At 39.0% G+C, this 61,293-nt stretch overlaps 2 protein-coding genes across 2 annotated transcripts; both read left to right on the forward strand.

Moving 5' to 3' along the window:
* Positions 1-11,159: 11,159 nt before the first annotated feature.
* On the forward strand, positions 11,160-47,673 carry LOC139713003 (uncharacterized). Its single transcript, XM_071624782.1, has 3 exons — positions 11,160-13,070; positions 46,190-46,338; positions 47,428-47,673. The coding sequence occupies exons 1-3, from the start codon at positions 11,908-11,910 to the stop codon at positions 47,574-47,576; spliced, it is 1,461 nt and encodes a 486-aa protein (XP_071480883.1). The 5' UTR covers positions 11,160-11,907; the 3' UTR covers positions 47,577-47,673.
* A 7,130-nt stretch (positions 47,674-54,803) lies between these two features.
* Positions 54,804-60,330, forward strand: LOC139713004 (ATP synthase subunit d, mitochondrial-like). The gene is made up of 5 exons (XM_071624783.1): positions 54,804-54,995; positions 57,010-57,106; positions 57,726-57,797; positions 58,995-59,057; positions 59,981-60,330. Exons 1-5 carry the CDS (start codon positions 54,874-54,876, stop codon positions 60,110-60,112), a joined length of 486 nt encoding a protein of 161 aa, XP_071480884.1. The 5' UTR covers positions 54,804-54,873; the 3' UTR covers positions 60,113-60,330.
* Positions 60,331-61,293: the final 963 nt, after the last annotated feature.

Raw genomic sequence — 61,293 nt, forward strand, 5'->3', positions numbered from 1 at the left:
TCCTTTAAGGAATAGCAATGGTGAGCAATATCGTGAAATGCACCATGAGTTGTCACAAGACAAAATTGCGCAGTGTAAGGCGGGCTAAGCAGGTTTGGATGAGTTTCAGGGAGATTCACGTCCAACTGATTATGAGAAAAGAAGACGGGTTTCATCTACCTCTTTTGTTTTCACCCTGCAATACAGCATTGCTTGGTGAGACATGGCATTATGCAATCACTAACACAACTGGTGCTTCAGAAAAACAAGACAAGTTGATGACTACTATGCAGCAAAGTGTCTTCCAGTGTGCTTTTGTATATAATATCGTACAGTCAACCTCGCCTTTGTCGAATCTTAAGGAACTGGAGAAAATCCTTCAATTTATGTGAATTTGAACTTTCTCTAGAATTCATACTTGTCTGCATCCATGATTTTTCTTTTATTGAGCCAATTTTTGACTTGTACGTGGTCGACTTAGTGAGATTGACTGTATGTCGACACAAAGGCTAAAGTGTATATGTGTCAATATCAGTGAGCTGTACATGATCTGTTTTTATCATCCCAAACAACATTTTGATTGATGAGGAAGTATAGAATTTAACAAATTTCTTGCTTCCCTAAGGTCTAGAAGCTGTGAATGTTTGTACAATAAATTCCAGGTTTTGGTTTGTTTGTTTGTTTGTTTGTTTGTTTTAAAAGGACATGGAATAAGTCAAAGGAATTATTTTGTTGGCAGAAAATGCCAGAGTCAAAAAAAAAAATAAAATAAAAATAACTCGGGTGAAAAAATTCAATAATCATTATTGATGAGCAAAGCTTGAACACCCACAAAATTGATCAAGATGATGGAAACTGTGGAGTAGTTCATAAGATATACAAGTTTGTGTGAAAGTTGGTATTTAGGGATGGGAATATTACTGTGTTTCCATGATACATTGTTTTATAATCTAATGATGAATGCAATGACTGTCATTTGTGAAAATATCCTATCCCTTTAGTATCTGTGAGAAAATCAAAGAAATGTGAAGTTTTTGATAACTTTATGTTGCTTTTTCTCAGGGCATTTGTTATTCACTTTTAGAATATCAGTTTACAGGTGGGTTATAAAGTTTATGAACATACCATCAAGGAAACATGAAGAAAGAGTCGAGCTTTAGTAGGCCAAGTCATGATTGTGATATTAGGAAGAAACTTGGACCTACAAATTTTCGCACTTGTTTAAATTGAATACTGACTCAGATCGTGGTCATATTTACCAGAGGGCCTTTAGGCTGACAGTAAGTGTATGCTGTGCCGGATATACTTCGACAATCAGTACAGAAAATAATCCTTATGGACAAAGCTCATGTTTACTCAGTGACCTTTGGTGCAGCCCACTGCATGTATTGTATAATAGTAAAAATGGTTATCAAATCTGTATAAGAGACACATAAAAACCCCTGTGTGTTTTTTATTGATTACCTCCACCAAGGAAGGACGAGGTTAAGTGATCATTGGCCTTGGCTTGTCTGTTTGCAAAATAACTCAAAAAGCTGTGAACGCATTTGAATGAAACTGACAGAAAAAGTTAATAATGACACAAGGAACAGATGATTGAATATTGGTAGTGATCAGGGAAATTTTATGGATTTTATGAAGGATTTTCAGTATTTTGGTAGGTAGGATCATTGAACTTGAGAGTTCAACCTGCACACTTTTTGAGATTTGCATATGCGCACTAAAGTGCATGCTCTAGTTTGGGCAAGGGCGAGATGCTGTACAGCTGGAAGCTGATGACATAACAAAATGCCTCTATATTGGGAAATTGGAAGATTTTCAGCATGTATACATATGGATGGAAATCACTGATCTCTATGGGAAGAACAAGATCAGTGGTGGAAATGATCTGCTTGGTGGAGGTCTGAACTCTCAGAGTGCTTCTCTAGATTTTTATGCCTCCGCCACGAAGTGGTGCCGGAGGCATTATGTTTTGGGGTTGTCCGTCCGTACATCCTTCCGTCCGCTTTCGTTTACGCGATAACTTGAGTAATATGTACTGGAATTTTACCAAACTTGGTCTAAGTATGAAGTATGATGGGGCAATTATTTGGTTAGGTTTTGGTTGAATTCGGCTAAAAGTCAAAGGTCAAGGTCAAATCATGAAATTGTATCCATTTACGCGATAACTCGAGACTGGGTGGAGCAAATTTCACCAAACTTTGTTGGAGGATGATGTATGATTGGACAATTACTTGATTAGTTTTTCAGTGAAATTGGACAAAGGTCAAAGGTCAAAGATCAAGGTCAAATCCTAAAACTTATCTGTTACGTGATAACTCAAAACTGGATGAAGCAGCTTTCACCAAACTTGGTCCAAGGATGATGTATGATGGGACAATTAGTTGAGTAGATTTTAGTGACATTGGCAAGAGGTCAAAGGTCAAAAGGTCAAGGTCAAATGCTACAAATGTTGCAATTTCCCCCATATCTATGCAATGCCGGAAGGTATTTTCTTGAAACTTGGTGTGGACATGTACTACTGCGTAAAGATTCTCCAGAGAGAGTTTCATGTCATAAGGTCAAAGGTCAAAAGGTCAAATGTTAGGTGAAAATGTTGCAATATCACTTCGTAAATGGTTCAATGTATCTTCGTGGAACTTGGTACATATGCATGTACTGTCTGGCAGGGATTATCTAGGGAATTTAGGGGTCATGGGTCAATAGTCAGGGGGTCAAAGGTCAAGGTCAACTCCTCAAAATTTTACTATTTCCCTCATAGTGTATGCAATGCTTGCATTATCAGTTTCAAAACTTAATACATGCATTACCTAATGGAGATTCTCCGGGAAATTTCGAGCCAGAAGGTCAAAGGTCAAAGGTTAAGGGTCAAAGACCAGGTTTCAATATCCCCCCCCCCCCCCCAAAAAAAAAAAAAAAAAAAAAAAATCTATTTTGTACCGTCATCACACTCTTTCTTCATACCTTGGAAATTACTCAATGCATAAACTTTCCCAAAATTCCCCAAATATGTGTACCTGCACTCTTAGAAAATTATAGCAAACCCAGTTCAAGACATTTCTGACAAACCTGTCATTTCAATATTTTTGCCAGTTATGTGAAACTGTCATGGATCACACATTGTGAAGACATTGTACTATACGCCTATTGGGAGAATCATGCATTATGGCGGAGGCATCAGTCGCCATAGAGACATTTCTAGTTTTTCATGAATTTGCCAAGAATTATATAGATCTTGTCTGCCACATGTCCTTATCATACGAACATAATACTTGTGAAATGGCATGTTTTTTTCAAAGGTATGTTTTGGATCACAATGCCAATTTATTAGAATGAACCAGTGATTTCCAGTACTATGATAGAAAACATGTGACATTCTTATTCCTTGTTAGTTTGGGGTGTGTGTGTGTGTGTGTATGTGTTTGCGCAATTGTGTATGCTTCATTGCTTGGATGTAACACTCTAAAAGTGGAAATTTTAGCTGTGTTGAAATTTTCATGCATTTTGCACAACCAGAAACTAGCATGAGCACAAAAGCACGCAAATTTTTTTGCTTGCCATATGTTACAGTAGTTGATGTTTTGATTCCGTTGAATTAAAAGCCATGAAACTCTTCTTATCCGGCCAAGCATGAAAAATCAGTCGTGCAAAAATACCGGTATCCACTTTTACAGTAACTATGCAAATCAAGCCTTCTTCTTTGAAAACCAACCTATGCAAATAGTGTCACTTGAAGAGAATTATAAATACAACATGGAAGTGCTTCTGCAGTGAATGTTGATAGTAGGTATGATGGCTAAATGTGGACATGTTACCACTGTAATCATTTGTATAGACAACAACTGAATATAAAAAAGTGAAGATGGGGTTTTGTGTTAGCTTGTTGGCTGTCAGTCACAATGCCCAAATGAAAAGCAGTGAGAGTAATACTAATGCAGATTGTTCCACAAACTAATAGCCCCTCATCCATACCCATACCTCCCAACCATTCTGAATTTGGAGGAAATATTTTGAATTTTGACCATTTCCAGGTCCTTTTTCAAAAGGAGTTTCCTATTTCTTTAACATTTATATTACACACTTCTTTATTATAGGAACTACCATGTCTTCCCTACTTTTGAGCCAAAGCATCCCTATGTTTCAGCCAGAAAGGTTGGGCAGTCTGCTTACCTTTCATTTCATGCTTAACACGATGAGGACGAACTGATTTTGCAATGAGATGCATTTTCCATAGACACCTGCCTGAGTATACTCAGAACTAGTTTTCAGCGGGTTATACCCCTTGTACATGCTTTAACCCTAAAAAGACTGGGCTATTTTGGTAGCTCGAAAGACTGGGGGGGGGGGCCCTCAAGGGCCCCCCCGTAAGATCTCGGCCATGGATCGCACGATCGCCGCGGAACTTTGCACAATGGTAGTGTGCGATGTAATCTACAAGATCGTGTTTTTAAATTTTCCAAAATAGTCTTCTTTTATTTTATTTTGATTAATTATGATAATTTATGCGAGAAATCAGAATCTTTCATCTAAATCAGTAAATAAAGCTCCAAAAGTGCTCATTTTTGGTATAATTATTCTTTGTGGCATTCTTAGCAATTGTACTTGAAAAAAAATTCGGTATCAAAATTAATTTTTTATTTACTAGTATTTTATTGTTTCATGAATTTCTTATGTATTTGTTTGTTTTTTCGACCTTTTGTTTTTATTGTTTTTTGTAACAAAATTTGTCACAGACACTTTTTGAAGCATGATACTCCTAAAACAAACTAATTTTAGCCATTGAGAGTAAAAATAAGCATATTTATATGAACCATGTGAAAAAACTCAATTTGCATTGACTTTGTACACAAAATCACATTTTTTAGCCATTTTTGGCCTCAAGTGCATGGACAAAAAGTCATGTAACTTCAGAACCGTACCCCCAGGCATCACAAATTTGGTGTCAAAATGTGCAGGAAACTCAAAAGAAAAAAGTCATGGAGCATCGCGGCGAGAGCATTGCGTGTTGCAGAGTAATCGTGCGAAATGTCGAGTAATAGTGCAGTTAGGGTTAAAGGACAAGTTCACCTTCATAAACATAAGGATTGAGAGAATGCAACAATAATAGTAGAACACATCAGTGAAAGTTTGAGGAAAATTGGACAATCGATGCAAAAGTTATGAATTTTTAAAATTTTTGTGTTGGAACCGCTGGATGAGGAGACTACTACAGCTTGTGAGTCATATGCGTACAACAGTATAAAGAAAATGTAAAAGAAAATTCCACATATTTTCACTTTTTTCGCATAATAAAAAAAGCACTTGACTTGCCTCTTTCTAAAGGCGGGGGGAATAATATTTCCCATAACATTTGTCGGTAACGAGACAGGGGAATGTGTACTTCTTTCAAAAGATGGGATTTTGTGAAATTCTCTTTATATTTTCCTTATATTGTTGTACGCATGTGACATCTAAGTTATACATACACTGCAGTAGTCTTACTCATCCAGCGGTTACTGCACAAAAACTTCAAAAATTCATAACGTTTGAACGGATTGTCTGATTTTCCTCAAACTTTCACTGATGTGTTCTACTAATATTGCTACATTCTCTCAATCCTTATGTTTATGAAGGTGAACTTGTCCTTTAATAGTAAGTTGTGAAGTACTGGAAAATATACAAGTATATATGGTATATATATGAAGAGTTTGTTTGCAAAAACCGATAAGTCCATATTTGCCAAATGGAGATACTTGTGATTAAAGGTCAAGAAAAATAAAGAGAATTATAAGAAAATTTTTGCTTCTTTTGAACATAACTTCAAAAATGTACCTTTATATGTAGTGACCAATATATCATTTAAAAGGTATTATTTTGTACTTTATGACAGAGACCGTACTTCAAAATCTTCAAAAATGGACTTATCGGTTTTTGCGAACAAACTCTTCATATGTATATGTATATACATGTATATATACACACACACTGGTCATTATTTGTTGTGTAATTTCGTACATTATGATTGATTGTAGGTCTTGCCTCAATGTTTTTACGCCAATTTTAAGTTGTGTGATTTCTCAGTTGAAATGTCCTTTTTGATACATGTATCAGTCTTTATAGAAAGATTTATGATCAGTGTGATCAGAAAGAATAAACCAATATGAAATTAAATTCAGCATGTCATTCAGTACATTACAAGAGTGATTTGTTGATGTATGTACTGAAAGCATGTCTCTTGCTGGGATAATGTTGTTTGACCAATGAAGTGATGAAAAATGTTATACAAAGTCAATGGTATACAAATGATTGTTGCCCCTTTCCCATCTAACAAATACTTGAAACACTCTACAGTACATTTACTTTGTAATTTGAACTCTTAGGAAAAGAAGACGTGGTAATGATGATAGTAACTATCATTAGCACTATTACTATTACCATCAGTTTTGCCCCAGGGTTATACCATTATTGTATTTGTATTATCCATGCAACTATAAATATCAAATTATTTTGTACAAATATAAAAGCAGTCATATTCAGAGTTACTGCTAATGTTACTACATGTACTACCATTGCTACTACTAGTAGTAATTTTAGTTACATAGTAATAGCAGTAGTAGTAGTAGTTGCAGTAGCAGTAGTAGTAGTAGTAGTAGTTGCAGTAGTAGTAGAAGGAGGAGGAGGAGGAGGATTAGTAGTAGTTGTAGTAGAAAGATTAGTAGAAGTAGAAGTAGTGGCAGTAGTAGAAGTAGCAGTAGTAGTAGTAGCAGTAGTAATAGTACATAGTAGTAGGAATAGCAATTCTTGCTGCTACTACTACTACTACTGCAACTACTACTCCTACTACTACCAGGGGCGGATCCAGGAATTCCGTAAAGAGGGGGTGCGTTTACAAAATTAAAGGGGGGGGCGCATGCACCCCTCCCCCCCCCCCCCATTTTTTTCTTTTTATTTCTTTTGTTTCAACAAAAAATAAAGGGGGAGCGTGCGCCGGTTGCGGTCCTCCCTGGATCCGCCCCTGACTACTAGTAGTTGTAGTAAAAGTAGTAATAGAAGTAGTAGTAGGAGTAGTAGTAGTAAATAATAGTAGGAGTAGCAATTCTTGCTACTACTACAATTACTATACTAGTAGTAGTAGCAGTAGTAGTAGTTGTAGAAGTAGAAGTAGTAATAGAAGTAGTGGCAGTAGTAGCAGTAGTAGTACGTGTAGTACATAGTAGTAAGAGTAGCAATTCTTGCTACTACTACTACTACAACTACTTCTACTACTACTAGTAGTAGTACAATGTAGTTGTAGTTGTAGTAGTAGAAGTAGTAGTAGTACATAGCATTAGTATACAATATTACATAGTAGTAAGAGTAGCAATTCTTCAACAAGATTTCAATGTTGAAATGATTACTCTAACAAGGAATAAATAAAAAAAGTAAATCCTATTACGCGATCCTGATAGTTTTGGAGGAAAATATTGATTTATAAAATCCACAAGGACAGTTATGAAAGCAGCGCAATTGCCAGATGGGAACATACCAACCATAGGACAACAGTATGACAGAGATTTAAAACTTAGAAAACCAGATTAGAACCAAGCTTACCACTACAAGCCCTGGTCAAGGCCATTGATAATGAAATTGTCGCATAGAGTGAAAAACAGAAACAATGTTTTCCCAGATTAACCCCATCACACCCAAAAGTACAACCATCATGGGCATTTGCACTAAAACGTTGTCACTCATCCGGGAGTATCTATATAAAAAAAGACAATAACCCTGTACATTAACTAATGGTAAACAGACATAACCCCAGGAACAAACCACATATCGCTGCGGTTGACGTCAAACTGCATAATAAGTAATATCCTCAATAAAGTAGACATAATCCACAATATGTAGATATCTAAGCTTTTCATCCAAATTACACTGCGCCTAATGATTCTATAGTCAATATCTGACAAGCCATGTATCTGTTTACGTCAGAGGTGCTTTGCAAGTTAGAACATTGAGGGGGAAAGTTATATCGATATGATTTCGAGTCAGCTGACACAGGAAATCTCGTAGTGCGACAATATAATCAATGCCGTGTGTTTTCATGGTGAATTTGACAGACTGTAGCTGTGCCAAGCAGCCAAAATTACTTTTCTATTAGATTTAAGTGTCAACTGCGACTTTTCTGACGTCATACGAACAGCTAACATTGTAATCCTTGTTTTGTCTGCCAGGGCTGAATCCATGAACGTGTGGCGTGATGAAGTCGGGAAACAGGCGTTTGATCTCGTGTTAATGGTTTTTCCTGAAAGGCATACCTATTTTTGACAGTACATGTTCTGACAAAAGCGATTCCTGCAAATTAGGGTAACATGACATTTATAAACATTATGCCTTGATATCTTCCCTCCCATGCCCCCCCCCCCCCCCCCACCCCTCCGCCACCCTACCTTCCCCATGCGGGCCTGCGAACTCTGCGACTTTGTTTTTAAACCGACATTTTAGAGGGCATTGCACTACGCACTATTGCAAGGTTCCCGCGAAGAGAACATTCATATACAATAATCGTGTGATAATGTGTCCCTTCCGACGCAGGGTGTTTGAGTGCCTACGCACAATTTCACGCATGCAAACCACAGAACTCTACACGTTCTGTGATGCAAACACACAAAATTCCACGCTGCTGTGCATTTCGGGAATAAGGAACGTAAGGATGCATACAAGTACTACCGTCTATAGTCGTCAATGTTTGTATAGACTCCAAGCTGTATCACTGGAAATTTTAACTGTAGACGCGTAGATTATTGTAACCATTTCCTACATCAGAATATTTTGGTCTAACGTATATGACATAACGTGATTTGTAAGTACATGTATAGCCATTAAACTATTATTATCGTCATCATCATCCATTTATTACATGCATTATCATAGTTATTATTTATACTTTTATTATTATCCAAATACATGTAGGCCTACTTTGTACTATAATTTCCTTTCCATGTGACAATATTGGCAGAATTTATGCAAAGTTACAAAGTACGTTGAGAACTTTATGACTTCATAAGTGTTAATCTTGTTTTTTCAATCTTGAATACATAGAATTATAAGCTGGCCTTATCAGCAGGGCTTCATGTCCTTAAAAACAAAATTGAAATGAATGATATATGGACCAATGCATTCTGTGTTTTTCACGTATATCTTTTAGACCTTTATGTTTGTCTGTATATAGGCCCTACTAGTAGTTCTGATAAGCGTGTGTTTACATATACCGCCATCTGTAGTTAAATTCTATTCAGATACATTCCAAAGTGGAGGACCTGGCATGCGTTATGATATCGACATACTATAAAGCGTGAAAGTGCAGCGATATATACTTTTCCACAATAGTGTGTCTTCTGCAATGCGTATAGCTGGACATTTTCAAAAGTCATATTGTAGTTCTGAAAATAGAAAACAAACGAACAAACGTTCTACAGACATCGTCAAGGACAGTGTGCTTAACCGACATTGACTTGATACAAAACAGTATTGATTTGAGTTATATCAGTCATTAAAAGATAAACTATAGTAGTCATTAGACCGTCCTTATATACACTAATTATTAATCCTTATAGCACATTGCGTCAATACGCACTGGTTTTCCTGTGGGAGGTCTATCATAGATAACATTGCATTGTTATTTCGTACGTGTTGATGATTTTGCGTGTTTTGATGATTGTGCGTGATTTAGCATTCGAGCGTACTGTCGTCTCCATAGCACCGTGAGTCTGTTTAAAAGGGGAGGGGGCAGTAAGGGGAAGTGAAAGAAAGGGGAGGGGATCAAGCTAGAAAGAGGGGCACCAAAAAGAAAATAATCATAAGAGAAGGAACCTTCGATGAAATGTACCGTACTGCTGCGGAGACCAAAAATAGCCGCTTTCCCGACTCCGGACGTAGCAGCATATCGTCGGAGGGGAACAATTTCCGTTTGAGATTATAATTCAGCGGAGCTCCCATTCGATCACCAACTGGGTTGCCTGTATATTCGTGGGAATGTCGAGGGTGCACGTTAGGGAATGAATATGGCAAAGGAGGGGGTTAGTCAGATCAGCCAGGAGTTCAGGCTTACTCATCGGGTTATTCTTGGCGGAGAAGAGAGCTAGAGACAGAGTTGAGCGAGGAGTCGTGAAAAGGAGCCTACAGGGATTTAGGAAATCATCATGGAGGTTCTACTCCAGATAGACTAATATAAATTCCCTTGACAACCAGTTTATTGATTAAACAAGCAGACGAAACTCGTCGATTTAACCGCATTCCTTCATATTTCTTTAAACAAAATAAAAATCCTGAGTCTCAGCAAGTTCATTCAAGTGTATGTGTACATATGTTTACAAACACACACACACACACACACACACGCACATACATAGATAAATAAATGAATAGATACATATGTACCTAATATATATATATATATATAATAATGTATATGTAATATATATATATATATACAATATATATTATATATACGTATATTGTATATGTGTATACATGTGTAATATGTGTCTTCAGTCATCGAAGCGAAGAGATACAGATGTTGAAAAAACAATATTTATTATGTGTCATCCTAAGATCCGCGCTCTTTCTACTGTCACCCATGATGTGATTTGTTTCCATTAGTTTTCCCATCATCAACAGTGTGCTCCTCAAATTGTGCCTTCGAACATCTCGACATATTCATATATAAAAATGAGTGATAGTCAATGCTTTTTCTCGACGTTTTGGATGCGCGAAGATGATTTATCCGGATGCCTGTAGGACAAGCCAAAGAGGTTCTGTCTTTTCCATTTCCACTTTTTTCATTTTTTTTTCTTTCCATCTCCGAGAGCTGAGCGATGTTTTCCTACAGCGGCGTTGACGTTGACAATGTATCTGTGGTGCTATTTTTAGCACGAAGCCAGGCACAAATTCGCGCTTCTCAACAGAGGAAGGTACGAAGCGATAGTGTCTTCAGCCAACGTAATGGAAGGACTCCTACTGAAGCTCTGGTGTGATTGCTTTGAATATACGAACATCTATCAAAACACCGCCTGTGTACGAATGAATAGGCTGCGCGAACACTGGGCATTAGACTGAAATATATATCACATCAGCGGATATACAATTTCAGTGCGGATATTCTCCATACACTCCGTCGCGTGAAGATACTATTATCATCTCTGTCCTGTGTGAGAGGCACATACGACTAACAAGGAGACACACACACACACGACTCACACACTGCTCTTCGCAGTGAGCTGGAGTGTAACCCCTGCACAGCTGCGCTGTGAATATTACACCCTTCGAAAGGCCGGGGGAGAGAGGAGGAGAGACAAGCTGGATGGAGCTAAACGGAGTCCCTGTATTCGTGCGTACATGGGCATCTCATATTATTTAGTCCAACGCTCCTGCACTCTCCTCACAACCCAGTCTCCTTCAATATCACTGCCTACGCAGAGACGAAAAAGGAGCCATTTTGTTTGCTCGTCATCTCGCTCCTACTGGTGGCCATCGTCGATAGCAAGCCAAAGGGGCTGTCTCTTCCTTCCCACGATGTCGGTTTGCCCGTGGTGAGGCGGTCGATTGCGATCACGACCAACCTGGGTGCATCATCATTTGAGGGGGATTGGGCAAGGAGTTCACATCTGGAAAAGATAAGGCTTGTCAATTGGTCAAGTGTTAAACGGCATTCTACGCAGTCGGAGAACCATACCTTATCTCATGTGAATACCACGTTAAGCAATGACGATATCTTCTTGACGACACACAAGCAGTGATGTATATATGGCGTTTCAACCCCGGGTTATAGCCACCGGTTTTATTGTAGTTGTCACTTAAGGAAGCGTAGTTTTTTTCGTGTAGCGACTGTACAGCTATTACATCTGTCATCACTTGTATTACGTGTCAAGCCGTTAAGGCGGTAGGTATATATGTCTTGAGTGTTTGTGGATGGCAAGTGCAATAGTTTCACGACCAAGCACAAACATGAACGGAATGTCAGAAACAGATGGGGGAAGTCCCTCCCACATGCAGCAGGGAGGGGGGTCTCCTTGCAAACCAGCCAGGCATTCTGACTGTGGTGACACGTACGTGAAACTTAGTCCTCACGAGCTAGGTGCTTCTTGCGATGGACTCACCAACCAGATACCCCTCAATGGACAGTCCGCCCAGAAGCAGGGAGGAATTCAGAATGGCTGCGAGGGGATGTCCCCAAAGGGCCACGCCCTTATCGAAGCCCGAAACTTCGAGGAGCTCCTCCTGGACAAGAGTTTCTTGCAAAGGCTTTTCATGTACCTCACCCCAGTAGAACGATGCGGACTCGCCCATGTGTGTAAATGTTGGAAGGACGTGCTCTATCAACCCATGTTTTGGAAGTCGGTCACACCCATTCTCCACAAGAGAGACTTGTATGAAGAACAGGAGGATGGGACCAAGAACTTTACGTCTCTATCGAGTTTCGAGCTGCGAGGTTTCGAATCAGTGTGTCTGGTCAGCGTCTCGGATTTGGACATCTGTGAGTTCATTGACCACTGTCCTCGCACCAAGAAGACCTTGCGCGCCATCTCCCTCAAGCGATCCACAGTGACCGATGCGGGCTTAGAGGTCATGCTAGAGCAACTTGGATCTGTAACGTCACTGGAGCTAAGCGGATGTAACGATTTCACGGAAGCAGGACTTTGGGCTAGTCTTCAGCCAAGGCTAAATTCTCTGAGTATCAGTGACTGCATCAATGTCGCCGACGAGAGCGTGGCGGCGATCGCTCAGAGACTTCCCCACCTACGAGAATTGAACCTGCAAGCCTACCATGTGACGGATGCTGTCTTGGGATGCCTGGTGGCCCAGCGGTGTGGCACACTGACCACTCTGAGGCTGAAGTCCTGCTGGGAACTGACCAACCAGGCCGTGGTCAATCTAATCCACTGCCTCCCGCAGCTGACCACGCTGTCCTTGTCGGGGTGCAGTAAGATCACGGACGAGGCCATCGAGCTGGTGGCTGAGAACCTCGGCCAGCTGAGATGCCTTGATCTCTCCTGGTGTCCACGCATCACTGATGCAGCTCTGGAATACATCGCGTGCGACCTGCCCAAGCTGGAGGAACTAACACTTGATCGGTAAGCATGGTTCCTTGCTGATTTCCGGTTACGTCACTTCATCATCCCTTCTCATTATGCAACACAATGTTCTCTCTTTAAGTGTATGGAAGCGTCTTAGGATCAGTGAAGGGACGTTAATTCTGTAATTACTACTGACATCTATTCTGCCCATAACATGACAAGGCTTTTGTGAGTGTGTTCAGATGAACAGTCTATGCCAAAAGCGTCATCTAAGATTGTCACATTTCACCAGTATAAGAATACAATGTCCACCCAAACAGAATCAACGCGTAGCTGATCGCTTGCTGCTTATACCCGTAAACCTGCATTATGAATACACACACACACACACACACACACACACACACACACACACACACACACACATATGTATATATATATATATATATATATATATATATATATATTTATATAATATATATTTGGTATGGTTTTACTAGATGATGTTCAGTGAAAGTTCGTCATAATTCACATGCCTGTCACTGTTTATTTAGAAGATACTGTAAGTCACAACGTGACAATTGATTGTATAAGACTAATGGAACGTCTTCATGCGTTGCCTTTATAACCCTCCAAGTCTTTGCAGACAAAGTTTCTATATAGGCCCTGCACGTCTTTTTCTTTTTTTTTAAAGAATGATAAACAAACAATAAGCGAAAACAGATTTGTGTATTTCCACATTTCCAATCTAAGAATTGATAAGCGTTTCATTTGCAGTCTGTAGGATGAGCGGTTTTCCCCTTTCTACACTAGTTCTGAAACGAGCGGCAGCTATAGGCCTGCATGACGTGTTTGAGAGGAAATAATCAATGAAATTCAATGATGACTGAATCCATGCACTCTCATTGCCTACTCCGACGGTGTCTCTGGCTTGGAGTTATAAATAGGCGGTAGGCCCGTCGTATGGCTGAGACCCAGTCGCCATACCATCCTGTGTCTATACAATCGGCGACTGATGTGTAACCAATGTAAGACGCACTCTCACGATTATCTCCCTACAGAGAAGATGAGACGTAGACTCATCCACCTCTTCCGCGATAACAGGAAATATTAATGCAATTCGTTTGATGAAGTAATACCGCCCGATCAGGTAGTGGATTTTTGATATCCAGTTACCTAAGTGTGTGATTAGCGCCAATGAGCAGCTGATGAGTGTGCCAATTGCGAAATAATGATTTGCAACACTCCCTGAACAGCACATTTGTTAGACCGCAGTAGTCAAAGCCCCATTTGGTAGAAGTGTTTCTGCGAAAACGTATTAAAAGAGAGAGAAAAAATATATATATATGATCCAACAACAGCTCAAGAGCCCTCCATCAAACGAACGTGTTTGGCTTTGGTGCAGGGATTGTGTTTTGATTGTGGTTTCGGGACAACCATTATCAAAGCACGACGAACATTGTACAGGGACGATTTTAGTGAATGGTTCGAAAAACTCGTGGCTAGTTTCAATGTCCAGTCACAATAAGAAATTGAAATTTTAGTGTAACATCAAGTTTATTATCCTTTGCACTGAATAGGCCTATATCAACAACCTTACGCATTAACTCAACTTTAGCTTGAAACGTATATATTTTGTTTCCTATATATTATTACAATGTACAAATGCAAATCAAAATTACTAGTATTCTCTGGCTGATTGAACATTAGATATTGATGGTGATGACATATTCATTTGACACAACGCGTTTGTGTTTCCCGCGTGTTCTAATCCAAGCAGTCTGCAGACCTTTGCACACCAACCCGTGAGCTTCGCTGCCCGCCATTAAGCACATTTAATGAGTGGAGTGCTGGGAAGCAACACGAAATCATGAGTCATTACTCCCTTTGTGACGTCAGAGACAGACGAACAATTGCAAGTGTAAAACATCTATAATTTCCAGAACATTGCACGCAGTGAAATTCGTCACACACAATGACCTTAATCACCACAGAAAACTGTGTGAATCTTTGACACACAATATCTTGATATCTAGCATAACTTGATTGGACAGCAAATTGTACAATCATGTTATCATTGTTGCAGTCGTAAGTAACACTTCAATGTCACAGTCATAAGTGTATCGTCTGCATTGCTGTAGGGGCAGGGATACCCAATGAGAAATGATCAACAATGTAATCATAAATTATATTTATGTTTCACGTTTCATGTTCAGACATCACTTCCATGCCCAAGTTTTGCCGGCATCAGTAACAGAGGAACTGCTTGGGGCGCTTATTTGCTTGTGAGCATAATGTGGGTGATCGCGAAGAAGCGAAGATTTGGGATTATGAATAACCCTCAGATTTACACCCTCGTGAAAGTATGCGAGTATGCCAACGCCGTCTGGGTAATTAGAGTTATGATCAATAGCTTTCGTATTATGGCAACATAAGGACAACGCCCCTTTGTATTTAAGTCCGTATACACAACGATCAAAGAGAGTGATTTACAATAAGTAATGCTCACTCGTTCCTCATAGTTGATCGTAACCCGATGTCATCCAGTCTTGAATACTTAATCAGCAGCTCTCCATGTATACGTTTTTTTGAATGTATTGATCATGTAATATTGCATAATAATGAACATCACTTTTTTTTTAAACACCGACTTTCCTCATTACAATGTGTTCTTCACGTCTAGATGTTTACCTTGAAACGGAGTTAAACTTATTTTCCAGTTTTCATAAAATTATATATGATGCAAGCAAAAATAAAGTTGGTGATCTCGAGCAATCTTTGGAAGCTTCTTCGCAACATATAAGGCGCGAACATAACCTATAAGTTTTGAGTTTTCCCGTAACTTTTAAAGAGCGCGGTTCCTGTATTTTCTCTTCTTTTTTTCAGTCTTTATAGGTTCAAATCTTCCAAAATCAAGAAATCTGTCTCTACTTGAGGTTGGTGTAGATCTCCGTTAATTCATGTCACCATGATGGTCTTGTTTTCTAAGAATATTTCACCACACCAAAAGTTGGCAACGGTCATACTCTTCTTCCCTGCCAAAACTCTGGAGAAGGCGCGGAGCCAATAAACATCTGAAGGGACATCGTTGGAATGGGATTTCCCAGTTTATTCATACACACATACACACATACACACACACACACACACACACACACACACACACACAAACACACACACACACACACACACACAAACAAACACACACACACACATATCATAATCTGTCATTACACTTCGCTGATTCTTGCCCACAATCTCCTCGAAGATCAGTGACATAGAAAGGGATATATAGGTCAGAGTTGGTTCTCCGTAAATCCCATGCTTTTTGTTGCAGTTTAAACTTTCCCTTTAGTTTTCTCTATTCATCTTCTTCTTCTTTCCTTTTCCTAGTGTATAGCCTTCTCATCTTCATTACTCCACTTGCATCTTATATTACTTTCATTACTGCTTTCGTAATTATTTGTAACTGTAGGTTTTCCCCGGCCAGTTTCGTGACATTGTCATTAATTTTTATTTTATGTTATGTTTATTCAAATTCGTATGTATGAAGTAGTGAAGTGACTTTGGTAAAACGATTTCACGTTTAATACTTTCAAATTCGTTTTAGGCACCCAAATCAGCGGTCATAAATTCAAATTCGGATGTAACCATTCAATTCCAAAAAAAAATAGTACGATGGTCTCGATAAGAACTTAAATGCACTTTCAGTTTCGCTTTTGAGCAACCGATTTTCACAATCGAGTATTCAATTTCGTAATGGATGTATATAGTATACAATAAGCGGGAGTGATTATGTCCAGGTAATCATTGAATGTGACCTTTATATTTTATCTCAGATTTCATCATCCCGATCAGCATTTGTCTATTTAAACATGCGGATTTTGTTCTTTTGCTTAACATGTTATGTAAACTTCAATATAAAATCCTCCTTTTGTCATGTCATCACATGGCTATCTTTATCTCTAATTCAAATGTTTATTTATTACGGTCATCATGTTGTGTTTATAACATTAATTTGACATATCTATTTTAATTAGAATCATCACACTGACTTTGGATCTTCACTAAAATTTACATACTTTTTTGCATCATCATGTGTGATCAATAAGCACACGTTTCTAACATTCAATTCAAAACGTATCGCAAGTTATATGGTAAACTTTGTAATGGACATCGTACAGTTTTAATTTGAATGCTCCTTTTATGACCTTGTTTGCCCATATGCGAATTTGAATACTCGGAAAGAGCTGGCGACAGGTGGAGACGAAGTTGAATAAACATTGCCAAAAATGTTTGCGCATTCAATGATTTAAAATGCGCTAATGCGAAATCGGTTGCCGAATTTGTCAATTTGAACGAAGAAAAACAGTTTTGAATGACGATATTTCGATGCCTGAGCAAATTTGACGAAAAGGAATGATTCTAATATAAAAGTGAGTGAAAAAAAGAATGAAATTGGCCTATTTTATATTATCGGGAGAACCCATCATGCCTATATTGATAGTTATTGATGTCACTGGTATTATCATACCTCTCACCTTATACGTTGATCGTCACTTTAACATAAAAAGTACGATTGTTATTGGTATCTATAATTGGACCAATATCAACTTATTATACCGTTCTAACATGTCTAATATCTGTACCTATATCATAATACTTTTGACACTCGTCATTTTTGACGATATGAGAGATTAATTCCTGTTATTTTTTATCCATATGAAACTGGCTTAGAAACAGAAATTATAGAAACTCAACAACACAGTAAATATATCACAAAAGTTTGCAGTTTCTTCATATGAAGCGAAGTACTATTGGCCAGTGATCAATCGCCAACCTTCATTTTGACATTTGTTATTCGACAGCCTGCCTCGGATATCATTACACTTTATGGTTACTGGTTCATTGAAATTTAACCGAGCAAAATGTGTCACTATGTTGGCGTAGTATACTTTGATGAGAATAGAACAGTGAACAATTAACTGAGCGAAGTGTGCCCGTATGTTCGCATGGTTAGCGTATAGTATACTTTGATGGGAACAGAACAGTGAACATTTTCGAGGTTTAAAGCAAAAGCAAGGACAGAAGCACATCGTAAGACCTAATGGGCCTGCAACAAAGATGATATTACTACAGATGTATTACGAATTGTCTACGTCAACCCACTTACACTTCCTGTCAGCAATGAAATTATATAATTTTTTCTAGCTGACTAGACTTCGCACGATATCCGGAAAGGCTGGAGGCAAGAAAAATAGGTCTCACTGAAAGGCTCCTAAAATTACTACTTTAAATATCTTACCATGCTAAATGTAGGGCACGAAAAATCTACGTTCCACTAAGAACTCAGCTCAGTTGTTTCTGTAGAAAATGTAGGAGCTTCTATTTCGTCATATAATTCCTTCTGAGTTATATTTAGATCATGGAATTTAAAACGATTTTTGTATATTTGCGAATGTAAATGTGAGAAAGAGAGAGAGAGAAAAACATATTCCTTTTGTTTGGGTTCCTTTCTTACGTAGCTACCGCAGCTACCAAACACGTATCCTTGCTACGAGTAAACACAGCCCAATGACGTCATGACTAGCTAACTTCATGTGTCAAGTCGTAATTGTAAGAGGAAAAAAAAAGCTGAACAAAACATTGTAGTCCGACGTTCAATGACGTCACTGTAAACTTGTATTCTATGTCGTTGCGCGTCAGTTGCTCACAAAGCTTTGCATCTGAGCCGCTCTGTATTCCGGGCATAATTGCGAAAGAAGAATAAAACGATTCGTGATACCAGTAATAGATGTACCTTAAAGGGAAATTCCAGACCACCCAACAGCTAGTCTGAAAAGAACATGAAGAAAGAGTAAAATGTTACAAGCACAATGAAAATTTGATCAAAATCGGATATAAACTCTGGAAGTTATGAAATTGTTAAGTTATGTCAAATTACATAAAACATTTCTTGACCAGTCAATGTGAATATGCTAACAGTGAGTTCATGACGTCATGGCCTCAGAACTTGCCATAAAGTTCGTACAAAAATGTGGAAATTTCCATTTTTATTTATTTTTTTTTCGTTCAAACGCGAGTGTGCCCCAGTTTCAAATCCAAGTGTATGCCATAATAACTATGCATTATACTTTTATTCCAGAAGAATTGAATTTTTGGCATTTTGTGTACACAATCAGCGAAAATTTGTAAGGTGATGACATATTCTGTTCAATGTGTATTAATGTATATTCACAACTGTTAGAAAACTGTTTTTAAAAAATGGAATTTCATAACTTCCTTTTTCTTATCCGATTTTGATCACGTTTTCACTGTTGTTCTTGTAAAATTGTACTCATACGTATCAGACCATGTAATTCCTCCCTTGGATTCGTGTATAGCTGCTCCAAGTGCGCAAATAATGATATTTTTGTAAGCGAATATGGAATATATATCGGAAATAGTAGACTCATGCTAATATATATCGGACCGGAGGGGGGAGGGGGGAGGGGGGAGGGGGGAAGGAATTGTTTATTATTAATTGGAATTGATCATTTGCGCACACATTAACCACCCCCCCTTTTTTTTTTAATTACACATGCATTGAGATATCGTCATCGTAGACCTATATGACTTTCACATGAAAATATCTGCTGGAGTTTAATTAGATTAGACGTAGGTATTCCCATCAATGTGGATTTCTATTGTAAGATGAGTTTTTTTTTTTATGCCCCCGCCACGAAGTGTAGCTGGAGGCATTATTGTCCGTCCGTCCGTCCATTTTCAATTTATCCCCATGAAAGTTGGTATATATTTGTATGAATGGACGAAATTGTGTCTGTCTGTCAACGTATGGGTGCTCACGCTTAAGGCCGAAGGTCAAAGCTCTTAGTCAAATACTTAAATGTCACTATTTTGCCTTGCTCTTCCAATGCCTGAAGGTGTTTTCTTGAAACTTGTTGTACATGTATACTACCAGATAAAGATCATCGAGGGAATGTTTTAGGGCTATGGGGTCAAGGTTCAAAGGTCAAGTGAAAGTGCTAAAATTTCACTTATCTTGGAATAGCTCTTTTTCATGAAATTTGGTATATATGTATATGAATGCTATGCCTGAGGATGATTCTCTTGAGAACGTTTGTGTCATAGGATCAAAGGTCAGTTGAAATTCCAAAAATCTGCTATTTAATGCTGTGAAATTACACTATTTTCTCTAGAATGTGATAATTATTCAGTGCATACTCCTAATTAAACTTGGTATATGTATTACTGCACAATGATTCTGCAAATAAAGAGTAGGCTACTTTAGCCATCGAGATGCAATCTGGTTTAAGGAATGTATAACAACTAATAACTTTGGGGATGCGCCATCAAATTTTAAACATATTTCAATGCTGTGCCAATTATGTGAAACTGTCGTCTCACATTGTCAAGATCCTCTAGACCTATGGGAGAAAATGAGACATGGCGGAGGCATACCAGTCGCCATAGCAACATTTCTAGTTTCTCTCTCTCTTTAAAACGTATAGAACTTAGTCGGGCTTTGAAAGAAACTCATTCATCGATTATTGATGCCTACATGACATGAATGAGTTATTGCCTTGAAACTGAAGATTCATCAGAATTTATGTTATTTCTCTTCATTGATTAGTTACCCGTAAGTACTGCTATAAGTGTACATCGAGACTAGCAATTTTATTTTAGTCTTCCTTTGGTTTGTGGAGAAAGGGGCCCAATGCGAACCAAGAAAACACTTGAATAAATTACATTCTCTATGGAGTATGTATTTTAGTTTCAATATAGAATGTGTAAACTGTAGTTTTGATATGATCAACCTTGAGTTTATACACGCTGTGGTGGAATAACGGACTGCACTGCACTATAAAGAACTCAAATTTACGGGAGTTTTCTGGCCTCACGGCTACTCCGTGTGATTGAATTTGCGTCTATCTCATTTTCTTTTTATAGCTGAAATTCATCTCACCTTCGCTATAAGTATGCGTAGGTCGTTAAGTGCTCTTGGGTTGCCATAGAAATTCTTAATGAGTGGAGCGTACGTAAGATGCGACTTTAACAGTGATCTTATCCATTTTATGCCTTGTAGAAAGTCGCCATGATTATCATCTCATTTCTTACGGCCCAGATATGGCAGATTATTATCAAGATGAAATGTCCATCATTAAAATAACGAGCCAATTTCTGGCACAACACAATAGGATGAAGAAGGGGGAAAGCTGGGGGCGAAGCCAAGAAGAAGAAGAACGAGCGGAAGAGGCAGATGTAGATAGAAAAAAAAAAGCTATATAGTGAGCTGTGGCTCGCTTTCGAGTAAGCATGAATAAAATGAAGGCATTGCCGATCAATATGAGACCTACATAACTCACTGGACTGACGTCTGCATCTGCATATTGCTTTAACCTTCCTATGCGATAACATCCAGTGTTTGATAGTATCCTTTAATCGATCCACTTAAGGACCTCTTTACACTGTTTATGAGCTACAGGCAAAACGTGATTAAGTTCTCTATGTACTACTCTCCATGTTTTGCTAGGTCGCTATTGAAATAGTATTCTAACTTCTGGTTTTGTTTTTGCCGAACACACTTTTCTTCCTCGTCTCTTAAAGCGCATTATTAGTCTTGTATTGGCTGATGATGTTGTTCAGATTGTGTAGGGAAATATTGTAATGTTACGTTAAGTGTGTGACGTAAATGACCGGCCTCGAGCCAGGGGAATGGAACTATAAGGTTTCCACGTACTTGTGTCGGAATGAGCGAAGTTCGAGTCTTGAAGGTTGCACGAGTTTCTAGCTAATCCTGGACAAGGTCATGCAGTGCGAAATCTATACGTGTTATGCACGAAAGGCTTCATCACTGTCAGTCTATTTATTTTGTATCTAAGTCATGTGTAAGGATCTTAATTACACGGCATTTGTGTGTCACAGAAATAACTGCAAGGGTGCTGCGAAGAGGGTACAACTTTATTTTTTCTGGAATGGAAATGTTAATTACTTTCTCCCAGACTCGCTGACTCACACCGCCTAAACAACTTAGTAGTTTTATGACTTGTCATAAATACACAGTACACAGGTCTGTAGAAAACTCCTCACTGTATTCTTCATAACATATAGTTAGGCCCTACTATATAATCGTTGCAATTATTGTAAAATTTTGTAAATAGATATCTGCACCACCGTACACAATACAATCATGTACAAACGTACGTATACTTAAAAATATTACATGTATGTATGTATGTATGTATGTGCATGCATATACATTAATTCTTAACTATCATACGCTGGGTTTTTTTGTTTGTTTGCTTGTTTGTTTGTTTGGTGTCATTCCGACGATAATAATGGAGTACCGGGTAATTGTTTCTTTTAAAGCAGCTGTTATTATATATTATGTGGGTCTTCACTACGTATAAATCATTATGATGTGATACAGTGTAAAGTATAGTACGTGATATGTGCAATGCATGACATGAATTGTTATGCGTCTGCATTATATAGATTATAGATTAATTCCTCTGTATATGACATACGGATCAAGAAAACACTTGCTACGTATTAAGTGATTTAAGTAATGTTTTTGAAACTAAAACAAAAACAACACAACTCTTTATTTTCCCTGTCGATATTGCTTCATCACCTTTACATAGCAACCTGACCACGTAATCAATATTCGATGGCGCCCAATTAATAATGATTGTCTATATACCACAGACCCTTGCAAGGTTATTTGCCATGATGGCAAGCTATAGATTAGTCACGTGATTATGACCTATATTCCGGGATTCATTGTCGAGATCAGAGATGACATTCACGTCCGTAGTAGCCGACCACACTTGCTTCATGATGACATCGCTAAATGTCAAGACTAGCAATCACAATCAGTGCAGTAAGAGATCTATGTCCGAGACCGCTGATGACAGGTGTATATGCAAAACTTGGCTTCAAAGTGAGATTAATAGGTCGGGAGATCCTAGCTCTGATTCTATACAGTTTAGATAGGTCTGATATACCACGTGATATTCACAAAACATACGAACAATCATTGTAGGAAATGAGTAGAACATGCCCCGTCCCCTGTTTTTTCATTTCGAAACTATTAAGTCAGTAAGTAATATAAACTGACACAATTTTAATGTGTGAAATTTCTTTAGATATTTATTATACATTGTAGAGTATATACTTATATTTATTCGTAGGCAACATTCAGGTGTCAATGATGCTGGATCTGTGACATTCCTTCAATCTGATCTTCTGGTATACTGCAAGATATCTGCACTGTGAACCACGCCTGTTGATGTTAATGATTTACCCGCGAGGTCTTGACAATAATGTACTGATGTATTATAGGCTCCACTGTAGTGCTGGATGTGTATCTCATTAGGAGGTTCATGAATGCAAGACACACACACATGTTATATTATAAAACATGCCTACGAACATAGTACACACAAACAAACCCACGTAGAGAGTTTGTCATGTATAATTATATAATGTTATGTATCAGTATACTGTTGAGATGTGGACGGGAGACGGCACGGTTAAATCAGATGGCGAGCGAGGGAGGGGAGAGAGAGAGAGCGAAAAGAAGAACATCCCCATTATGTAGCACGAACTGTCAAGGGATGCGTTGCTATGGTGACGAGCCGTCTATTGACGTCATCAGCTGCAAACCGAGCGCCCGTAATATTGACATTTTAGGCGCAGCTTATTTTAGATGGAGGCAGCTTAGGCCGTTAGTACATCGTGGCTTTTCAACGTTCTGTCCATCTCTCTCATTTTCCTTTCTTTTTAGGTCCCTTCTGATTCGTCTCCTCTTCTCTCTCCTCCCTTTTCTCATCTAATGTTCTCTTGTCGATTTGCATTTAACCTAAGCACACGAGTGGGATGCTTTTAGATTCATAAGCAACATTACCGTGACTGATTTCATTAGAGGCATAATGCACGCAGTGTGCATGCTGAGTTGTGGTTGGTAAAGTGCTATGTAGCTGCTCAAAACTTGATCTGTTGCAGGGAGGTGAAGGAATACCTTTATAGGAGCAAGCCGTCGTAGAACGGGGAGAGACGCTCTTCTGTTTTCTTTATCTTTTTAGCTTTGTTTCTGTTAGTCACAACGTATGGGGAAAATCGAGTCGAGCCTTCAATGACTTGAACGATGCAGAGCTTTTATAAGAACTGGACACGTAAAGGAGAAGATAATGATTATAACGAATACCAGTAGTCCACTTATGTAAACTTACCGTCTATTCCGTGTCTGTCTTTCTTCCAGTGCTCGCGTTTTCTGTTTACCCGTAATCTCTTCATTTCCATTCTCTCTTTCGCTCAACGTGTAAAACCAATTGACTTGCAGGTATATTATTATCATTATCACTACAAAACACCTCCCTCCCAACTCTCACTCTATGTCTCTCTCCCTGTCTCGTGTGTGTGTATGTGTGTGTGTGTGTGTGTGTATGTGTGTGTGTGTGTGTTTACATATGCGTTTGTGTGTGTGTGTGTGATTTGTATGTTTTATGTATATAGATACACCACAAATGTGTGTTGATAACTGTTTTCGTGTGTTGTCCTTTCATGATCGCATCACCTGTATCCTGTCTCCTCCAAAGCCCACGTCGTGTGATCATCTCTCAACACTTTACCCTATTTCCCAAATTACGGTGAATGAAACTCTCAAGGCACATGATCACGTGCAACTTCACATTTTGTTATTACAATTAACGTCTAATCCGCTCATGTGCGAAACGATGAGAAAATGTTGAAATCATGTAACATCTCCCGTCTCATTCTTGGAATTCAGATGTAAATAAAATACTTAATATTTTGTAAATAAACTAAAACTAACAAAGATGTTTTGTTGCTGTTATAGATGATAGAAGATGCAGTGGAATATGAAGATATGGGAGACGAGTATTTAAATACTGTCCGTGACTGTTAACGAAGTCTAACACACAATCTGTTCTGTGTTCCCCATATAGAATGGCAGTGTGCTGTCGATCCTATTACTGTAGCGTAGATAATCAAAATCGATTGCCGTCTAAATCCGTACATATGGGTCGATGAACAACTCTGGTATAGATCTTATAGTTGTTGTGTTTTGTTTCTTTTTCACCAAAATTGATCCAAATTTTTAATAGTGACGCATCGAGTCTTGCCAGTGTCACGAATATTTGCGCAACATATATCACATGTCTTTCTATATCATATCATAATTACATGAAATCATATAGTAGCAGATATACTTTAGTATTCTATTCATCACGACTGGTTGAAATGCCATTATTTGACACTCTCTGTTGCATGCTTATAAGCAACGATTCTCGCAAAGGGACCAATGTTTATAATACGTCTCTTTTCTGTTCATTGAAAATCATCGAATGTTGTGTCGGGTTTTTTAACAAATACATTAGTGCTTATGCTATAAAGCACCATTCCAGGCTGTTATTGAAGCATTTTGAAATAAAAGATACAATTGAACTGATTTGTGTTGTGCTGCAATCAAGAATGACACATTAAATCTTCGGCTTAATTTTGATGTGATGACATGAAAGAGCATGTTACTACATTCACTGTAATTATGTTATATATACCTGAGCCTCTCAAGGCATGTAATGCTGCTGAGTACGTCTTTTTATAGATTTAACGGCTTTATTTGTTTAAGATTTTGAAGTACTAAAGCTTTTAATCTTTGATGAACTTTGTAAAAGAAAAAAGCTTCAATTGAAAGCATGCAAGAAAATAGAGATTCTAGATAAAATGGCGATAGCTGACAGTTAGCTAGGCGCAGGAGAGGGAGGGGGCACACGTTACTGCGTATTTATAGCACCTCATGGCGTAAGTATTGCGAGAATTCGGTCTGATGGGATATGATGATAGCGAGGGTAGATGCAACTTTATACACTGTGTTTACAACGAAGTCAGAGCGAATATTTATCTCCTCGGGGTGGGATTCCTAAAATAGCCGGCTCCTGCCCCGCCGTTTACGCAGATGCTCGCCTGTCGCTTTGCTTGGCGCTCTACTGGAAAGAACGCTCAGATAAAAACACATCTAAATTATAATCTGTTTTGCGAAAGTTGTTTTCTCATTTTTCCCCCTCTTTAATAGTACATTTAGAAACTCAGGTGCGTCACTGCTGAGTTCAATTTGTCTGTATTTGATGGTGCTTCGGGGCTGTTCCACATTAATTCAACTACAGTTTTCTACACGCCCATACCCTTAGTTGCCTATAGAGAAATTCCGATATATTGGTGTTCTTATTACTGAAAGCGTCAAGATATATTTATATAGTTATCTCTGTTTGAAATAAATTCAGGACTTGCTGTGCTAACCGGATGTGTGGTTGATTAAAGTGGCGATGAAAATATTGATCAGTAAGAATTCAATTAATTATAATGAAGAGCGTAAATGTCATTTCAGTATATACGGTAATCATCTATTGTGTAATACCACAAACAAGGTATACATTAGTAATCTTTTGTTCGCTGAGGCAAGTCTGCCAGAGCAAACTCTATTTTCGAAGGAGGCCTTGTCATAAGTAGGTGTTACCATAGCATTGTCAGATACACTCACTCATACACTCCGGTTAAGAGGTGCATTACAGGTATAAAGAGATTTTGTCCAGGGACGAATCTATCCGCATCGGAGAGGATTTGATATATCATTTGGGTCATATTTTATGCAATCTTTGCCGAACGAGATCAACCTCAGCCTTTCCATCTGAAACGAGTCAGATCAGGACTCGATGTTCTGGTTTTCATCGTGGTATTATGAAGAGTCTTCCAGACACTCATCTCAAGTCTAGGAAAGTGCGAGAAGGTCGTAATGTTATCAGCGAAATCTGAGCTTGGAGAGCCGTGTTTACCCTAAAACCCTTACAGGATTTAGAACATAGTTCTTTGTGTGATGGAAGACAGCAATCCTTCGCAATACCTTCACATGCACAGTAATTTCTTACCGTCAGTTAATCAGCATCCTTTAGTTTATGAGCTTAGATTCCATACATTACTTATAAAATGATATAAATCATATAATTATATACTATGACGATATGATAATGATATGATATGGTATGATATGATATTATCTTATATTATATTTTGCTTTATTTATATTATATTATATCATATTATATTATATTACATTGTATTATATTATATTATATTATATTATATTATATTATATTATATTATATTATATTATATTATATTACATTATATTGTATTATATTATATTATATTATATTATATTATATCATATTATATTATATCATAATATACATATAGGCGTGAGAAATTTAGTTTGTACTGGATAACTCATGCATCAGCATGCATCAGTTAGAAATACGAATTTAACGGTAAACTGTGGTGGATACGGCCTTTTTACTCTGGATACTATTACAATGCCTATGAGACAAAGACAGCGGTCCTAGCCCACCTATACAGCCGACACCAAACTCGATCTGGTATCCATCATAGACTACACCCCTCAAGATGTCAAAACACATTCACTGGGATAAGGGTCTTCATCCATTCAGGCCCCCAAGTTACAGAGCGGTACCCGCTTTCCCCTCAATGCCAAGGAACGTTAGCCACTTAAACATGTAAACTAATGTATTTTGTAGTGCAGATGTGATCCAGTGGATTGCACGCTGCACTTGTCATTCAGAGGGTCCGGGATTCGAACCTTGGGGGCTAAGATGTGCCACTGAGCAAAACGCGATGCTCATTGCCTTTCAATCTATACCGAGGTAATTGAATAGATACATGTAGAGTATAGAGTCGAATGCTGCTGCGGCGTAATCTAGCTTTATCATTTACTCTACAAATTGCAGCCTGATTGGAAAATCCCCAGTGGAGATTTAATTTCAGTTACCATGGAGATGATCAAAGATTTTTATTGCGTAAAACTCTTTTAGCAAATGATTTTTGTAGTGGAATGGCGTTGCACAAAAGACAGAAGTTTTCGTTATTACTTTAAAAACTATATTTTTGTGAGCAATGATGAATAGTTTTAATATCGGAGTTTAAGCCAGTTTCATTTATAGTGCTATTTGAAGTGGTTTTCTCCCCCCCCCCTTTTTTTTTGGGGGGGGGGGGGGACGTTGGGGCGGAGGTTGTGTGGGAGAGACCTACAGTGAACCAGTCATGCGGCAGCGGGGTGGTCATCTACGTTTTTATCGGCCCTTGCTCCAGTTATACATCTTGTATACACAGGAATGCGACTCAAGCGAGCCACAAACCCTTCACCTAAATTTGACAGTATTTGTTGTTGTTGTTGTTGTTGTTTGCGTTAAGTTTCTTAGATTGGCCCCTTGACCCATCCCTTCCTTCTTGTCGCTCTACCCGAAACCCGTCCCCATTGTTCACACCAAGTGACGTCATGTGGTCAGATTGCGAAGAAACTACTAATGCATAGTCAACTTGAGTGCGCACGCAGGCGGCACGGACGGCTTAAAATCTGTGGAAGATCGTAACTTCGTCGAGCGTGTTATATGACTCTTAGCGGTATACCAACTACACAGTTGTATTGCTGTGAGTACCAGGCAGAGCGCATTCATAATTTTCTGTGGCAGTATCACTTGGAGAGAAGTGATATTGTTTAGAGGAAATCCGTTGCCTCACATTTATACTGCGTCCCGTCATAAAATGAAACCCTAGAGATTTGTTGACAGGAAGATCATTAAAGAGGTCACAGCGAAACCATGAAACAGTGAGTGAGACAATAAAAACAGGTTGCACGTCCGTTCATTTTCTTCCCTGCATGTATTCTTTGAGTAAACAGCTCTTCTTTTCACAACCCATTTTCAGTTAGGACCGTTCTCCATCATGTCCATCTTGATTTAATAGAACCAAAGACGAGTGTCCTCGATTCTGATTTTGTTTTCTTTGAAAGCGCATACATGAAATTATGATCGTTCCACTGCTTCTCAGCATGTTTCCTGACTGATGTGATGCACCTCCATCACGTTTTAACCATAATGCTTTTAGCGCACATTAGTAATTATGCGATATTGTCAAGCGAACTGGGTTAATTGCGGCTATTGTGAAAGCACCATGCAGCATTTGAAAGAGATGGCAATTTTATCTCCACTGAGATGAACTAGCATACCAATGTCTTTCTTGCTGCTTGGTAATTAGGCCTCCCCCGAATAACAGCAATCTATAGCTGTGCCATTGAACCGCAGAGGATAATAATGGGACATACTTTGACCTTCTTACCACCATGTTCATGTCATCCATGTGTCTTCCCATCCTATATCATGCCAACACACACTACATGGAAAGAGAGTTTGATGATGGCCGTCTGATCTCAATACTCGTGTACAACATTAGAGACCTCTCACGGAATGATCCCCCCCCCCCCCCCATTAGGAGAAGTGGTAATAAAAATTAATATACACGTCTTTCAAGTTTCAATACATGAATGCTTACTACAGACAGTATACACACACCACGCATCTTTTCTCGCCTTACGTCTCTCTATATCTATTACATGTGTATATAATGTTAATTCCATTTTTTCGATGTTTACAGATGTATATATTCTCCCCTACCTCTCTCCTGCGTATTGTTTACATCAGTAATGTATTTCGTCGCATACACAAGTAAAAAAAACCTTCCCGCTCCCTTTGCTGTATATATAAAATAGCGCCAGGGGACATGCCCCGGCATCCTAATAAAGGGGATGGGGAATGACTCCAGCAAACTAAAGACCACTATGAGGGCTGTGTGTGTGTGTCGACATGGAATCAAGCCTCTGTGTATTCCCAGGGCTGTATTTTCATAGCCAGTGGCCGCGCCACTGCGCAACCAGCCTCAAAAAGGTCAAGGCTGTTAAGCGAGCTCTCAAGTAATACGGAACGAGGGAGAGAGGAGAATGGAATGAAAACATCGCTTTCAAAGAGGGCTTCCCTCACACCTACGTCAGTATGAGCAGCGCCCCTCCCCCTTTCTATCCCCTCTTTTGTTTTGTGAAACATGCATGCAGTCATTACAATAGCCGGATTCTGCATGATACAACGGCTCTTTGTAGTGAGAATATTATGAGAGCTCAAATAGATATCAACATAACATCGACGAGAGCAGTCGCAAACTCGACAGAAGACACGAGTTGAATTCATCTCTTCGACAGAGTATAGCATTTATTGCTTTCCGTAATGAACTAATTATTCAGATGCAGTGATTCATTTGGGCTAAGCTATCAAGATTGTATTCCTCATTTCTGCTGTATCATTCTTAAGAACGAAATGTTCAAACGATGATGTCGCAAGGCGGTGATAGCACCGAGTGTTTATGAGAAGAGAAAGTGCAGTACATCTTAAGCCTTTCACTCATGCTGGCTAAGACTCATTATTGTTAACACAACAGCAAATTTATTTTGCGACTGATGTATAATTTCTATAACCTTGATATGCAAATATACCCGCGCTTGAGTTTGGTTGTTATCATGACATGTTATATACGTTCTCATTGTTTAGCACTAACGTGATTGCCGCGAACAAAACATATTAACTACTTGGTTTTGTGACAATTCGGAGGGTTTTCTGTTGTTACTGGCAATTGATTCACAAGTTACCCACAATGACACATAACGCTTTGTACAAAACCTGTTCAATCACCGTTCCGAAATTCTGAATTTACATTTATATTATATTATTTTTTTTTATTCTATGTTATTTTCATTCTTTTGTTAAGTGAATAGCCGGCACTTATTAAACTGCTTATGACAAATATGCTCAATACAATAGGATAAAATTCGGCACCCGAGCCCTTTGGATGAATCATGTCTGAAATTTTAATCAGAAGGGGATTACCTTTGGCGGACGATTATGCAGCATCATCTTCTCTGCAGCCAAGCCAGAATATAACTCGGATAGAATTCAATCAAACCACGCCAGGATACCCTCTATCGAATTGATGATGATGATGATAGGACGGCAAGAAGAAAGCTCATACATCAACGAACATCGCGAATTCATCAGAAATCGTGTATTCATCGAGTGTTCGTCAATTATTCATCAAGTATTCATCTTGAGAGCCATCAGGTTGGCTATAATGTCAAGTTGCCAGTTGAACCGTGATCGAGCTTGTAACCTCTTCTTCTCCCCCCCCCCCCCCCCCCCCCCCTTCTAACTCATCATTCGACATATAACATGTAGACGAGATGAAAAATGATCATGTTTATTTCATTCAGCGCATGTGTTGCTGCTGGTAATTTTGTCACGGGGCAGTTCGTAGTCGCGAGCGCTATCGTGTCCCTGTGTGTGAAAAGAGGTTGTGAGTATGCAATGATCCTTATTGTCACACCACTACTAGTATTTCCACATCACCACCCCATGTCTGCATCGCCACCCCATGTCTGCATCACCATCCCATGCCCACATCGCCACGCCCTCCTGACATCACCATGCCATCCTCCCACTATCATCCATTTCTCCATCAACGCTCACAGACATTCAACTAACACCTGCCGGATGACCACCATTTCCCCCGAGATAAGCGTCAATTGCTTGAAGATGAAATAGCGCGCGTATTCCCATTAATGACGTCACGTTGATAGAAGGCCGGACAAAGGAGGGCACATGTAGAGAAAGAAAGAAAAAAGAAAGAAGAAAAAGTGAGGCTGAACAGGAACAGAAATAAGAAAAAAAGAATGGTTTTTATCTTTTCCCGGAAGCAAAGAGGGTTGACTCATCCCGCAATCATACAAATTAATAATCTGTCTTGCTTGAGGAGCCTCTCTCGGCTGTCCGAGACAGAAGGTCATTATGCGACGAAATCTACAGGCAGTCGAATCTGTATCGAGTCTGCCCCATCTACGTAATACACGAAAGTTGGTTGCCGTGAGCTCTTACGAAGTGAAATGAGTGAGGGAGGAGAATAAGAAAAAAAAAACCCAGCAACTTATGCAAGCAAAGGATGTACTCCTGCAATGCTAAAATGCATTGTCGGTTTGAGAATGTTCAGTGTAGAGCTATACCTTATGATAAACATGGCTTGATCTCTCTCTTATGAATCTACTCGACTTATAGTTTCGAGAGTTGAAATGATATCCCTCACTGCTTCTACTGACAGTTTAATTACCACCCCCGGTTTGCATGTGCATATTTATTATTTTCTCCGCCAGTACGTTTAGATGGAAATCCTATCCACTTGAGAGTAATCAGACAGGGCAAATCATTCATCTCATTCAAAAAATATTAATCAAATTCATGGTTGGACATTAATGTAGTTCCTGTGATTTTGTGCGAACTGGTATAATGTCGTACATAATGACTCATAAGATAGGCATAATGTAAAGAAGAGAGAAAACGGGGAAGAATGGGAAAGAGAGCCGGGGGGGGGGGGGAGCAAGAAGAGAAAGTGAGAAAAGTACATCTCCCTCGATTACCAACGAGACGATCAATAACCAACCAAAGCCAAAATATTCGCACGAATTTTGGCTCAGATTCTGACTTCCCTAATACGTCATAATAGGGATGAGATTACATGCAGACGTTTCCTCGCCATAAAGTCACACTTTGGCAGATTCGCAACTTATTCATAGGGTATCATATAGCCAAAAAAAAAAAGATTCTGTAGCTGATTATTAACATCAACATCCTCTTTTTTTTTAGTATAGCACCCAACTATAGCCGGCGATCTGTTTCTCTCACAGCAGTCAGTGAATAATATCATTTAGATGAATTATTACACTGTCTTTATGCTGAATGATACCCATTAGATTGATATTATTAGGTTGGTAAGATGGAAAGATATGATGAAACAAGCAGAGGAGAAGCAAAAATGGAACATTCAGCTATTTAAAAAGACAGAAGACACATAGAAATAAACACTGAACGTGGTTCAACTCATTCCCATAACACATTCAATAATTATCTCCCGCAAATCCATAAAGTATCTACGCTGTAAAGTGTTTTCTGATTAGCCGAGCACTGTTTGTGCAATATGGTTGCGTCAATGCGTCATTCATTAAGTTCTGCCTCATTTCAACTGCGTGCTGGCTAGTTACGTTATTATTGTATAATCTAATCTAAACCTAGAAATCCTAAGTTTATGAAAAAGTAATTCCAGTACTACGGATCATTATCCATTAATGTCCCACTTTGTGTTATAGAAAAGACAAGTGCAGTATCATATCCACAGATCCACGTGCGAAATCATATTTTCCTATCCGTACCAGCAAAAGGAAACTGGAAAATAAAAGCTTTGCTTTTCAGCATGTCTCCTCCATTTCGAAACATTTTGATTTCAATTCAGTATTCAGATAGGCCACTGTATTTATTGTCAATTCACAGTATTTTTCTTTATTACAACATTGTACTGATTTTGTGTTACTATGTGTATGTACCTATTTTGTGTTGTTGGAAATAAAATGAAAATGAAATACAAGTTTTCATTTTAGTGCGATTTCTTCCAGAGTTGTGATTAATCAAGACACGCGGTTGCGATGAATAAGACTTTTTGAAGACTCTTTGTTTGTTCAGTTACTCAGAGGAGTTTGATTATGTTTGACAAAAAAAAAAAGTAGAAAAGTGTTCATCGCCGAATCTTTTGAGCAGAGTCTCAGGGTTTTACTGTACACGACAGCAAAAGGGAGACAGATTGCTTTGCATATCTTTCACTTCTATCATGGAGCTCATTGCCTAATGTTCACGCCCGCGCGCAGACACACCCACCCACCCACCCTCACACACACACACACACACACACACACACACACACACACACACACACACACACACACACAGAAGCACATCGTACTTAGGACCACTAGCCGTGGCTGTGCATGTCATTATGTATCATCATCAGGCTGGACATTATCATCAAGTAGGACATAAATATTTTTGTTATATTTCATGCGTTTCCAGTGAAAAATACGAAAATAGAGTTGAAATTGAAATGGCAATGAAATTGAAACTAAAATTATGATCCACTCGTGGGGTTAGACGGTTAAACCAGATTTAGACACACCTATATTGGGCTTCACCGTTTGTGAAACAAAACTGTGAAGCCGAGAATACACAACTCACACCGAAATTACAATCGTAATCTATTTGCTACCACAGAATATTCTACTTTACTATACACTCACAACCTATGTTGTGTTATTTAACACCAAGACAGTATGATTAAATTCGCATGTATTTTGCTGGTTAGTGTCCTGAAGAAAACGCTTTACGCTAATATGCAGTATAAACACAGTGCAGTATGACAATAAAATGTAGATACAGCATCATTGTTGATGTTACATGGGACGCTGTCGCACACTAATAGCTACAGGCTCGCATCTATTAAAATGGCGCCACGTGTGGTGTGAAGTGCCTGGAAGCCGGGGGACCGGTATGAGGTACTCTATTTGGACGTTCTATACATTATTTCAATTTCAAATGGATTGATGAATTTCACGAGCACCATTGGACCTGTGAATTATGCCACCTACATTCTGTATCAGCCTTCAAATGAGACACGCACATCGATATATTAGCAGGTTGATCGCAAAAAGGAATAATCGCCATTAAAAAAAAAAAAAAAATGTAAGTGCATCATTAGATAGAGCGAAACAAACCTTTCCAGTAATAACTCAATATTTATAAGACAAGGAATATTCTTGAACGCATGATTAAAAAAATCCCATATTTTCCTTTTATTTTCTCTGTTTTTTAGCAGTTTCATTCGCAAATATCTCAAATTAACAAGAATGGAGTTATTTCGTTTTGCGACCAGACTCTTCATATGCAGTGGGCGTGTAGAGTGGTGTTGTACAGCTCACTTCTACTCATGGTTGACAGTATCAAATGAGTTAATACTACTTCGCTTGTCCCCTCACCTCACTGAGCACGCCGTTCTGTGAACCTAATGCCAGAATGCGCCTATAGTCTTTCTCGCCAGCATTTTTGAATTGTTTTACAAACGGGAAGAGTGATCTCCAAATTGAATGTGATATCTTCATAATAAAAAAAGAAAACGAAGCCAATAAGAACACCGTCTCCATTATATAGGTTAACTCCTCAATACCGTTGACCCTAATTTAGGGGTAACAACAGAACCGGGTATAAGGACGATTCGCATTATCAGAAATAATGGATGTGTCTAGCTCGTAGTGCTCAGCACATGAATAGAACTTTACGTTCAAACTATGTTGAGGGAAGAGCAGATGAGATAATAGAAATCAGAGGAATGCCTGTCAAATTGACCTCCTTATTATGCCCCCTCCCCCCCCCCCCCCCCCCTTTCCCGAACCTCACCCATAAAGTAGCATGTCCAAAGGCCTCATCGAAGACACATCGTGAGCCGTTTCTCTCAGGACGACCACCCTTAGCATCCCCCATCCTGATCCCCCCCCCCCCTCCCCACACGATCGATTGTATTAACCCACTTTGCAGGCCCATGCTCCTCTCTGACATTTTGCTAAGGCATGGCGCCCTTGCATGCTTCATACTATGAGGTCGCATTTTCAGTCAATTACCGTTGCCTGGTATTCCGGCCAAACCCGCAGCGAAGCGGCGCTCTGCGGGCGGAGAATCCAAACGGAAGGCATCACCGGGTGCATTCCCCGCTATAATTCCAACCCCTCCCGTCATTCTGTGAAATTATTGTGGCCTTGTTCAGATATCTCCCAGTAACCCCCAGTATGATGTCTGCCGGGTATCAATGACCAGTGGTTCGTTCTTTCCTGCTCTCATGCTGGAGGTTTTAGTCACGTGTATAATTTGGAATTTCAATCGATTTCTATGCCGCTTCACCTGTTACAATCCCTACTTGTTATCATCACTATCATCAGCAGCACTCATGTTGTCATGACAACATGATTCTAAGAAGTTTCCTAGAAAGCTGCTCGGAGTGAATCTTTAGAGATAATATTTACGATTTGAAGTAAAGAGGGTCGATACATCACAATTCTAGTCCAAGGACCGGCAAACTGATTGATTTTATAATCAACTGAAACATAATTTATATAGGAGGCAAAAAGATCAAAACCACAGTATATGTAACGCCATCCGGCTCCAAATTGAAAAACAAAGAAGAAGATACGAACAAAACATGAAACGTACTATTGCTTGTCATTTTATATGATAAGAATGTTCATAATTGCATTTCTTTCTTTCATTACACGAATATAAGATAAGGTTTCGATGGATCGGGAAAGTTAGCAAAGAGACTGTTTACCTATAAGGGTTAGAGGATAGTTTGTATTCAAACCAATGTCGCCATCAGTGAAAATTATTTGTGTTTCATTCATTTCTTATATTTCAGCGTCAGCGCTTTCTGTGGAAATGTTATGATAATGAATTGCATGTTTGCTTTTTAAATCTAATTGTCGCGTGTTTCAAGAAAAAATGGAAGTAAATCCCGCAAGATATAATGCGGAAGGGTTTGGGTTTGGGTTTTTGTTCATTATTTTGTTTATTTGTTTGTGTAATGTTCATTTGTTGTCTCATCCAGAGAATCAAGCACAAGAGGGGATGTAATGAACTCTCCCACGTATCTCACAGTTTCGCGCTATTAATGATTCGCGTATCTTTCCTCTCTTTTTTGCCATTTAATTTTGCACTTTCACGATGGTTTCGCAGTAATTAAGTGTACACTGAGCTAATTGTCAATGCGAACCGCTAATAAACGTCCTATCCTAATAACGATTTGCGCGGTACAATAGACACCCACGAACCTAACCTTGTGTTATTGACTAAACTCGCACGATCTCCATCCCGACAGTGATTGAAATACGGGATCAGTTCGGGGAGGCGATTATTGCTTACGGCGGCGATTTAATCTCTGCTACTGACGTGCGTAGATGAGTTTTTTGTTCTCTTTCGGAGCGCAAAACTTCGTCTGCCACGAAAAGGCGAGGCTTATTAGTATATCAGCTGCGATTGTTGTCGCAAATGCAACGTTTGTTGGGTGGGACAAACTTGATTTCAAAGGCACCGTCGTGTGCGTTTCCATGGCGACCGTGTTTTAGAATTTGCATTTGTACGCGAGCCCGCAATGAGCTTAGTCTAAATTGCATAGTATAGCGTCATAACCAGTCTCACCGGTCTTTTAACCTTTGGGCAGTGGACAGCTTCCTATACTGTAAAACAACCAAGTAAGCACATTTCGTCTGAAATGTGTTCAATGGCCTTTTGGCACTCTGTTCCCCGTAAATAACTGTCCTAACTGGGCATTATTTGGTCGCGTCATGTTGGAGATACCTATCCTCAAAGGGAAAACGGATGAAAACCAGCTATAAGGGCAACCAGTTTCACTGATGGAGTATACAAAGGACCGGGGCAACAGATTGGGGTTTTATATTCGAAGAACTCGTATTTTGTCTGTCATGCGGAATGAAACTCGCTGACCTGCCCATTCTTTTTTCTGTTCAATTGTGTGTAATGTATTTCATTTGTTCGATGATATTGTATTTTGACGATATATTTCCAACATTGTTAAAGCCCTTCCCATCAACAAATAGCAAGAATACACACACACACAAATATATATATATATATATATATATATATATATATATATATATGAAGAGCTCGCTTCCAAAAAGCGCTAAATCCATTGAAAATGATGGATTTAGCGCCTTTTGGAAGCAAGCTCTTCATATATATATATAACTATATATTGTATACATATATATGTATTATAATACACACTATTACATAAAACGACAGTAATACTCTCCCTCTCTCTCCCTCTCTCTCTCTCTCTCTCTCTCTCTCTCTCTGTGTGTTATGTAGATAGATGGGTAGATAGATGAATAAATGAATAAATGACAGATATATAGATATGTATATGTTTTTCGTTCTCTCTTTCTTTCTAATGACTTCGTGATTGCATATGATATCCTGAAATTTACTACCGTTCATGTATAGATCCCTATATGGAAAACCAGGGCATATTGATGCTTCTAGAGAAGCCAATGTTAACGAACTCTTCACTGACATTCGTAACACACTCGATATTCTGAGATCACCCCCCCCCCCTTTTTTTTTTTTTTTTTTTTTTTTTTTTTTTAGTCAAAGTCGTACAGTGAAACCAGCTCGCATGAAGTGAACTTGACTTGTCGAGGGAATGAGGCGAGCGTCGATCGGAGTTTGTACATTGCACGCTCTGTCGTAAAGCGCGTCCATTATTAGTACTCTGGTATAGTATGATGAGGTAACGCGTGATGTTTTCACGCAGAGGGAAGATCTACGTTATATAACGGAGGCGGAAACGAGTGTGGATAGTGTGGTATGGGGTAGAAGATGCGTGTTCATGACCATTACCCGTAAAGTATTTACATTAATCACAGCTCGAATGTTAGTCATCCAAATCTTCTAAATTAATGTATTCCTTCCGGAGGAGAGCGAGGGATGATGGTTCAGTGCACGTGTGCCAATGTGCAACGTGTTGGACACGTTGTGAGTGGTTTACCTCAATGAACTCGGTACTCACTCTTGTGTATAAAATTATACAGCTAACAGGTAACTTTACATACATAATCAGGTGTAGATCTATGACACCGTGGTTGTGCGTCTGTGTGTTTTGTTTGTTCATGGCTGGCAGCAAGCACATTTCAAGCCGACGTAGTGAATTTAGATGTCCCTTTTTTCTTTAATGAAAGCAAAAGGCGTCACCAGGCGATGGCTAAAAGGACCTATCCGGTCATTTCTGTTTCGTTTTGTTCTTGATATTCAAAGTATACGGTAAATGAATCACAGTAACTTGGATGAATAATGGATTTATCGAAAAAAAGTGAAAGTATAATGTGTGTATTATTAACATTCACATCACAGGGGAAGAAGAGAATAAGCATGAAGTCCCCCCGTCACAAATAGATTGGTGCGTCATTAACCTTTAAGAAGTATTTATCGTTGAAAACCAGCAGGTAACTTTTTCTCGAAAAAGACGCCACACTTGCATCTATCCTATATGATACGCAGCATTGAATTCAAAATCACTTGATAGGAGTTGGCCTATAGAAATCATTTTCAAAACAACACATGCCGCCCCCCCCCCCTCCACACACACACACACACACACACACACACACACACACACACACACACACACACACACACACACGGCGAACACACTCACAATTCTCCATTCTTCCTTCATTCATTTAATTCGTCGATATTGCTGTATCCGAGCAACCATGCATTACGATCGATACCCCTGGGCATGAAAATCTATCTCAGGCTGCTCAACGCGGACATGCGTCGGCGCACTTTTGTCGAAAGCCCTCGATCGGTGGAACACGGTGAACTTGTGACATTTAAGGGATGCAGCCAGGCAGAGATTTGTAGCGCGAGAGGGGGAATAAAAACTCACGTTTACTCGCTTTCAGCCTCCCAGCATGGATGCATGCTTTTAACGTTTGTCCTACTTATCAATTTTGTGCACTAGAATGCGTGGGCCATGTTCAAGGGTTTGGACATCCAGCGGTTTTGTTTGGGTTGATGAGTTCCATCTCAAGAATCGCGATGATGCTATCCTCCCTATATGTGGCTGCAATTTACGCTAGAAAGGAAAATAGCTGGTTTGGTTTGTTCTTTTGCAGAAAGACATCTGCATTAAGGAAGCAGATCGGAGTGAATTCGAGCAATTTCACCTAAACAATAAAGGTTATAAAAATTATGTACATGTATGGTACCGTGTGCATTATTCCTACTGCATGGGTAATGCAACCATGATGATTATCTTCTTCTTTTTTCACCTGCTTTTCTTCATTTTCTCTTTAGCCACAAAGTGCTCATGTACAAGGAGATGCTTCCTTCTTCAACAAATCTAACTTTTCAGTTCTTACAGTGTCTCAAAGGACAAGTGAGAATGTGATTTTTTTTTTTATTTAACATTTTGAAAATACAAAATGATACAATGGAGTTTCTTTTGGAGAATAGGAAGGGTTAATAAAGTGAAAAACTGATATGCACAACATTGTGTCAAGCAATAAGACTAGGAAATTTAAGCATACAAAATAAATCACAGTCATGCGATTTATTGACAGCCCTGCTACAAACCCAATGGACGTTGATGTTAAATCTATGGACCATGACGTGTTCATAGTCATGTTATTACCGGTTCTTTTCTATCAATCACTCATTATATTCTTTCATAATAACCTTTTTTTTACATTCTAGAACGATACATTGATTATAGACTCTAATTAGACTGTCTTTGGACGTTGATGTATCCGTTGTTATAAAGCTATATAGCTATAAAGCAAACATAATAACGTACATAGTACCATACAGACTCCACAAATATCACAATGCCACATGCACAATTTGTAAACGTTTATGTTTATCATGAGTATAGTTACTTTGTTATGGAAATTTGGTTGTTATCTCCCGCATCCTTCCGTTGTGACCTATATTGTCTTTCGGCTGAATCGAGACAGTGTTAGCCAATGGAACTCTGTCCGTAACTCAACGTTGCAGTGCACCCTTCCGTCAAATTCATGTTGTTGTTGTTGTTGTTGTTGTTGTTGTTGTTGTTGTTGTTGTTGTTGTTAGTTGTTGTTGTTTTCAGCCCACACCCTTTCTGCGACAACTAAAATTTAAACCATATCTCCTCTTCTCTTTGGACTAATTAGTAGCTTCAATATCTGTCTTGGAACCTGCTGTGTCACGTTCAAGTTTATGAGCATTTCTGCATTTCTTAGATGCGAAAGAATAGTGGTGCCGTTGTCCAAGCATCGTCATGCTTTTCATTAAGTCGAACTCACAACCGCCATCGGTATTACATGCGCTGGCATTTAAACGCAATCTTAATTGATCTGTTTTTTTACTGATAAAGCAAGTGATGTCGTTGCCATGGTAATTGTCAAGAAACCGATGGTCATCTCGTGTGCCAAAGAGCCGATTGTGAGATAAACCCATCCGAGTTCTGCTTCCCTTGAATTCAGTAAATGCAAGCTATGTTTTGTGCACTATAATGATAACAGCATGATCGTGTTTATCATTACCCACGTCGAGAAGCGTTGCTGTTCAACAAGCAACACACCAAGACATGGCGAGGGCGATTAGTATAGGACCTATACTCGTGCACATTCCTTGGAATTCGATCCGCAAAGTTGTGACAATTTGGATGCATAACTTTGGATAAAGTAAAAATGACAACTTTTGGTATCGTAAAGTGATAACGCCAGTCTGACTTGCATAAAACTATCGATAATGCTTACCTCATGCAAACACATTGAAGAACGAGTACCGTAGTCAAGCTTACAGGCCGTGGGGAGCATGCCACAGACCGAAGCAAGTGCGCCCCTTACGAAAAAGTCCTGTGGTACTCCTGTGGTAATTACCACAGGACGGTACCACAGGACAGTACCACAGGAAAGTACCACAGGACAGTACCACAGGACAGTACCACAGGAATTGTCCTGTGGTATTTTGGGACATACCACAGGACAGTACCACAGGAATTCCTGTGGTATTTTGGGACGTACCACAGGGCAGTACCACAGGAAAGTACCACAGGACCGGTACCACAGAACAGTACCACAGGACAGTACCACAGGAATTCCTGTGGTATTTTGGGACGTACCACATGGCAGTACCACAGGAATTCCTGTGGTATTTTGGGACGTACCACAGGGCAGTACCACAGGACTAGTACCACAGAACAGTACCACAGGAACTGTCCTGTGGTATTTTGGGACAGTACCACAGGACAGTACCACAGGTCGATCATTACCACACAGCATTACCACAGGGCAGTGCCACACAGCATTTCCATGGTACCACAGGAGAGTACCACACAGGATAGATCGAAAAAAAAAATCTGGGAGACTTTTAGCCACATTTCAAGGAATATTTCTGATAGGTGAGTGATGGATTTTAGGACAAACATGGCCCTACTTAATAACCTGTCCTACTCCTAACATATAACCTCAAACGAGAGTCTAATGGCCAAGTGCCAATCTAGCTAGCTAGTCCTATAATAGATCTATATAGTCATATTCTATTCCTAGGTAGCCATCGACCCTCTCAGTACATATATATATGGCCGTCTATCCGTAAAGCATTAAGGCATGGTTACTAACTCGATTATACTTTATTATCAAGATATGAAATTACACTTTCATAACAATATCTATGATATTGGGAATAACATAACATAATTAGACAATCTTTCATAAAGTTCAAAGTAAGTTCCATCATTAATACTTTGACTTTTTAAGTCGTATATGTACAGTCAGTCCGCAGCGTGAGCGAAAACGCACGTATTTATTCAAGTCGTATGCACGGCTGAGCGGTGCTTGCATACGTAATGAGCAGATACATGGTCATGAACAAATCCGTGTAGAACGAGTATTTCTAGTCAGTTTTCGACACTTTTAGTATCGACTTAAAGAGAAAACATAAGCAAATATGCTCATGATCAAAATAAACGGAAAAGAAGAATAAAGAATATCAAAATCCCTCTCGAAGTTCGGTATTGTATTCAAAAATATTCCTTCACGTTTGACGCCAAAAAATTTACCTGAAATCTTTCATGCCCCTCTAAAATATGGTGAAGACTATGTCCGCTAAGGTATATAGTATCACAATAAGGGCACGTTTTCCCATCTTCATTTCAATACGGGTCAGGAACTAGCAAAATTCAGAGACATGTCTAGCGTCGAGTTTAAAAAGATTATCCTCGCATTCGCACCGGAATTCCGGGTCTGTGATTGGTCGAAATCTGTCGCAAGACGCGGCGTATCGCATTGCGTAGTATCCATTGGCTGCTGACTCAATGCTGTGAGTTTTAAATGTTAGGTTCCAGATTGTGATCGAATTTTCACTCTCTGTACAAAACTTGAACTTTACACAGGAACCAATGATGTGTATGTGAGTGTGCACTTACAATGACCCTGAACAATGGACCTGGCTGCCACCTGTCCCGAGCTCTGCTGCCAGGCACATGAATGCTTAATCAATTATTCATGTGTATTGCCCCGAGCACTGCTAGTCTGAATTCTTGACACAGGGTGAAATGCATGCACATGAAAGAAGTAAGCACATGTTTCCATGTGCTTGCACACACCACATTTCAGAATGAACAAAGACTAGCTGCGATAGTGGAATTCCTCATGAAACATTCCAATCCTGGCCATTGTCCACGACCATTGTCTGGGTATCAACAACACATTCCACGCGTGTTCATTCACTACCCCACTTCCAGTAAGAAAACATAATTTGCCTTGTTTTCAACAGGAAAATTCACAACCTTAAAAATGGTGCCCCTCTTCGTTTTTTAATTGATCATACTCGCTCAAGTTTCACGATTGTGAAATCGAAGAAATTACGGAGATCTATTTTCAATACCAGTCAGGAACTAGCAAAACATCAAACTATGATCTAAAAGCTTCTTGAACATTGGCAAAATAATCGTTTACTTTGATGCTAAAATTGACTACTATATTGACATCAAAAATAGGGAAATTAGGTATCAAATTAATGAGCATAATCAGCTCTATAACATACCTAATCATCCTGGGTAAAACAATGCACTGCGAAAGCTATGAAAGCTGTTGTTGCGACCTCTGCAAAAACTCTCGCAAAGTATCGCGAAATCTCGTCAGTCTCAAGGGCACAAACTGCGTAAACGTGATTCTGAATAAAATTGTCGTTCGTGCCTCATTATCGCACACGCTGCGGACTGACTGTGTATTTTCTAAAATCTAGAGTGCTTTTTATGAATATTCATGAGCTATGTAAAAATTTGTACCACAGGAGTACCACAGGAGTACCACAGAAGTCCTTATGAAATTTCTCATGCTTTACATCAGCACTTTCACTAAATAGGTAATACTGTAGGAGCATAGGACAGGATAAGTAATGGCAAATCAATTATAATAATTCACAGCATAACTCATCTATCAATTAATTGAGGAATATTAATATGTGCTTTTTTGTTTGTATTTTTGTTATAAATTTCAGTTGATTCTGCCTGACAATTTTCCTGTGTGGTACTCCTGTGTGGTACTGCTGTTTGATATTCTCCTGATGTGATAGTCCTCTGGTATAAATGTTAAGAAAAAAAAAATATCCTGTAGCATTTTTCTGTGGTACTTACGAATTTTAATTTGCTGTGTGGTACTTCTGTGTGGAAGAGCACCATATTATGATTTTAATGTGGGATTTTGGACAGTTCCTGTGGTACTCACCTGTGGTATACATCGAAAATTACCACAGGAATTCCTGTCGTATACTGTCCTGTGGTACGTCCCAAAATTCCACAGGACAATTCGTGTGGTACTGTCCTGTGGTACGTCCCAAAATACCACAGGACAAGTCATGTGGTACTGTCCTGTGGTACTATCCTGTGGTACTTTCCTGTGGTATTGTCCTGTGGTGCTGCCCTGTGGTACTGCCCTGTGGTACTGTCCTGTGGTACGTCCCAAAATACCACAGGACAAGTCGTGTGGTACTGTCCTGTGGTACTATCCTGTGGTACGTCCCAAAATACCACAGGACAAGTCGTGTGGTACTGTACTATGGTACTATCCTGTGGTACTGTCCTGTGGTACTGCCCTGTGGTACGTCCCAAAATACCACAGGACAAGTCGTGTGGTACTGTCCTGTGGTACTATCCTGTGGTACTTTCCTGTGGTACTGTCCTGTGGTACTGCCCTGTGGTATTGTCCTGTGGTACTGCCCTGTGGTACTGTCCTGTGGTACGTCCCAAAATACCACAGGACAAGTCGTGAGGTACTGTCCTGTGGTAATATCCTGTGGTACTGTCCTGTGGTACTGTCCTGTGGTATGTCCCAAAATACCACAGGACAATTCCTGTGGTACTGTCCTGTGGTATGTCCCAAAATACCACAGGACAAGTCGTGTGGTACTATCCTGTGGTACTTTCCTGTGGTACTGCCCTGTGGTACTTTCCTGTGGTACTGCCCTGTGGTACTGTCCTGTGGTACGTCCCAAAATACCACAGGACGAGTCGTGTGGTACTGTCCTGTGGTACTTTCCTGTGGTACTGTCCTGTGGTACTGCCCTGTGGTACGTCCAAAAATACCACAGGACAAGTCGTGTGGTACTGTCCTGTGGTACTTTCCTGTGGTACTGTCCTGTGGTACGTCCCAAAATACCACAGGACAAGTCGTGAGGTACTGTCCTGAGGTACTATCCTGTGGTACTGTCCTGTGGTACGTCCCAAAATACCACAGGACAATTCCTGTGGTACTGTCCTGTGGTACTATCCTGTGGTACTTTCCTGTGGTACTGTCCTGTGGAACTGCCCTGTGGTACTGTCCTGTGGTACGTCCTAAAATACCACAGAACAAGTCGTGTGGTACTGTCCTGTGGTACTATCCTGTGGTACATTCCTGTTGTACTCTCCTGTGGTACGTCCCAAAATACCACAGGACAATTCATGTGGTACTGTCCTGTGGTACTGTTGTGTGGTATACATCCCAAAATACCACAGGACAATTTGTGTGTATACTGTCTTGTGGTACTGTCCTGTGGAACTTTCCTGTGGTAATGTCCTGTGGTACTGCCCTGTGGTACATCCCAGAGTACCACACGATCCTGTGACACAGTACCACACAGTTCCTGTGTTAACATATATTTGTGTGGTACATTGTGTGGTACCAGCCAGTACCACAGGGAGTACCACATGAGCCTGTAAAACAGTACCACACAGTTCCTGTGGTAACATTTATTTATGTGGTACATTGTGTGGTACTGACAAGTACTACAGGGAGTACCCTACAAGCCTGTGGTACAGTACCACACAGTTCCTGTGGTAACATTACAAGTGTGTGGTACATTGTGTGGTACCGACAAGTACCACAGGGAGTACCACAGGTCTTTTTTGTTAGGGGCGTGCTGTGCTGGGCTTATCTAAATAAGATCTCAGACAAATGTCTAATTTTCCTGTTCTAATCAGTGTAGAGCTCTTTTATTCCCAAGCCTGAACCGTTTCTGCCCACAGTTGTCATTCTTTCGTGTGTTTTCAAGTTTGTGTTCCCTTGAAATGTATGATGTATCTGTGTCATCCCCTGACCTTTACTACTGAGTATTTGAAATAATGACGTTTTCATCGCAATCCGTTTCAAATTTGATTTTTGTTTCTTTCTCTTTCCGTCATTGAATCCAGCTGAAATATTCCATTTGCATCTTAGTGCAATGCGTGTAGAATATTTGTCATTTCTTTATTAAAGAATTGTTTGTTTATTTTGTTTGTCTCTGTTTGCTTGTACGTTGTAGATGCGTTCGCATCACGGACACCGGTGTTGGATTCCTCGCCACCATGAGTTGTTTGAGGGCGCTCTACCTTCGCTGGTGTTGCCAAGTTCAGGACTTCGGACTACAGCATCTGTACGGGATGAAGAGTCTCTTGGTGCTATCCGTGGCAGGTGAGCGTGCAAAGAAAATGGTGGGAGGGGCTTGTTTGGCTGCTCTTAGGACAAGCCCCTTTCGCCCCCGAACAGCCAAATTATTTGGCCCAGAGCATTGATTATAATCCATCGTCAAATATCGATCGAATTCCATGAATACCAAGGCGAGTAATCAATGTTTCGTCCACATCCCATTAAGTCCTGTCTGTATAATATCATCTCAAATATCATGTCGGCGGCATTATATCCTTCTCCTTTCTTTTTTACTACAACACCTTGGGGGAAATATCTATTACATTTCAGTGAAGCTTTGTTTTTTCAATATCATTTTCAATATTGTTACGTTCATATTGATCCCTACGTAAAGTAAACGATGTAGTCTAGGTTACTTCATTATATAATATCTTATATTAAAACTGCAAGAATGCTTGCATCTCTGTAGGATTCCTTCAGTCGCTTTTAGATGATTTTTTTGACAAACTGGTATGGCTACTTCTTTTTTCTCTGTTTTAGTCGTTGATAGCGTAGTTAGATAATGTAGTTGTTCGAAAGTTAATCTTTATGTTGTTCATTCGTGTTTTATTTGTTTTATTGATTGATGTGTCATTCCGCAGCTGCTTTCTAGTTGTGTTAGTGCATCCAGCTGATATTGTAAAAAAGAGACCCCAAGGAAGAACAACTGCATTGTGCTGCCGATACTACCAATTTTTGGCATCCCGTTTCATCTACCAACTTGTGTCTATATTCTCTTTGTGCCCTGAATAATAATCATATACGGATGCAAATAAGTGACAGTGGATATACTTGAAATTAACGTCTTACGTTACTTTGACTTTTGCAAGAAATTATGAGTACTCACGGGCTTATTTACATATAATGTACAATTTCTAACTGATGCTATCTCTCATCTTCGTAACTCTGCTCATGGATCATAAGTTGCATTTTATAGTCTATAGTTACGTCATCAGACCAAGAAGGAATTAGGCGAGCCTAGTACCTCCTTGATCAGACAAACAGCATAAAACGAGTCGCGTGCTCGCCTCCAGTATGATTTAATTTGTTGTATTCTTAAAGTTCTGCGTTTACCTGTCATTCTGTCTTTTGTAGGCTGCCCTCTACTGACGGCATCCGGCCTATCTGGCTTGGCCCAGTTGAAACAGCTTGAGGAACTCGAGGTCACCAACTGCCCGGGAGCTTCCCCCAAACTCCTCCAGTATTTCTCCGCCAACCTACCGACGTGCGTGCTCATCCACTGATTGGGGACGTTAGACAATATTAAATTATACACGCAAACAAGCACTCACGCACACACATCACACATACACATGATATAAATACACGAACATAAGCCAACATCCAGTCACAAATGAATATACTCACTATCACAACTAACGGTCGTGTCAAAATGTATGCTAATTTGTCTGATAGTGTGATGGCCATGATTGGTTTATAATGACATGTCACATGATCAGCTGTGGTCGTTGTCACCCAATGAGCTGAAAGGAAGACAAACTTTGATAAACGCAGAAAGATCAGAAAGTACAAATGCAAATTACTTTCATTTGGGAGTGAAACTACACTTTCGTCACGTTCGTCAACCAAACTCATCAGTATAGAACCAATGGCCAAACATTATTCTAGGTAGATATTTTGCAGTCTTAATGTACGGGTTTACGGACTTTTCAGCAACTCCGTAATGGTATCTATAGCAAAAATGATTCGTCAATTATAGTTCGATATAGTTAATCACGTCGATATTCCAATCACAGTCTTGACATTTAGGTGAATATGCATTTGCTTACTTCGATATTTGCTCACCCACTGACAAATTGAGAAGAATCATTAAAAATGACTAGACATACATTGTAAGTGTAAACTATGTGGGAACATGTTTGACCGCGACAGTGGATATCATTGCGCTTCGTTTCGACCATGATTTTAATATGATGATAAAGGATCTTACGAGAATGGCGTCAGAAACCTGCATGGCATATAGAAAAGTGGCGTGTAATGCCGCTCAACAAATGCGTCGTCTGCCGCGCGTTGTTAATGATTTTTGCCGCGATCATGGCGATAGTCTTTCCCGCCCACGGGGATATCGTCTGCTCAAATCATTGTGACGTCAGACAAGGAAATGGAGGGGGGTGTGAGAGAGAAGTGCATATAAGATGGTCAAACCTTGACGATTGAAGAAATGATGATACCGCGTTCACAAAGTAATTTTTCATTCATTCTAAGATTTAAGTTATAGTGACACAGTAATGTGACTCTTACTTTATTGATTTAGTAACAGCATTATGATTTCAAGAGGTTGCTAATCATATCTAAACATATCTCGTTTTTCATTCTTGAAAAGACTTGCTTTCAAAAGGATATTCAATGACAAACAACAAGCGGATGGAAATCGTAATCTCACACAAACACACATTCAAGAGTACCATGAGATTCACACACAAAGTACTCATACACACACCCATACATTCATAATTAACAGCTTTATGACTAATTTAGCAGAAAATCCTTGAAACTTGGTTGTAATTGCTCTTAATTGGATTTTCATGGGCGTGGAATCATTAAATGGAGGTTTTTGTCTGCAAAAGGTGATGCTGGTTGAATCTCAGCAAAGGATTTTTTTCTGACGAGAGATGATGGAGCATCAGTTTTGTGTCTGGTGTTTATTCACTGGTTATGTACTTCATGGGTTCAGGACAGAACCTACATAAACACGATGTACCGTATTTGTGAATTGGAGTATATTGATGAATCCTCATGTGAAATAGGCTTATGATTTAGTTCACTCTAACCAAATACGTGCAGTGATAACATTTCCATCTGTGTAGCTTACAAGAATCACCCATATTTGTTAGGAAATCTACGATTATTTACAATGAAAAATATCTTACAAAATATTCTTGTTTTATTCTGTCAAGATAAGTTTTTTGTACAGGTATATTAAACTTCACATAATAACACGGCATGTATCAAACACATCATCCGTCGACGTAGGCTGGTCACATGTGAAGAATTTGCATTATACGGTAAACGGAAATGGATATCTCGTACACAAGTTAGATGCATTTTTTTATCCTTAATTCTGTCGGAGTATCACGAATATGATGTTTGACACATGTTTCTATTTTAGCACAGGTTTGATGAACAGTTGTACTGATCATAGTCGAAGCGTCCTTGATATAGATAGTGCCCTTAAAAGTGGCTGCGCGAAGATAGTGAAACGGGTACCAATTAATGTGACTGGAAATTTAAAAGCACTTGTTATGCTGCCGAGAGCGTGTTTTGGATTCAGCACAGGTTTACAGGGGAATTTTCCTTGACCTTTGCTCAAGACCGCTGTATAATTGATTTATAGTTGTTTTGATTTTTTTTTCGTTCTCAATGTTTTACGAACGTGGCATAAAACAACTTAGACTGGAAATGATTATGTAGTGATGAATAATTGTACATGTACCCTATTGATAGTCACACCACGATGTTGGGTGTTGTTTCTTCCACAAACCTGACTCTGTATGGTTTTTTTTTTTCGATTGTTTTGGTTTTGAAATGGATTGGTATAATATACATAGTAATCATAATGAAATGGGTGTATATATAATATCAGTTACGTTATAGAAATTCTTTGGTTACCAGTGTGTATGGTTATGCAAGTCATATAGAGATGCAATCGTGTGCTTATAGTTTGCCATTTTTACTTTCTTTTTTAATCATTACGCGAAAGATGCTATAAGTTGTCTAGTGCTGTGTGCAATATGCAATTTCTTGCTGGCCAAGAGACGAGGTTATATCTACAGGATTAGCATAGGATGTTTAGAAATTGAGATAAATCCATATGTGTGTGCATTTACCAAGCCGATTAAAAACAAACAAAAAAAAACCAACATGTTTACAGAAGCCCATATAAGCAAGACGTTCATGAACTCACAACGGGTACACTCTAAATCTAACCGTATATTTTTACTTCCCAACTCAGGACAAGATCCACCCTTTGGGCATATCTCAAAATGTGACTAAATCCACATTTAAAACTTCCCGTAATATTTGGGCAATCGAGTCTATCAAAGTAAAATCATCAGCTTTTGTTCAACCACAAATTGGTCGTAGGAAACCAAGTTGTAGATATCCAACGACCAATTTTCAAGAGTATAGAGACGCCAAATCTCAATTACTGTTGACCTCATTATCTTTTGTTGTTTGTTTCAGCTTCCCTAAAGAAATGGTGTCATGATTATTGAATTGAGAGGGGCTTAGATGGAGGTCTAAAGTTTAGAGGGAAAAATAAAAAGATGAATAAAGAAATGAAGAAAAGAAACTATACCTGTTAAGTCACTTGACAAGCGAGTTTTGAGCATTTTTTTCTTCTGTTTGTGATGAATGGGTTTTACATTATTTAAGTAGATGTTTTATCAGAAGACAAGCCTAAGGTTGGTACTGTCTCAGTAAATGAAGAGGGTTTCCGTAATCAGATACACATGTGTTTTCTTGGCCCCGATTTAAAGCAATGGTCAGCTAGCTCGGGCAAAAACGGTCTGATCACTTGATTATCAGTATGCTGCACCATTGGGGGCACTGTGGCATAGTGGATAAGACTCCTGGCTTTCAATCGAAGGACCCGAGTTCGAATCCAACCCGGTGCTCACGTCCTTGGACGAAATGTTTTTGCCAACAATATCCCTCACGACCCAGGTGTATAAATGGGTACCTGGCAACACTAGGTTAATAAGAATGGCAGGGCCCTCTGGTGGAGCAGTGGTAACACTGAAGAGGCTAGCCTGGATAAAGAAGACCATATTATTATGTAAATGCAGCTTCCCATGCACCTTTCATCATAAGACGTGATGTCACAGAAAAAAAAAATGTCACTCACCCAACTTGATGTAGATCCAAAGTTCCTGCATATAGAGGTACAATGAGTTCTATACCAGTCTTCTTTCGTATGACCGGTTAATGAAGATACATGATGGTCACGTGACTGTGTGCAAGATTAATGATATTGCTACGTCATAACTGACAGTAAGACATTTGGTCGCTTTATTTATAATAGCACTCTAAATGAGAAAGAAATACAATAGTGCATCATTGCTTCTTGTTATGTGCAATTATTGTTGACGTGCCATCACAAGGTTATATTGCTTATATTTCAAATGTCACTGTCTGTAATTTTGTAAGTCACATTTCCCCTGAATTTTGTCTATTTATTTAGTTTTGTTCTAATTTCGTGCAATCGAAGTACACATGAAAGAGAAGGTGTGTTATTTATTAATTTTGTATACATCTACATAGATTGCTCTGGTATGTAAATACTTGCTTTACGACTATAGTTTGTTGAACATATTTCCTGGAATCGGGGTAGAGAAGGGAATATGCGATATGTAGTACCGTGTAGTGTTTGATAGATAGGTCTCTCGTCACCATGACAACTGGTTCAAATGTAATGTTAAGTTATGATGGCACTGGAAATGGCGTTATGAAATCAAGGTTGTATTTACGTGAGGAATTTATTGTAATGAGGAATGGCTATATAATAATGGATTATCACACATGACTGAATCATGGTTTGTTTCGTCTTTGTATACACGGACAGGAAATAGTGTCTGAAAACAGACGTACACGTTATTTCTTCGAGTAGATATCAAGGCGACGTGATTTCACAAGAAATGTACATTTCCGTCATTGTCTTTGTGCTCCTCTTAACCATGACCTCTTGACCTTTGATGATATTTCCCACAATTCCACCACGAATTAACATCACAGAATGTAGCTGTTGGTACGTACAGTATAAGTCATTCTTGATTCCTAAACAGAGCTTGTACTTTTGTCTTCTATTCAGCAAACTATCTAAGTGGTTTTTTGAGCAACCTTAGACAATTTAAATCACAAGGCGTTAGAATGAAATTGATCATTGAGTGTTTCATGTTTTATTTGTAAAATTGTGAAAGTATTCTTGAATTATATATGATGAAGATATTATGTCTACAGAAGTTATCCATTAAATTATAAGTAAACGTGACCAAACGGATACACCCAAAACACGTGTTTGTGATGTCATATTTCATAGTACTGCTGTTCTTGTTTTTGCTTTGTTTTGCTGGAATGCGAACACGTGATGATAGTGTAGTCATCGAGAAAGACATGCAGATAGAGATGATGAACGTGATACGATGGTGATGAGGATGATGAGATAGTGATGATGGTGGTCATAGTTATTATATTGATCAGATCATTATCTTTATCAATACATTTATTATTCAGTATGCTTATGATTGTGTCTGAGTATCACAGTATCACAGTCGTCACGAAAGATTAATAAATCAAAGTCGCCAAACACAGATTTTCGGCGATAACAAGCAAACACCCTGGCCGAGAACCTGACAAACAAAACAAGCATAACTTTGCACAAAGAGGAAATGAAAACAAAATTATAATTGATGATGGTAGTTATGACTGATCCGAGGTGGATATGATAGAGATGAATAATTATGATGATGATGATGATGATGATGATGATGACGATGATGATGATGATGATGATGATGATAATAAGGGAGATGAATGATGATGGTGGTGTTGGTGGTTATGATGATGATGATGATGGTGGTGTTGATGGTGGTGATGATGATGATGTCATACTAAATGACGATATTTTCTGAATGATAGCGTTCCTTGTGACCATCTGTTCTGGAGAAATTACATGTGCTGAGTAGATTGAATGAGAAAGGACTAAAATGCGTTTATTCTATCAGGATTTTACGGTCAGGTGTATTAAAGTGCTGACGATGGCATAGTGGGAATACATTGCATGTCATGCAGTGATGTAAAAAAAACAACAACAACAAAACAGTGCGTCATGGATACAGCTTCTCAGCAGACCATCACAGTTGAGCTTTATGATATTTTTTCTGTATTTATAATTCTCTTAACGCATTATAATTTCTGACCCCCTTCTACTTTCTTATATCTCCCGCTATCTCCCCTCTCTTCCTTATATCCAGTTCCCTCTCTCCCTCCCTCTCTCTCTCTCTCTCTCTCTTTCTCTCTCTCTCTCTCTCCCTCTCTCATTCCTTTTCTGCAATCATTTTTTAACACCTCTGGTGTTTCTATTTAGGTTTTGTTCTTGTTTTTACTTCCAAACCTGAGAATATTATTTCGTCCAACCCTATACAGCGTGCATTATTCTTTGAATTCACGGAAACAACGACTATGCCACACGCCATGTCTATTTTGTCCTGAAGAAGAAAAAGAAACCCAGACTTGATACAAACTATCAGATTCATGATTGAATCTGATTGAATTAGCCCAGTATCACCAGTGAATTCGTGGCACAGTTGCTCCTCTACCCAGAACTGGTTCGAGATGAAAAATATGAAGAGTTTGTTCACAAAAACCGATAAGTCCATTTTTTAAGATTTTGAAGTACTGTCTCTGTCATAAAGTACAATTAGAATAATACCTTTTAAATGATATATTGTTCACTACATATAAAGGTACATTTTTGAAGTTAACATCAAAAGAACCAAACATTTTCTTATAATTCTCTTCTTTCTTTTTTACCTTTAATCGCAAATATCTCCATTTGGCAAATATGGACTTATCGGTTTTTGCGAACAAACTCTTCATATATTCGCATAAAGTGATCATAACTGTATCATACAATCTTGATGAAGCAAACAAGTAAACAACATGATTATTCAGGTAAACGAATTAGCTTTCTGCTAGCCAAAGTAAATGAATTCATATCAATTCAAACGACACAGATATCAGTATCAAAGGGTTAAGTGTTTTGATATCACTGTTATAGATGTAAATAAAAATGATACATTTATGAGCTGATTTCATTGGTGAATAGATATCGATTTCTCCAAATGCCCCTTAGTAACAGAAATGGGTTATCCCCATTAATTCATGCAATCGATTTTTCAAAATTCCCCTTAATAACAGAAATGGGTTATCCCCATTAATTCTTGCAGCTGTTCAACACAAATGGTCATAAATACTTTTTAATTGGTGAAATGTGTTTTGAGTGCTTGACACTTAAAAATAACAATGAAATGATTGATTAAAAGCCGTCACAAGAGGCGAGTGATTTGTATTGACATCCGGACTGACATTCAATGTTTCACGAGTCGGTGTACATGCCATCCTTCATCATGATGGCATTTACCCCTTTCGGTAAAAAAGAAATATCTGGATGATTCACAACAAATTAATTCAAATATATAGAAAGAACAAAACTGTGATTTCTATTTCAAACGAGAATACATATTTATGTCTGTACACAGTCCAACACAGACAAGGTTGTGAAAGCGGATTGTTCGATGATGACGACACTGAATCCACCATAACAAAGAGCTTTTCATGAGTATGAGGAGAAAAATCTCTTTGGAATCGGCCACCAAAGAGAATTATTTGTCTCCTTACTGCGGAAAAGCTGTTTGGAATCCACAATTTGTCGCCCTCTGCGGTGATTTCACAATCTGCATCGCCATCTTGCATGCCGGTGGGAAGAAAAAGTCTCGAAATCGGCCAAGGAAAACCGGCATAATGGCAGCTCGCAGAGTAGGAAAGTCCGTCGTTGACTGGGCAGCATTTGCCGAAAGAGTTCCTCCTAATCAGAAGGCACAGTTTAATGCGCTGAAAGGGAAATTTGACTCTCTAAATGCCAGGTGAGTTACAACCCGTGCACTTGAAATATTAAGCAATTTATACGTAGTCCCACTCACCTAAAACAGTGCGGTATGTAGACTACTTGCTGTAGACCACGGATTCAGACACTTGCGCCTGCGTAGCCATGATTATTGTCTTGATGACCTACTAACATCGTTAAACTTATTGATGAAGGTATTTGTTGGGATTACCAGTGGTCTACCAATGAATGGATTTAAAGATTGTACACAGATTTGCAGAAACACATTAAATTTACAAGAACTTGAAAAAGGGGTTACGTTGCCGTTGTGCGTTAATTTTAAAGCAAGTGGCCCTTGATTCGGCAGCTTCCATGAATAGACCACTCTTACAAATAAAAATTCCCTGAAATTCATGAATAAGAAATGGTGCATATCAAGTGCGAAATTCAAACTATGTATGCAACTACCTCCACACGTGTTCCAAAGAGCACAATAGTGCGCCACGTCGCCGGACCCCCGAAATGATTGTCGCGACCCTCCCGGGTCAGCTCGCATGAGCAGTTCAACGGTTAAGTAACGGGTAAGTAAAGTTGCATAGCAACACATATTCTATAGACTTGTTTCATTCCAAGTTTCAAAGTTACTAGTCCGTTTATCTGCATTGAATCTGTACAGTGTGCGCGTGTACACCTACATGTACAGCCACAATGGCAGCCGTTTTTGTTTATATTTTGCATGCCACCCGTGCCAGAATTTGCGGCATCGCCATGGTTTCGATCACAGCGTGTTGTGTATGCGTTAAATCTCTTGCACAGCATGGAGTACGTGGAGTACCTCGCTCTCGTAGTGCGATGTACCATACATACAGTTTCACCCGCACATGGCACGCGCTCTACATTCACATAGTCATAGGCAGGGCGAGCACACAGAGCACTACGTCGCGAATGTCGAAGCGCGGGCATATGGGGTCAAACAATGAGTACAGGCGTTCAAACGATGATCGCAGACGCGTGCGCAGGCGTTCGGATCATGCATGCTATTTTGCTTCCGCAATTTAGGATGTCGAACATTGGGTAACTTGCTTCACCAGTTTGATGCAGAATGATAACTGTAACCGTTAGATGTTGTGGTTGAATCATGGGCCATGGGAGGCTTGCACTTGCGTTAATATGATCGTGACATGAGTGAAATTTCAGAATCCTAGTTAGGTCATGCCTGGGTACCTTACCTCCTCGACCGAGGACAGTTTTTAATGCAAGTAAATTAGATGGTGTCTGGTGAGGTAGGTGAAAATGAAATGGCAGCTGAGCTGTAGCAAGGGTAAGCCTACCACTCGGTCACCTACCGGAGTGGAATTTGGTCACTTATCACTAATCACAAGCCAGCAAGTTCTGTTGTCACAACACATGCAAATCACTCATTTCACATACTAGCACTGGCTTGGGTCCTAGTCCAGAGTCCTGCTAAGCAATGTTGTGGGTAAGTCGGGTCATCAGGCCATCTCCTGTGGTAAATCTGTGCCTGTAGAGGCAAAAACACTTTGTCTTGGATCAGATCGATCAGATAGCTTAAACCCTGCATAGGACATTAAATGGAGGTCCTGAGAGAAATTGTGAGAGGGAGCACTCGTGGCCCATCCATGACTAAAAAAAAAGGGGGAAAAGGAGACCTCTTCACTTTCTGCAAAGAGCAAGGTATGGATGCAAATCCAGCAAAGTGGTCTGCTCAACATACCTACAAATTTTACTCCAGACACGGAGGAATGATCCTGACCCCTCATGAGTCAGGGTTTGCCCCAAGCAGCCATCAGCAAGCTATCCATGCCTGGGTAGCTTTCTGAGTTAGCTGCTAAAAAGATTACCAGGTACTCTTCCAAGTACCACGTACATGTATCTTAGTGTTCATTGACTGTTACTATGATGTAGACACACACACACACACACACACACACACACACACACACACACACACATGATACCTAAAGGCTGTTGACCTTCAGCTGAGAAAAGGAAAAGTGTTATTTTTTCCCAAATGTTTTTTTCCAATCATGCAGACTATCCCAAACACCAGAGCAGGCTGCTCCAGTTGACTGGAACACCTACCGCAAGACTGTCCCTGTTGCAGGGCTTGTAGACAAGTTTGAGAAGGAGGTAAGTCTGAAACCACTTCTGTAGAAGTGGATATTTTGGCATAAGTAATTTTTTTTTTTGCGCTCAGCTGTGTAAGATGAATTTGGTGTGTTTTTGATTCTGTGGAATCAGATAATTATATACTGGAACATATGGCATGCAAAAATATTCGGGTGCTTTTATTTTCACGCTAGCTTCTTAAATGTGTGAAAATTTCCACTTTTACAGTAATATCATTTTGCCTAAGTAACATACATTTAACACATTTTAATTTCCCCTTCAGGATTTCTATGCAGTGTTCTAGGATGAGTCTTAGTAATAACTATTTAATGTAGAATACTCATAATTAAACTAAGAAAAAAAATCCTGTTGCATACATATTCAAAGGAAGATCTTGATTTGCGTGATACATCTATGTAAGTATTTAACTATAAACACAAATGTGTTTTGAATGGAGTTCAGTATATATTTCATATTTATATGGAACTAACAATCTTGTGGCATGGGCCTTGTTTCTCACTGACTGTGTTTATAAGTTTATTTGCGTTGACTCAGATGTGATATGCTGATCTTGTTTTGTATTTTGCCACTAATGAATCTACTCCATACTAATCAGTGATATTCTTCTTGTTATTTACAGTTCAACGCTCTGAGTGTCCCCTACCCAGCTGACACAGCATCAGACTACATCAACAAGCAGGAAAAGTCAATGGTAATGAATCTATAATTCGTGTTTCCCACGCTGTAATCAGTTATTTTAGGACTTATTGCATCCAAGATATGAACATGTTCTGTCTTGCACATGCACACACACACTTTTTGTTGAAGTTGGAAGGTTTTCACTTCAAGAAAGCTTAAATTTTCAAAGTCAAATTTCCATCCTGCACATATTATTTTCAAATATGAGAAAGTGATGGAAAGGGTAAGTCCCAAGAGTGATAGATAATGATAATGTAAACACAATTACTGCAGTATATAATAATAATGCCTCTAAGACATGAATTATCAGACACTTTTTAGAAGCTCACTTTGACTAGCCGTTTGTGCCATACATATTGTGGTGTGTGCAGTGGGTAAAAACTGTAATACTCTAAAACATGCCATATATTACTTAGAGTATGGAAAGTCAAAACAAATCTCAACTTTGTTTTTGTCTGAACTGTCATAAAAATTGTAGCATTTAAAAGGGTGCTACATAACTTCTTTTTTTTTTAACCCATTTGCCCTGTTGGGCAATCATATTTTCAAATTGTTGCAAAAAACTTGCCTGAATATGAATTTTACTTGCCCAAAAAGAAAAACAAAAAATATATGAAAATGATATACAAACTTGCTTTTGAATGAAGGGCTTGGTAAAACACAATCATTTGAATAAACAGCACACATTGATTCACAAGCTTAAACACATTGGAGTATCAAACTTAGATCAAACGAGTGTTGGTATTTCAATGCATTGGGGCTTCTTCACGTCAATGTTGGAAACTTGCTGGAATGAAATTAAAGTGCGTTGCATTACTAAACAGTCATTATCTTTGGGCTTCTGTATGGTTGACTTCGTGGGTAAGTAGGGCAATTTCAGTAAAAAAATATAAAAGTGGCCTCAAACCTTTCTACTTGCCCTATTCGGGCAAGTATTTCTTCTTATTGTTTCAAAACACTTGCCTGACTGTGATTTTCACTTGCCCTGGGCAGTCAGGCAAGCACTTATGCAGCACCCTGCACTTAAGTATTTTCATTTTTGGTACAGTATCTTTTTTTTTTACAGTTATGTGCTATAAACAAGCAAAGTTCAGTGAAGTTGGTCCAGTATGAGGTATTAAGTTTGCGCAAAAATTCTTCTTTTTACAGTATTTTAGGGAGAATTGAAATGACATTGCTGCATGGTTTTCATTTCCTCTCATTACTTCAGGACAACACAGCTGCAGAGTTTGTCAAGGCATCCAATACTCGCATCACACAATACCAACAAGAGGTGAGTTGTGAATGTTTACATGTCCCATAATATGAGGAGGGCATCAATATGTAAGTGAAGCAATCTTTCACAAACGTCCTCCCCCCCCCCCCCCCAATTGTTCTGTGTTGTGTGATCTATTAATGACATTCAGTAATACATGAGCATGTGCCACATTTTAGCGCTTCAGTTAACAATGAACAAAGACATTTTTATTACCAAAAGTATGATACTTGTTAATTTTGAAGGCTTCTTCTGTATTTAGTAGTCTCAATAAATAAAGTGAATATCTTGCAAAAATGTTATGTAACGTAATAAAGTCTTGTGCTTTGTATACCAAGTTAGCCTTCTTGTCAAGTCTATTTGATGTGTGTGTGATGAAGAACCTCTTTGAGGCTTTACACATTTGGGCTTAAAACTGCAAAATAGCTGATGATGAAAAGTTATTCTTACATTGGTGATTCATAACAAGTTTCAGGAAAATTTTACTTGTTGTATTGAACATGCAAGCAAGGTGTTCATTTTCCTTGTCTCCAAATTACAAGTTGATTTCACTTTTAGTTTTGAGGCTAAGTGAGAGGTCAACAGAAGAGTAAGATCCAATCCATTATGATCTGTTTTTAGTTTGTGCTAGTTTAGAATATATTCACTGCTTCTCGGTCACATTCAGAAACTACTTTGATGTAAACGTAGAGGATGTGTGTACTTTATCAAGAGTGCAGGTGTGTACTGTACTCAGATGTTCTACAGTGTCTGTCTGTGTCTCTCAATTCTCTTGATGATATTTGTATGTCCTTTATCTCCTTCACTTTCTCTTCCTTCCACGCCTAGAGCACTCTGCAGAGTGGATTTGGCGCTATATAAATCATATCAATTATATATTATATATATAAAATGTTGTAATCACCACCCTTTTGTCTGCCACTTGTCATCACTTTGTCTAGGTGGACAAACTTCAGAGTATGACCCCATTTGAGGATATGACGGTGGAGGAGTACGAGCAGATGTTCCCTACCAGCAAGAAGATGAAGGAGAAGTACCCATGGTGGCCCCACTTCCCAATCTGGGAGTTATAACCTCAGCATCCTGCTGACTCCATTGTCCGGAAAAAAAAATTCATAGAGTTTTGATTGATCCTTCCAAAGGACTTAACTGCAACAATGTGTTGGTCCATATCTGAGCTTTAGGAGAGTGAATTCTTATCAATTCACTGAAACAGACACATATCCATGTTACCGACATGTTTGGTCCATGTCATATCCTGGCATGTACCTTTACTAGCTCCTGGTCTTAGCCTAATGATTGCAGCATAAGCTGTGATGTTTCACATTTGTAAATGTTTATGTGAAAATAGAAAGTTTTATGATATTTATATCACTTCTCAAAAGGGAATTCAAATTGTATGGGCAAATGACCTTCATTCAGGCCATAAATGATTAATCTTCAGAAAAATCATACACTGCATGACAAGAGAAGGTACTGTTTGCTTTTGTCACATCCCAGGTGGGGACCAACTACTGTATTGTATAGCACTTTGGCAGAGATTATTTGTTGTGCAGAATGCCATTACAACATATTCTATTCATTGCGTGGAATAAAGTGATATAAATTAAAAAGAAGTTTGTGGATGTGTTTTGATAGGTGTCTCTTTGTTGCATTCATTTATGTGAGACATGTGAATTAAGTGTGAATCAGGAATGATAAGAGATTTTTGATGTTATATTAGTGATCAGAAAGCACTTGGAACATAAGCAATAGCAGTGCTGATCCTCACTTTTCGCTCAAATGAGCTAGAGGTTTTTACAATTACTCGCAAAGATCTAGCTAGCGCAAATATATGCACATGTATATATGTATATATATTTTTTTTGGGGGGGGGGGAGATTAGAAAACATTGAAAACAAGTTTTTTTTTTCTGTCAAGCAAGTTTTGGTTCTGTATGTAATTGTCTTAATTAAAAATCAATACAAACTTGTACAAGAATATTTTTAGTCTCGGGTTGACCAAAGTTCTCTGTAGGATGAGGCACCAGTTTCAATTACATGTACATCTATTCTATTAGCTTTTTTGAGTATGAGGGAGGTACATTACATGTATCATACTTTTCTTTCAACGCACATCACACTTACAGAGAGACTAAGAGAACAATCCTTAAGGAAAGTTTCAGCCTCAACTATGACAAATAGATTAATATCAGATGAACAGAATGGGAGATACTGTAGTTCATTCAAAAAAGAAAAAAATATCACATAATGTA

Source organism: Diadema antillarum, unplaced genomic scaffold (assembly GCF_040938485.1).
Source record: "Diadema antillarum isolate AM-2024a unplaced genomic scaffold, OU_Dant_1.0 seq00001893_RagTag, whole genome shotgun sequence".
Taxonomy (NCBI): domain Eukaryota; kingdom Metazoa; phylum Echinodermata; class Echinoidea; order Diadematoida; family Diadematidae; genus Diadema; species Diadema antillarum.

What these genes read in the sequence shown, in the direction of transcription:
- LOC139713004 (XM_071624783.1), top strand. Translation starts at nt 54,874, where the DNA reads ATGGCAGCTCGCAGAGTAGGAAAGTCCGTCGTTGACTGGGCAGCATTT. An exon ending in TAGACAAGTTTGAGAAGGAG is followed by an intron (nt 57,107 to 57,725) that starts GTAAGTCTGAAA and finishes TGTTATTTACAG; the next exon opens with TTCAACGCTCTGAGTGTCCC. An exon ending in TCACACAATACCAACAAGAG is followed by an intron (nt 59,058 to 59,980) that starts GTGAGTTGTGAA and finishes CACTTTGTCTAG; the next exon opens with GTGGACAAACTTCAGAGTAT.
- LOC139713003 (XM_071624782.1), top strand. Translation starts at nt 11,908, where the DNA reads ATGGCAAGTGCAATAGTTTCACGACCAAGCACAAACATGAACGGAATG. An exon ending in GAGGAACTAACACTTGATCG is followed by an intron (nt 13,071 to 46,189) that starts GTAAGCATGGTT and finishes TGTACGTTGTAG; the next exon opens with ATGCGTTCGCATCACGGACA. An exon ending in CTTGGTGCTATCCGTGGCAG is followed by an intron (nt 46,339 to 47,427) that starts GTGAGCGTGCAA and finishes TGTCTTTTGTAG; the next exon opens with GCTGCCCTCTACTGACGGCA.